This window comes from Hetaerina americana, unplaced genomic scaffold (genome assembly GCF_022747635.1).
Source record: "Hetaerina americana unplaced genomic scaffold, ioHetAmer1.1.p SCAF_1, whole genome shotgun sequence".
NCBI classification, from domain to species: Eukaryota; Metazoa; Arthropoda; class Insecta; order Odonata; family Calopterygidae; genus Hetaerina; species Hetaerina americana.
The window spans coordinates 101,829,713-101,901,801 of NW_027286069.1; the positions used below are offsets into that span (position 1 = coordinate 101,829,713).

At 37.8% G+C, this 72,089-nt stretch overlaps 1 protein-coding gene across 1 annotated transcript; it reads right to left on the bottom strand.

Annotated features, from left to right (window-relative positions):
- Positions 1-21,412: 21,412 nt before the first annotated feature.
- LOC139686829 (advillin-like) lies at positions 21,413-59,533 on the bottom strand. Its single transcript, XM_071583907.1, has 15 exons — positions 59,095-59,533; positions 42,791-42,904; positions 36,333-36,532; positions 35,311-35,551; positions 34,385-34,729; positions 32,809-33,058; positions 31,758-32,020; positions 28,933-29,119; positions 27,171-27,259; positions 26,378-26,546; positions 26,073-26,207; positions 24,961-25,116; positions 24,407-24,513; positions 21,958-22,140; positions 21,413-21,743 (listed from the first exon to the last, which is right to left on the bottom strand). Exons 1-15 carry the CDS (start codon positions 59,188-59,190, stop codon positions 21,630-21,632), a joined length of 2,649 nt encoding a protein of 882 aa, XP_071440008.1. The 5' UTR covers positions 59,191-59,533; the 3' UTR covers positions 21,413-21,629.
- Positions 59,534-72,089: the final 12,556 nt, after the last annotated feature.

The window sequence follows — 72,089 nt, forward strand, 5'->3', positions numbered from 1 at the left end:
AGGGTCGTCTCTCGGGGCAAGGGGAAGGTAACGCTGCGGCGAGGATTGGACTCTGCGGAGGCAGATACCATCCCCGTCTCCAACAGGTACCAGGTGCTGTCGGATGACAGCACCACCGTACCTGCAGCCCCTATCCCTACTCCGAGGGCACTGCCTAGGGTAAGGCATCAGCGGTCGGGGAGGGAGGGAACCGTTATATTAGGTAGTTCAAATGTCCGGCGTATAATGAACCCGCTGCGCCGCAGAGTCCAACAGGAGGGAGGTGTTGGATTCTTGTCGTCCTGGTGTATACCGGGCGGCGGGGTACCCCAGGCGATGCTGGCGGTGAAGGCGGCCGTCAGTAATACGGGCTGCTCCAAGCTACGCATTGTGGCTCATGTCGGGACAAACGACGCCTCGGAACGTGGATCTGAAGAGATCCTGCGCTCCTTTAAGGAGATGCACTCGGAGGTGAAACGAGTCGAGGCAGAGTTGAAGGTCCCAATTAAATTAAGTATATGTAGTATTGTGCCGCGTTCAGACCGCGGAAGGCTCGTTTGGAGCCGCATTGAGGGTTTAAATGAGAGATTGCTGGGATTTTGCCGGGGAATCGGAGCGGACTTCGTTGATCTGAGGCCCGTCCTCTCATCGTGTCGGGTACCCCTTAATCGCTCCGGGGTCCATTATACTGCCGAGGCATCGCAGTTGGTAGCGCGTAGGTTACACGAACACGTGTCGAGGGTTTAGCATAGCTGGTAGGCAAGAGCGTAGGTCATATATTGGGAAAAATAAAGTAGAATCCAGCGCTTTTTGTCAATTCAGTTCAGGTAATGCCTCTCAAATCCCCAAAAATATTGAACAAACAAGCACTTGCGTTAAAACAACATATAACCCACGTAAATTTAATAAAATTGGTGCCTCTACATACATAACAGATAGCAATGCAAGTGAATGTAATTCTTTTGTCTCTGTTCACCACGAATCGTCTCAAAACAGTTTTGTTAGCGTACATAAAACCGAAAAACAAGAAGTTATTAGCCATATTAAAATTATAACATTAAATTGCCGTAGCATTAGAAACAAAATATCGGATATTGAACATATTTTTGTCAGTACAAACGCAGACATAGTAGTTGGAACAGAAAGTTGGCTCACGGGAGATATAGCAAACAATGAGGTTTTTCCAAACGGCTTCACAATTTACAGAAGGGACAGACCAAATAGGTTGGGTGGGGGAGTATTCATTGCAGTAAAGTCACATCTTAGTAGCCAACGATATGAATGCGACGTAGATGACATAGAAAGCGTTTGGTGCAACATTAAGGACTACAACGGCAGAAGCCTATACGTGTGTTCATTTTATAGACCCCCAGATTCTAACACAGATGTCCTACACAAGCTCGACGAACAAATATCCACTATCAGCAGCAGACAAAGCAACAGTATTACTATAATCGCTGGTGACACAAATCTACCGTCAATTGACTGGGAAAACTACTGCGTGGGAAAATCTGCCAAAAACAGAGATTCATGCCAAGAGCTCCTTCATATATTCACAAAACACTCCTTAGAACAAATAGTTAAATCACCAACACGGGGCCAAAGCATACTAGACATCTTTGCGACTTCTATGCCCGAAATCATTACTAACATTGAAATAATAGACGGAATCAGTGACCATAAGGCTATTCTTGTGGAGTTAAAAACTAAGTTCGTCAAAATAAACAAAGAAAAGCGTAAAATATACCTATACAACAAGGCAAATTTTAACGGACTAAGAGAATATTTAAAGATAAAATTACCGGAATACAAGACAAAAACACTGACAACAAATACAGAGAACACTTGGAATTATTTCTTAAATATTTTACGCAAAGGAATAAAGACGTACATCCCGTCCAAACTCAAATGCGACAGTAAGGAACCTAGATGGTACAACGGGGAAGTCAGATCGGCATTAAGAAGGCAAAGAAAGCTACAGTCAAATTTCAAAAAGAGTTTAAAAAGTGACGATATAAGTTTTGTGAATACAACCAAACAGCTACTAAAAGAATGTCGTAGTAAGACGAAAAGTATTATGCGCACAGCACTACACTCTTTTAAATCTAAAATGCTAAGCGAATATCTTGAGGAAAATCCAAAGTCATTCTGGTCCTATGTTAGGGAAATACAGGGTAAACGTCCCACTGTTCACTCTTTGAAGACGGAAAATGGAGAAATCATTACAGATAGCGTGAAAAAGGCAAATATTTTAAACCATTTTTTCCAGAGCGTCTACAACAAAAACACAAACGCACCAAACGATCCTCCACACCCACCCGGGGAACACATGAGCGATCTTACACTGACCAAGCAGGGAATAGTACATCTGCTCCGTAGTATCAAAGCACACAAGGCACCTGGTCCGGAAGAAATACCTGCTAGAATATTAAAGGAATTAGCTGACGACATTGCCCCATTTTTACATATTGTTTTTCTAAAATCGATAGAAGAAGGCTCAGTGCCTCGCGACTGGAAGCTAGCCCATATAACTCCCATCTATAAAGGCGGCGATAGGGATAAACCAACCAATTACCGACCCATTTCTTTAACATCGATCTCTTGTAAAATATTGGAACACGTTATTGTCACTAACATTATGAAATTTCTTGATAGTAGGAAAATACTAATCCACAACCAGCACGGATTTAGGAAAAGCAGATCTTGCGAAACACAACTTGGTCTCTTCATTCACGATATACTTAGATCGGGAGAAAACAACACCCAAGTTGATGCAGTATTCCTGGATTTCAAAAAAGCCTTCGACAAAGTCCCACACAATAAATTGTTACACAAACTTAAATACTATGGGATCAATGAGAAAATAATTAATTGGATTAGGGACTTCTTGTCAAACCGCAAACAAATAGTAGTCATAGATGGGTTGTGCTCAACGGAGAGAGATGTTACTTCGGGCGTCCCCCAGGGAAGTGTAATAGGGCCTCTTCTGTTCTTAATATACATAAATGACTTAAGCACACACGTTAGTAGCAATCTAAGGTTATTTGCTGACGACACGGTGATATACAGGGAAATAAGGAGCCAACTAGATCGCGAGCTACTCTCTAGAGACTTAGACAATATCTCGGGATGGTGCAATAAATGGGGATTAACACTTAATATAGATAAATGTGCAGTTTTGAAATTTTGGAATAAAGGAAGCGAGGAACAGGATATAAACTACAAAATAGAGGGTTCAGTATTGACTACGGCAAATCAAGTTAAATATTTGGGGGTTGTTCTAACACCACGCCTTTCATGGGGAGCACATATCAGGACAATATGCGGATCAGCTTTAAAGAAACTTGGCTTCATAAAACGGGTGGTGGGGAAATGTAATGAAAAAGTTAAAGAGAGGTGTTATTTTGCTCTAGTTAGACCTCATTTGGAATATGCCGCAAGTATTTGGGATCCGTGGGAGAAAATTTGGCAAAAAGAATTAGATAAAGTCCAGAGAAAATCCGCTAGATTTGTTAAAAATTGTTATGATAAAAACACAAGTGTGACAGGTCTCTTAGGGGATTTAGGCTGGGAACCACTTGAAGTGCGGAGAGAACAAGCGAGGCTTAGACTTTTACAAAGGTTCAGAACAAACGAGTTTAAATATGACACTGAAGGAATTATAATGGCCCCACACTACTTAGGTAGATCAGACCACAAAGATAAACTAAGGGAGATAGATTCCAAGACAGATAGGTACAAATACTCATTCTTTCCCCGAACAATCAGTAATCATAATAGCAAGAAACCGAAGTCACTTTAGAAATATTAAAAACGTTGAATTTACAAGTCGGAACAAAATTAAACACTATAGAGATGTTAGGTATACTTTCAGGTGCATGTGTATGTTAGTTGGTAGTTTGAGTGTTTGCATGTGTGTGGGGTGTAAGTGTTCATGCATGAATGTATGCCATGTTTTTTTTTATATATGATTTTGTCGTTATTGCATGCGATTTTTTTTTTATTATTTTTCTTTTCTAAATTATGGGTGGTGTCCTAGCACCCCCCGCCACACGCCCTTGCGGCGGCTTGCGGGGTATTGAGTAGATGTAGATGTAGATATAGACCAGCTGTTCAACATCAATTTGGGAACGTGCACAAATATGGAGGACTATGTTCAACGTTTCACAACAGTCGATGCGAAACTAAAAAGCATTGGCAAGAAGATTGACGACGAGCTGCTCGCGGTTTTGATGCTGCGGGGCCTGACGGTTGAGTACAGACCGTTTCGAATGGCTCTAGAGAATACAGTCACAGGGGTCATCAAGTCTGACCTAGTGAAGCAGAGGCTACTGTAGGAAGGGTACAAACGGGCCACAGATTCCAAGGAGCAGCAGGTTGTATTCTATGCCAAGCGGAACCAGAGGCATCAGGGAGAGTGCTCATCGTCCTCGGAGCAGAGTTCGAGTACGTCCGGGGCCAGAGGTAAGCAGAACAAGAAGTCCACCTTCGATCCGAGAAAGGCCAGGTGCTTTAAGTGCGGAGTGATCGGGCACATCAAGAGCGATTGTCCCGAGGAAGGGGCAAAGGTGTCGTGCGGGAACAGCAAATCAAGTGGGGGTGCCAAGAAAGGGAATCCAGTTGCCTGGTTGACAGCCCTTCGTTGTGAAGTGGGGAGTCATAAATGGTACATTGATTCTGGGGCGAATTCCCATATGGCAAGAACTACGGAGTACTTTTCAGATTTTCGACCAGATGCAAGTGACGAAGTAACAGTTGCTAACCATGACAAAATCAAAGTGTCAGGTATTGGTAGTGCATCAATGGATTTGATTCAGGGAAGTACTGCCACCATATCAAATGTTAATTATGTGCCAGATCTTTCAACTAATTTGTTGTCTGTAAATAGGTTAGTGCAAAAGGGTACTGCTGTTTTATTTGATTCATCTGGGTGCAAACTATTTGATGCTGAAACTTTACATGTAAAGGGAGTCATTCAAGCCTCGGGAACAGAGGAGAATGGGTTGTACAGTCTAGATTTAAAACAGTGTACCTCAGGTGACAATGTTGTCAGGGAGGGTGCTGTGGGATTAGCTGCAACTACTGAAGGGAATCATTCTCAGCTATTATGGCACAGAAGGTTAGCGCACTTGGGGCATAAAAATATGCAGACATTAAGGGGGCGTGCCAGTGGTCTGGATTATCCATGTAATAAGCCTCTTCAACCGTGTGTGGCATGTGTAGAAGGAAAGCTTGTTAAAAAACCTTTCACTGTGGGACCGAGAACGGAAAGGGTGAGTGAAAAGCTGAGTTTGGTGCACTCAGACCTGTGTGGTCCAATGGACCCTCCTGGCAATAGGGGAGAACTGTACATGCTCACATTTATTGATGATTGCACTAGAAAAATTTTTGCCTTCTTCATTAAAGGCAAGGAAACACATGTTATCCTAGAATGTTTCGTAACCTTTAAGGCTAGGGTAGAAAATGAAACGGGGAACAGGATTAAGTGTTTGCGGACGGATAATGGTAGTGAGTACATGGGGCGGGCTCTGCAAGAAGAGCTTAGAGCAAAGGGAATAAAACATGAGACAACGATACCATATAATCCTGAGCAGAATGGGCTAGCTGAAATGGCAAATCGCGTCATTATAGAGAGGGCTAGATGCATGTTATCCGAGTGCAAGTTACCTAAGAGCTATTGGGTTGAAGCATGTAAAACAGCTGTGTATTTAAAGAATAGAGTACCAGCTAAGGGAATTGGGAATGAATTACCTGAGGAGAGATGGACAGGTCATAAGGTTGACCTTAGTCATTTGAGGGTGTTTGGTTGTATTGCCTATGCTCATGTGGCCAAGGCCATGAGAAAAAAGCTAGATGCCACATCCAAACGGTATTACTTTGTCGGATATTGTGAGGAATCCAAAGGTTATCTCCTGGCGAATCCTGAAAACATTGGACGAGTAACAAAAGCGAGGGATGTAGTGTTTTTTGAGGACAGTTTCAGGGAAGAGCATTTAACTGGGAAAACATTGAGGAATACAATTATTCTGCCTGAACTTTTAGGGGGGGGCGTGTGTTTCACCTCCCAGCCCCAGACAGAGGTCAGCATAAATGATCAGGCTGAAACTAATGAAAACACTAGCACAAGTAGTGAGGGTAATAATGATACCTCAAACATTGAGACTGAAGGAAGTGGTCGTGTCTATTGTGGGCAAAATTCAAGCTCAGGTGATGATAGCCAGAGGGAGGAGAGTATTGATCCGGGAGAAAGTAGGTATCCTGTTAGGAATAGAATACCAAAGGAATTTCCAGATCATGTTTTATTTTTGGCATCAATTAATTCAGCCTGTAATCAACCAATGTCTTTGTACTGTGATCCTCAGACTGTTCAAGAAGCTTTGTCTTCAAATGGGGATGAATGGAGGAAGGCCATGCAGGAAGAATGGGAAGCTTTAGCAAGGAAGGGCGTCCTTTCTTTAGCTGATTTGCCTGAAAACAAAAAAGTTGTAGAATGTAAATGGGTTTTCAAGCGAAAGGTGAATGCAGCTGGGGAAATAGAGCGTTTCAAGGCAAGGCTGGTAGCAAAGGGTTATTCCCAGGAGTATGGTATTGATTACCATGAAACATTCTCTCCTGTAGTAAGTTATTCTGCCTTGAGATTGTTGATTGCATTGTCTGTGGAGCTAGATTTAAATATCACTCATCTAGATGTGACTGCAGCCTTCTTGAATGGTGATCTTAAAGAGTCAATTTACATTGAGCAGCCTGAAGGTTTTGTAATTGAAGGGGCGGAGAGTAAGGTGTATTTGCTGCATAAGGCAATATATGGTTTAAAACAAGCATCCAAGGCATGGTATGACAAATGTCGGAGTATTTTTAAAGGTCTTGGTTTCAAGAATTTGACAACAGAATCATGTATTTATGTTAAGGGTATTGGACTTGATATTTGTGTAATAGCTGTATATGTGGATGATTTTTTGGTGTTTTGTAAGAATGGTGACACTGTGAACAAGTTAGTTTCATCATTAAAAAAACATTTTGAGCTGAAAAATCTTGGAGAGGCCAAAAGTATTCTAGGGATGAGGTTAACTAGAACCAGTGAGGGAATTGAACTGGATCAGGAAGAGTACATCAAAAGCATGCTGGTTAAGTTTAACATGTCTGATGCTTGTGCAGCCTCTACACCCATGGAAGTTGGGTTGGATGTAGCTCCTGGAGATCCAGATAAATGTCCTGATGTACCTTATCAAGGATTAATTGGTTGTTTAATGTACGCAATGACCTGTACTAGGCCTGACATTGCTTTTGCTGTTTCAAAATTAAGTAAGTTTAATAATAGCTTTAATATGGAATATTGGAAGTTGGCAAAAAGGGTTTTGAGATATTTAAAGGGCACATCAACGTATCGCCTTGCCTACTCAAAATCTGGTGGGTTCCTTGAGGGCTATGCTGATGCAGATTTTGCCAGTGATAAGATTGATAGACTATCTCGTACAGGGTATGTTTTTAAATTTGCTAAAGGGGCTGTAGCATGGGAAAGTAAAAAACAATCCTGTGTGGCTTTATCCACAACGGAAGCAGAGTATGTCAGCCTAACTGCTTGTACCAAGAAAGCTATTATATTGTGTCGAATCCTGAGGGAAATTTTGAAACAGGATTGCAGAAAAATATTTGGCACAGAATCTGTGTGCATGTATAATGACAATCAGTCAGCAGTTAAGAATGCCAATTGTGTTGATGTAAAGGAAAGATCTAAGCATATAGATGTAAGGTTCCATTTTGTAAAAACAGCTGTGACAGATGGTAAAGTGTTTGTGAAATTTAAGTCAACACATGAGATGCCTGCAGATATGCTAACTAAAAGTTTATCTAAGAAAAAACATTTTAACTGCATGAAGGATGTGAATGTCTGGGGCAACTAGATTAAGTGAGGGTGTTGTATATGTGTAATCAAGTTGCTGTTGTTTTGTACAAGGTTGGTAACATTGTCTCTTTTGGGCTAGCTTGAGCGATGTTTGTATGTGTTTGCTTTTGTTTTTGTAGAATAAAAGTAGGAAGTCGTTTTTTTTTAAACGTCACTTCCGGCCCCACGTTAAGTTGAACATGTCGTCTCAATAATTGCTAAAGATCCTAAATCCTGTTTCGTCACCACGCTGCAAGAAGATCACAACAACTATACCTGTACAACTAAGCAAATGAATTTTTATTAGGTTTTTAATATGAATCCCATTGATAGGTAAGCATACACAATTTAAGAATATAACGTACTAAGTGACATATGGGTAGTAGTTTGTAGAGTTAATTTTCTGGTACAATTGTAAGCATATGTAGTATTTTCTCCATGTCATGATGTGAGAGAGTAAATTCATTCAACTTTTCATGTAGACGAAATATTCTGTGAACATTTTTAAATATACTTCATTTGAATCTGGGTGAAAGCCAAAGAAACTGAATTGGAGATTCGGAAATATTATCCCTAAAATATCAGGGACATGGGTTTTGTCAATCCCAAGGAGTTGTCAGTTTTGTTTGCTGCATTGTATAAGAAGAAATTACTTATTTTACACTTTTGTATTCTATAATTTTGAAATTAATAAAGTTTTTGAATATATTTTTGCATTAATGATTCTTAAGAATAATTAAAATGTTAACTACTATGACAGCAGTAATGGAGAACATGTGAAAGTTGCAACCAGTGCAGTGGATAGAATTGTATAGATCAACTCTACCATTGGAACCGTGATGAGATCAAGTTCCTAAGGATTATTTGGAAAATGCTATTATTAACTAACAATCAAGTGCTTTGGATCAAATAAAACTCTTCTATGATACACAATTGACAATTTTTATTGAAATAATTACGTAAATTACTGAATATGAACTAGAAGAAATTGCAAACAATTAGGGATGCCGCTCCATTCATATCATTTGAACATCTAATTTTTCTACTCTCTGACATTTAAATACATTATGAAGCACCAGCGCATTCTATAAGAATGAACTGGGAGCAATCGGAAGGGTTCGTCATATTTTTAATAAACCGTGCCCCAATTTCGAAGGTATCCCATAATGCCAAATACAATATACCAAATGCATTTATAATGGCCATGTAAAAAGTGAATTTTGAAATTACACGTTGGTGTCTCTAGTGGGAAAAGGATGTACTAGGATGTGCTGGTATTTGAGGTTGTTTCAACTAGTGAAGCCATGCGCCATCTGTTGGCTGGATTCTAAACCAATCCAATAATTAATTTTTTGCTCATTAATTTTCAGTTAATTGTCACCAGAGATTTTAATGGTCGGTTCAGGATGCCGCAGGAGATCAGGAAACCAATTAAATGTTGAATATTTTTGTGGGGAGGGCTGCCATTTTTTCCGGCGCCCCGCCGCCCGGCTGGAAAAAATGGCAGCCCTCCTCACAAAAATATTCAACATTTAAATGTTTTCCTGATCTCCCGCGGCATCCTGAACCTGCTGTCAAAATCTCTGGTGACACTTTTGCGTATATTAGCGGAGCGAAAATATTTTGCAAAAAAAAAAAAATTCGGCTGCAAAAGGGTATCGAAGTAACATACGCTATATTCTATTCTCAACGATCCGCCTCTTATCCCCCAGGCTACCGGGTTTCTTGTAATTTGTAGGTTCGGAACTATTATTTTTTCTGCAAAACTACGGACTTAGCCGATTTTTTCTTAAAATCACATCGATGAACACCGCAAGGCTCTCTCACCTGATGAATCCGAGGCATCTGCCTGTCTCGACGCCTCTCTCGCCTAGCGAGGGGCTCTGGACTTAGAATATTTTTCGCAAGGTGGACTCGGGACTTGTCTTCACGAATATTTTCTTGGGGAGGCTAGGCACCTCACCTTGGATCTCACGGCACTCAGAGACGGCTCGTGAGCAGTTGGCCATCGATTGAGCTACTCTTTTTTGAAGCGTGAGCCGGTTCTTGGAAAACATTCGATGCCATGCTTTTTCGCATTGGACTTCCTTCAGTTTGATGCATGACGTAATTTTTGACCCGGTGCGAGCAAGTGTAGCTCATATGTTTATTGCAATCAAGAATTACACCTTTAAAACGAAAGAACAATTGTTCTGAGTGCACACAATGTTGCTATGCAGGATAGGATAAAATTACTTTAGATAAATTTGACTGCATTTTAGGCTGCCAACGTACGTATTAAGGCATCTTGTCATAATTTACGTATTCAACACATAATACTTATTTTTTTACATAGAGTAAAGATACTAATTTACTATTTCGTGCTGATAATTGTCGACAATACTGCTCTTTCATGGTTTTTTGGCTTTTAAACAATCAATTCGATAACAAATTGTTCTAAATAGATATTTACAGGAAATACCAACATTTCATTAAAGTTAAACTATCTACTTATAATTTTTTTTTTAATTCGAAACGAATTGAATAACTCGCATTGCCGAATTTGAGTATGGCAGCGGGTGTAAACAGACTGCGATAATTTTTTGAAGATTATTAGAATTTATCATTTACAGTGATCTAAACTTTAGGTAACAATTTAAATAAATTTTTTTACAAAGTGTTACCCTTGGAAAAAAGATCTTTATTTTTTAGATGAATTCCTGGATTTCTCTTTTCAATTCTTAAGGAGCATATTAAGGCAAAATAATGCCATTCAAAAGTTATACAAAGGGAAAGATTTAAAAATTAGACAACATTCATTTTTGTTTCTTTCATCTTTATTACTCGTCAAGTACATTGGTTGAGATACATGCATATTAGAAATTGGACCAGTATTCCAAATTCCTTTTTTAACCAAAACTTTTACTGAAAAACCCTCGGCCACTATCCACAAAGTTGGTGGTGGAGGAGTCTATTGAAAGGCCTCATTCAAGGACACCCATATGAAGTGCACTTCTTTTGATGCTCACACCACTGTCCAACTTGGCACCAGCAAGGAAATATACACCTTGATTCCTCATTTCCTTTGACGAGAAAGCTTGCTGATCAACCTTGATTCCCATGGATGCTCATCTTTTCGCCTAGCGTAAGCATCCAATTGAAGATCTGAAGGAAAACAATTGAAATATGATTGTCAATTTCAAGTTAATGTGGTTTTTTAAACAACTACTTTTAGGATGTTTTAAACAAATACATAAATACTTGTGTTCAAACTGGCTAAAGAAATGTTTACTGGTTTAAGATTGAAAGATTGGTTTACCTTTAAATAAAAAAATGGAAACTAACTTGAAACCTATACATATAACCACATTAAAATATGAATAGATATTTAGCTTTAATTAAAATGGAAATGAATTTCAGACAAATTTTATTTTTGTGAAACAGATGCTATTCATCCATGACAATTTATTGGAAATTATTTGATTTCCAACTGCTGCTACTTTATTTCAAAATTTTATTCATTTATCTAAAACTAATGGGTAGAACACCTTTAAATGAATACATATGTGATAAACAATGGTTAAGAATGGCTTGCTGAAATGAATAACTTCAGATCATCATTTATGAATACCATGTAAGAAATTTGAATCTAAAATGCAGTAACATGTTTGTGCATACTGATCAAATGACTTATTTCGAACCATTCATACTTCAAAGATTTCAAAATTAATTTAAATAATCATATGAATGTGGAAATTATAAGATTAAGTTAAAATAACAATGAAATCTCTTTCCTTCCAAGAAAAGATGCGGTACAATAGAACATGGAACAACATATTTTACTGTATCAAATATATTTAATGTAAAATCACCTGGGCTAATGACTAAGTTCACAATATGTTTTTACAGACTTATTGATGGACTCAATTTTTTTCTAAAGGAGCTCAACCACTGCTTAGCCTCCCCTTCCACCACCCTCACCTGTCCATGTGAGCTATATACCCCAAAAAGGTGACCAAATATGAACCAAGGAATGAATAAGATTGGAATGTGAGAATAAGGGCAGAATAAAAGTAGAGGAGTGTGAGTTGGGTGAGTCCAAGGCAAGAGAGGTGGAAAAACAGTGAGGGTAAACAAGGAAATGTCTTGCCAGTTTTAATCATGACACCTACCTTGCTTAATATCCTTTAACAGAGGAAAGTAGCACTTATTTAAAGAAATGGTGGTGTTACATCATCACTTAAAACAGTTGCTAATGCCAGTGGATATGCATGTTTCGGAAGCTTATGAAATGGTATGGAAATGGGCAAAAATCAAATTGGATTGAAATTAGAACAATAAGCTCGTAGCTAAGGCCATTTTGCACCACTGTCGATTACTTTAAGAAAATAATGCTTATAAGTAAATTTAAAGGCATTTTAATTTAAAAGGCAGAATGAAGGGAAAGAGTTTATACTTTGGATGAAATTGAAAGTAGGTGTTAAACTTGTGTGGTGGAAAACCTGACACCCAGCACCTGTCCATGTGAGCTATATATCCCAAAAAGGTGACCAAATATGAATATCACTGCTTTGACAGAAGTGACCTAATGGACATTCCAGGAGGAAAACCACTGATAAATATCAAAACCAGAATGTCTCCATCACCGAAGAAAGTCCTTCATAGGAGAAATTTTTTAACCATCAGGTGAAATCGCTAACTACTTCAAAAATAGAAAAGAATGATTCAAAGAAATTTCACGTACAGTAACTAATGGAATGAGTGCCCAAATAACATTTTTGTTGTCCACAGACCAAACATATGTATGTATAGTAGTCTTCAAACAAAAAATTTACAATATACATTTGTAATGATTGTTATAAATTACAAATTTTTTACCAGGTCATAATTACATGGCATCAGTTTTAAATAGCATACAAAACTCAACTATGAGTAATTATCTTCCCTTTAAATGAATTTTAACTTCAGTACGAGTACATGAAAAGAGAATAATGTGCAACTTATCAGCCCGAATCTTTCCTCGCCAAGTAAATGCTCCAAACATTTGATGCATGTATTACATTAATATTCCTTCTAGAATGATGCGACATGGCAGTCTAGAGAACCAAAATTTTACATACTGTTAATTGATACCCGGAATGAAATCCTGGTCGATATATTTGGAGAGATCTGAAATACAAATATGTGGTATTCATTAATTGAGGAAAACATCATTATACAACAGAGATATGATTTGAATGTTCCCATTCACTGAATTCTAGAGTTTCACGTGGGCCAAGAGCTCATCATAAGCTGTACAATCATTGCCATCTTTCAAAAAATTCCTTTGGATCTATCACCAAGATATAAATCCATGGGGAGAGTTGGTGAACCTCATTCAAGCCAAACTGGAATACACGGAGCAGCGTCCAGTCATTCCACTGACCCACTGGAGTATGAGCCACCTTCCCTTACCCCGAGATTCACTCCTTGTCCTCCCTCTGCAAGCCACGAGCAGAATGCTTCCAGAAAGCTCCACTCACACCCTGCTCAAGAGAAGGAAGGCTACCAGGAACAGATGAAAGCAATTTAGGCAAAAAGGCAAGATCGAGGAATGCAGAGAATGAATACCTGGAAAATATGGGCACAGGCAGTTTCAGAGGGCAAGGAAGTGTAATGGGAGACTTATGATGCCTGCCTGGGACAGGAAGGGGATATGATGGAGAAGGGTTAAGATGAGAGAGGGGGAGACAAGAATATAAGATGGGAAAAACTTGTCCACTCTAGATGAATTGGCTTAAGAGTGCATTGGAATGATGAAATGAGTGACCTGAAGCTGCAGCCAGGATGGCCAGTGAAAACTGTCATCACCAAAAGACAACCAACGTGGATGGAGAATCTGGAAATGCAAAGACATGCATTGCAATTATTAGTTAAATGAAAATGTATTCAATTTGATGTGCGCCTACTGTGGCCAAAGCCCGCTCCGCAGAGCGAAGACAATTCAAATCTCCCGGCAGCGGAGAATCTTCCCCTCCACCCGCGCTCCGATGCAAAAGGGGGAGAGTCTGCCACGTGGCGAGCGCGACGTCACAATGTCACGTGGTCTCCCCTCCCCCGGAGTCCCCTCAGCGCTCGCCCATTGGCTACCGCCCGGGCCAGGGCAGGTATATAAAGAGGGGCCTGAGACTCGAACAGACAGAGTCGGAGGTGGGAGTCCATCAGGGAGAGACCGCAGCGAGTACATCCTCGGTCAACTCCGCTCCCCTCTCGAGGAAGCGACCGCAGAGAGCACATCCTCGGTCAACTCCGCTCCCCTCTGGAGGAAGCGACCGCAGAGAGCACATCCTCGGTCAGCTCCGCTCCCCTCAAGAGGAATTCGAGGCAACCAGGACCAAAGCAACCGGACGGATGCCGCGTCCACCGCGCCGCCTCCCAGCGCCAACCGAGCTCGACGCCGCACGGAGGACCGACCCGCCGCTCCAACACTCTGCCACCAGCACCTCCGACGACCACCCCGGGATCATCGCCGACCCTCGAGGACTACCGGACCTGGTTGGCCGAGGCCGCCCTTCCTACGTGGCCGGTGCTGAATCTCCTGACGCCGCCCACCCCGCAGTACCGCCTCCGGCCCCTGGACTCTCCAAGGACGCCCTACGCAGAGGTGCCGAGGCTGCCCCTATTTGGCTCGCCGGACCGTCGGGCTCCTGCGACCAGCCAGAAGCCGGACGGGACCCCGGCCGCCATCCAGCTGCTGTAGCTGCACCGGACTCCACGCGCCCTTCAGGCAAACGACACTCGACCTTCTCCCTGGGAGAAGGCCCCTTTACTGTAATCCTGTACTGGACGGAATAAACGCCCTTCGGGGTAATCAACGGAACGGCAGGGAGGTTTATTTTCTCCAGCAACCCCAGCCCTTGCCTGGGCAGAATGCTCACTCGCTCTCGCGTTTCGGGGCGGGTCGCACAGCCAACCCCGGACGCCAGCGACGCGACAAATTGAAAATAACACTGCATTAGATGGAATTTCCTGAGCTTCCATTTAAAACCACAATTTATCACTCATTTTCAATGAGTTTGGTATTTGTTATGAACCAATGCACCCATTACCATTGTTTTTATATGAAATTGCTGATTAATGATAACTTAGGTGGATGGTATGATTTCTAGTTGAATATGAGTCAATATTGCTATTTGCAAGAAAGATATGGATATTATTTATGATTAAAAATAGAAGAAAGTGGAATGATACACAAGTTTTAATACCTCTAGAGACTTATGCCGGAGCCAAATAATGTACATCAAAGTGTGCAGTTCAAAAAATTATTAGCATCATTATTACATGCAACAGTAAACACGTTGGTATTGAATGCATAAATGATTATTTCTTGTTGACATTGAAATCAATACCCTTTTGCAATATTGCACGCTTAAATGCAAGGAACTGTGTCTTTCGGAAAAACTAGTACATAAGTATGCTGAGACTATTAGTTTCACCTAAAATGAAAGTGTTAAAAATTTACTCAGTCGAGTAACCTTTAATGATTCAATTTATATTTCTATTGAGATTTTGTCAAAATCTACTTTATAAGAAGGAACTAGGCATAAATTAACAATTAATCCATATCCCAAAAGGTGATTCTTATTGAAAAATTTTTTCAATACAAAGAAAAGATAAAAGAATGATAAGAGCAACTTGAACATGACACTTCACACATTATTAGAGTAGTTTAAATTTTCATCAGTTTTCAGAATGATTTTTTATCTCTTAAAGAAATTTATCAAGTTCATGACATAACATTTACTGTGGGTAAAATACTTTTGTTAAATTAAGGTGAAGAATAAAAGCTAATTTTGATCTTACTGAAATTATTTTAATTTAGTTTAACTGAATAAGTTTAAAAATATATTACGCACAAACTAAGCAGGGGGTGGGGTAGTCCGATGGGTAGCATGCTGGTTTACTGCCCTGGGGGCCCGGATTTGATTCATAGTGATGCCTCTTGAGACCCTCTGCCCTTCATCCATGCTGTGGGATTTTTCAGGTACCAAGAGGTCCTTAGCGCCATTAGGGATGGATGAGGAAGGAGGGAGGGTGGAGAGAAAGCTGCCGTCGGCAGTAGTCCACGCTTAACGGAAGGCGCCAAGAGGTCCGCAGTTTTAACGTCCCAAACGACGGACGGTGTGCTCACTCAAAGTGCTCTCCACAAAGCACCTTCATCCTAGGGATCGAGACACTACTGTTAATTACCTGCCGCCTCTAGGATTCAAACTAGGGCCACCTGGGTGGGAAGCCAGTGCGTTACCCACCGCACCATCCCAATCCTCAGTGATGACAATTACGGGACCATCATTAATTCATCCCCAGGACAATAACCAACGACAATTAAGCCAAGCTGAAGATCGGATTTACTGCGTACTCCAACCCTTTGCTCGGTGTATGTATATACGGAGGCCAGCAAGAGAAGGTACACTTCAAAATAATTTTTGTAGGCTGACTACATACGGAACAACATGCAACCGTCAATTTTGGAAAGTGACCCTATGATAAAGGTAATCGAAACCCCACGATTAGAAACTCGATAAACTGAAAACGTTTATGAAGAAGCCTAGTCTACCACTTTTTGTTTGCAAGTGGGCTAGTATGAAATCGCCACTTACCAATGACAAAGAGCTGCCCGTGATTTCAACAGCTTAGTCTTCTCCAGAGTAGCTCGACGATATGCCCTCGCAGGTTCACTAACTCCGGGATAGTGATGAGCTCCGATCGCCTGTCTCTTCCCCGTTCTCAACGCGAACTGGCGAGACCAAATGCCCGTCGTCAAGCAATGGGGGAACTTCGAGGGGAAGGCGGGGGTGGGCGGGACTTCGCACAAGAGAGAGAGAAATCGAATTGGGACGATGGAGAAGGAGGCGGAGGGTATTGTTAGCCCATTTAAATTCCGAAAGTGCGCATTTCACGTATCTTGGCAGGGCTTTGCACTGGAGCGAACTGGAGTCCTGCAGTTAACCGCTCTCTCCCTCGCCGAAAGCGTGAGTGCCGAGTGTGCGCACAGCTGCCTGCAAGACCACCAGCCCACAATGCAATTGCGTGCCCCTCCAGAAATGCGCGCGCGTCATTAAACGAGCCATCATGTGACCATTCAGTGAATTCAGACTTGGGTCTAATTGTTAGTCCATGACTATACAGATTCATGCCATAACGCACATACCTGTACATGTAAGTAAAGAGTCCAATGATGATACTAATGCCTTGCCAACCGGAAAATAATTTGCAAGTTCCAATTAAATTGGCGATAAATAGCTGTAAGGAAAATTTCATCAAGAACTCGGTAAAATAAATGTGTTGTCAACTACTATTCCTCAGTAGGTAGTATGAACCTGAATATTTCCTTATTTTTCTTTGAGTTTATTTCATAAGGGCATGGCAACTTGTACATAGCGGGGAGGGTGGGCTGGATAGAGGGTCAGAGGAGAGGGGGAGGAATGGTTGAGGCAAAGGTGAATCAGCATTGCCAATCCCATCTCAGAAGTGCGATGAGTCAACTTCGTCCCATCCGACGGACTGTGCAGTGCACTGAGATATCCTGGGGGAGCATTCAATTCCTCTTTCGCACAATTTCGCTTCACGCTAGGATTTATGGAAAATCTTTGGGAAACACGCGCAGATAAATTTACAGGACATTTTATATTTGCTTCAGTGGGCCATTTTTTAAATTGCGTCAATGCTAACTCTGCAAACAGAATTCAAAGTTTCGCATTCAGTTCTGCTATGAACAATGCCCAATATTTGCTAATGGCGCAACAAATTGTACTGAATTTCAATGAATTTTCTTTGGGTGTACCAATCTGTTTAAAATACTAACGGTTACTTGATGAAATTTTATTTCTTTGCACTTCGCATTGTATGCCTTGCAAATTGCCCTCTCTCGCACTTTAGATCACTATAGACTATCGACTGTTCCCGATAAATGATCTGTTAATTAAGATAGCATTAAAAGCTCAGCCCATTGACACGGATCACCAATACTCTAACTGAACAGATGTCTCTATCTATTTATTAGTGCACTAATATCCATCACTCAACTTTCGTAGAAGCGAGGAAAGCGAGGAACAAACGTGGTGAACAAGTTTGGTTGAGCCATTGGGAAACCTAAATGAGGCGCTCGTTACCTAACCATTTCGCAATAATTTTTCTTGCGTTTAGGCTACGTGCTAGGTTTTGCAAACCTTAACACGCGTTTTACAATTGTATCATTCCCCGCCCATGACCTCAACGCCGAATAAAAATAAAAAAAGGGTATTATTGCATCAATCGTCATTCCTTAATCAAGGCGGATCGGGATTGGTACAGTAGCTATCGCACTGGCTTCGCAACCAGAGGGTTCGGGTTCAAATCCCGGCGGTGTTGAATATTTTTCAGAGGTATCTCGATTCCTAATTAATGTGCTTTGTGGAGGGCACTTTGAGTGAGTACGCCGCCCGCCGGACGGGACGTTAAGCTGCGGACCCCTTGGTGCCTTTCGTAAAGAGTAGGCCAATGCCGACGTTGGCTTTTTCCCACTCTTCATCCTCTCCTGTCCATCTCCTATGGCGCAAATGACCTCAACTGTCGGTCGCCACACCTAAATACTACTACTACTCCTTAATTAAGTTCAAATTAAATATAATAGAAATTGCATTAATAATACACCAGAATTACATAAAATTTAATCGAACAAATGCATGCTTAAGTGAAATTTTTCACTCTCTAGGTTTTTGTCTTCACGAAAATAGGTTTGGTGGAGCTTTTAGGCATAAGATTGAGCTTGCTAGTGCCGGTAGCCCGTTGATAATTCTTAAAATAACTTATGCGCTGCATCACCACGACTTGGATATTTTTTAACTTGAGCAAAACGTCCTACAGAAAAGGCGCCATGATACTTGAAGGTAGTTAATGCGTTCTAGGCAAAACTTTATTGTTTTCCTAAAATTGTTTTAAAATTAATGCATGCGAGGAGCCTGATTGGTGTGCTCTATTCTCCCAGAATCAGATATCCAAATGAGCTCTGAAACACATGTTCCTTCGCACTGCCCAACGCTAAGTATCTGCCCTCTGCCCACCTCCAAGCTAGGGAAATTCCCGCACATCTTCCCCCCTCTTTCTACATCTTGCCCGTAGAGTACACTAGCACACACCGCCTTAATATTTGTCAATCTGTCATACGACGATCTGAGCAGTATGGTCGCTTCATCCTTACGTCAGGTTTCGAACTCCCATGGCGGAAGATTTTCGGTCATATATTTGTCCTTGTCCAATGGACTACAATCTTGGATTTGGAGAAAGGAATTTTGCGTTCCGATGATCCCTAGAGCTGTGCTGGCGAGAGCAATGACAATTACTCCTGGTAGGATCACCCATGCCAGATTGGTCAAAGGCTATTTATTTATCGACTTAATTGGGCGAGGTTGAGACTAATAGTCCCTTCTTCCACCTAACCCCACATTACATACATTACATTGAAGACAATCATATACAACCATGCCCTAGATGGAGGGAAATCCACCTAGGTGGGAATCGAACCCACGACCTCTGGGTTGGTAGGTGAGGACGTTACCCCGCCGCCACCGACGTCGACCAAGGCTAGGAGCCAGCCGAAAGATAGTCCACGCAGCGTCTATTCCTCAGTTCCACCTTTACAGCCACCCTTGAAAGAGGCGGCTGTTAAGGTGTCTGACCTCAATAGGGCGACCATTGAGTGATAATGTCACGCTAAAAACATTATTGAGGAAGGCAACGGGAAGCCACCTCAATTCATATTCCCAAAACTTTTTTTCCATCAGATCAGTAAGAAGAAATTAGTAGGTAACAATTAAGTGCAAGTATTAAGAGTAAGTAGAAATTAGTATGTAACAATTTGGCGCTTGCAATCAAAATTTGAGCGTGAATTAACATTTTTACGGTTGCAAGTCAATAAATCAAACTAATTCACACAAAATAAGTGAATCTGCAAAATACGAGCGTCATTAAATAAGTAAAGAGACAAATGATCTCATTATAAAACTATTCAATTAATATTTACCTTTTATTCAGGGGTGTTCATTGGCAACCTTGGGATGAGCTCCGATCAGCTGTTTGATTATTATATGTTACCTTTACTGCAAAATCTTCAGTTCACCATGACAAATACGCTATAAGATTTCACCTTAGAAGAGCAGCTCTCTGTCATTAGATTTTTAATTGCAGGAGGTGTAAAACCAAGTGAAATACTTTCTAGATGTTGATACAATATGGGAAAAGTTGTATGAACTGTGCAAATGTTTACGAGTGGGTTGATCGGTTTGAGATTGGTCGAACAAGTTCGGGTAATGAGCCCCAAAGTGGACGTCCAGTCAAAGTTTCTGTTCCCTTGTCGGAAGTGAGACTCGATGGACTTATTCATGATAACAAAATAATTACTGTTGAAATGATGACTGAAGAAGTTCGAGTAAGTGTTGGAACTGTTCACAATATCATTCATAAACATTTTAAGTTCAGAAAAATGTGTGCGAAATAGGTTCCCAGTCTCTATTCTTTATGAGCTTACTGAAGCTCATAAAGAATAGAGACTTTTCATTAGTCAAGACTTTAAGCAACAAAATTTGATTGAAGGAGATGCTTTTTTTGAGAGAATAGTGACTAGCGATGATGTCTGGATCTGTCCCTACGATCATGAGACAAAAAGACAAAGTATGAAGTAGGAACACACCAGCCCTCCCGTTTAAAAAAAATCAAGGTTTAACCCTCCGCGGGTAAAGAAGAATTACATTTTATGAACAAGCAAAGGTCTTGTGGACAAAGGACAAGGTATAACAAGTCCAAGGGTGTTGACAGGAAGTAAGAAAAGCAAATCCCTCCAAACCTTTTTTTATATTCATCCTCATTACAATTAAGATGCAAGAGACTCCCTGGTGCCAACTCTCACCATTTGTTCTTCCTAACCTTACCCAACTCCTAGTTTTCCCTCATCTTTATTTAAAATTCTGATGCCTCTTTTAAGAGCCCAAAAATTTATCTCCATGACTCCATTAATTTTCTATGGCAATTTCCTTGAGGATCTCTAATAATTAAGGATGAAAGTTTAATTATACGCCTTATTTCGGATATATTTTCAATCTGTACAAAAAAGAGTACCTACCAACCATAATGGTTTATTTGATAATTGAATTTGCCCTCTTCAGAATTTTTGATAATACACATACATAAATTGGTAATTGGCTGATTCAAGATGGTAGCTATCTCCACCAAATAACTCAAATGATGTTATTTTAGTGGGTACAATGCACACTAAATCCAAAGTTATCCTGATTTCAAACAGACTTTAAAAAATTTTGATTTTTTAAAGGGAGAATTCAGCACCTTGAAACTCCACTCATATACTACAATTTATGACATTTGGGGACCTATGAAAACAATTTGATAAAGGTTCACCGTTGGCCATTGTGAAACTGTTCTGAAGCAAAATTCTCAAGACAATTTGAATAGTTTCTATGTCCTACTCAATAAAACAGTGCCCTTCATTGACATATGTATGAATAAAAATGTTGGAACTTCATAAAATATGTAAACCTTAATTTCTTTTATTATCATAAATATACATATTTATAGCAATGAGCTCTTACTCATCAGACTTCATTTTATCTTTCAATTGTCTGATGATTCAAATGCTGTTAGACAGACCTTACATTGTTTCCAACTAAATTTCTATTCACTTTTCATCTCAATTACTCATTTATCACAAAACTGAGCCATTTAATTTTCCCAAAGAACTTCTAATCAAATTTTATGCAATTCAAAACAAGCCAGCCTTCTTTTTCAAATTGTCCTTTTTCCAACCAGGGAAAGCTTCATATTCTGAGAAACTCATATTAAATGCAGTCTTGAAATCTTCTTCAGAAAGATGGTACTATAACAAGAAATTAGGGGAGTTCATTAGAGCTTGAAGTAGCTGAAATTAAAATTTATAAAAAAATAACTCTTTCTAAACCTAAGTTATATATGGTCAATGGTAATTCTTAAACAGAGAAACCTTGTATTCTTTGGATATCATTCCACAATATTTAATAGGTATTTATTTGAATTTAATATAATAGATGCAGAAACTTATCTCCTAATCCTACCTCCTTGCTTGTTGGATCGACATCATCAGGCAACTTATCTGGGTCTTTCTCTAAGAGCACACTTAATGGATATTTAGGAAGATCTACTGCTGGACTTCGCCCATTAGTTATTTCATTATTTATAACTAGAGTGGGATTTGAACCTTCGACTTCCATTTTCAACTCTTCAAATGTCTTGTGGTTCTGAAAAGTGTTGGAAGATTTATTTAATTCGAGTTAGTTAAGTTTTAGTTAACAATATTTAATTATTTTATTTAACATAAACCATGTAAAGAACACAGAAAAAATATAGCAATCATGAAATAGAGAAAAATATACAAACAAAAAAATCAAAATAAGCTAATCATTTTCATTTAATTTGTGGTAACTAAAATAAGTTGTTCGAGTCTAAATATTTATGGAAAAGTGATCAAAGGATAAATATTGCCATTTAAAACATGTCTGTGATCAGCTCACTGAATTGCAGGAGCAATTATTTATAAGAGGCAAAGGGTAGGATAAAACAAGCAGGAAGGTTTTGTGAGCAAGAAGAATTACATTTTATGAACAAGCAAAGATCTTGTGAACAAAGGTCAAGGTATAACAAGTCCAAGGGTGTTGACAGGAAGTAAGAAAAGCAAATCCCTCCAAACCTTTTTTTATATTCATCCTCATTACAAATAAGATGCAAGAGACTCCCTGGTGCCAACTCTCACCATTTGTTCTTCCTAACCTTACCCAACTCCTAGTTTTCCTCATCTTATATATATATATATATATATATATATATATATATATATATATATATATATATATATATATATATATATATATATATATATATATATATATATATATATATATATATATATATATATATATATATATATATATATATATAAGGGAGTAGAACATTAAGTCAATAACTGAAATCTAAGTTTAAATCCAGGCTTAAATCCTGGGGTGAGTCTCATCTAAAAATCTATGCAGTGAAGTTCTGGTTACCAAGACGACCTCGTTGGAGACCAAATCCTAGCTTAGGGAAAGGAAGTCTCCCCATGATTTCCCTGACGGCATGGATTCACATACCTAAGACATAGTTTGGGGTTAGCTTTACTGTCACTCATAAAAACAAATCTAGTTGTTAATTACTGTGGATGGATTGAATTTAGAACAACCTTAGCTTGCTTGAAAGCTTGTGGCCCATGTATAGTTTCTGGTCTGGTAGAGTTTATTTTTGAGTGCTTAAGCTGTATGAAGGTGAAAGTGTCCATTCTCATTTGGTACTTCACTTCAGACAATTTGTCTCCACTGTCAACCTTTCTACTTTCTTAAGCTTAGTTATTTTTAACAATTGCTAGGATATATAGTTTAGGTACCTAAGTAAAGATACTTATTTTTGGTAAGTTTAGACAGGCTAGTTCTCATACATTAGTTAGTTCTAAATGTTTTACTGATTTATTTTGCAACTGCTTACCCTGTGAGTGACAATATTTTAGTCATCCTTGGCATAGGTTATTTTCGTCAGTTAATAATTACTTCATTATGAATCCTTCAAGTTAAAGTAGGGCTTTGATGTTTCTATTATGACATCATAATATTGTAATAAAAATATTTTATATATGACATAACAGGAAGTTAGTTAGTTGCAATAGGTAACTGAATCTGTTAGTTTGTCGTCCTTTACTTGTAAGTTTATCTCCAAATATTTCCCTTTTTTTAGAGCTACTTTTTTCAATTCTGAAGTATACTACTACAATTTGGTGTTCATTCATTTATTTAGTATTCATAAATTTAGCATCCAAATTGGTGAGATAGAGTAGGTATTTATTCCCACTTATGCCCACAAATGAAACATAGTTGGCATATGCTATTTGCGCTACTAATAACAATGAACTTATCAATTCATGTCCGAGTTTTTAGAGGCACCAAAATACACCCAAAAGTGTCTACATTATTAGCATACTTCCTTAGAACAAAACTACAGTTGGTGGTGTTTACATACTATTGGTATACTGATTGAATTATTTATTAACTTTGACTGGTTTCCTAATATTTTGGTGATAGCCCACTATTATGAAACCAATCCCTTTATTTTTGTTATGTGGTAATTCCATTCCATTTTTTTGAGAGGGACCCAGATCTACCTATCAGCACCACACCCTGGCGTTCCGCCCGCAGGGCCCTTAGTGCCAGCTGTAGTTGCTCATATCCCCAGCTGCAGAGAGTCTTTTTAGACAGATTGTGGCATGCTACAAAAGTTATATCGGCGGTCCAATCAGCTTAGATTTTTGCACTTTCTTTTTTTACATATGACTATTTCTATAGCCAAAATAAGCCAAATGAAAAATGAATTTCAATTTATCCATCAGGCTTGTAGTAGAAATACCCTAATTACAATAAAAATACATTATTCATCTGTGAATTAATCTGTTATCTCTTCTATGAATGAAGAGAACAATTAACTTACATTCCAAAGACCTGTATCCCAAGTTCCAAAAAATCCAGTGAAATTTGGAGGCTCAAAGCCTTGCTTTATCTTGATGATAGGTGTATTCATGTCTCTTCCTGCTGGATCTATTTAATAAAAATCATATTCATGCAAGTATGTTAACTGCTAAATATTATCTTTATGCAAACAACCTAGGTTGCAACACTTAAAATTACATCTATTTTGTTAGTTTCCTCAGCAAATATTTGTTGAAAAAGATTTAGTTTTCTGATTTGTTGATTAAAGTTGCATGAAATTCACTTTTTGTGATTTAATATTAGAAATTTAGAGCTTATAAGCCCATAACCGTTGGTTCTATAAAATTCTATGACGTTTGTAACAGCAAAGCACAAGGGAGAGTTTTAATTTTAGTGTCCAATTTTGACTATGCAACTTTGAAAGTAAACTTAAATCTCTGAAATCGCCTTTGTAATTTAATTTATTGGCATTTTCCCTCATTTCCCACAAAACAATCATTGACAATATACATAAATATTAAACTGTACAGATAGGGTTTCAATATTTTACTTTACCTGTCTTAAGGTACTCAAAGGCAGTTTCGACTGACATATTTCTTTCTTCCTTATTTGAATCTTTACCAATCCAGAGGAATATGCTTTCTCCTGCATCCAAAAGCATAACATCATCCTGGACCAAATCTGTCTGAGTGAAGGATATCACTTCTTCCGCTGAAAAACATTTTAGTGCACATAAATTATTGGATTAGTAACTCAATTATTGACATATAAATCATTGTTAATTAGTACTTCCAATTAACTTAATACATGACCAGAAGCAGGAGCTGAGAAGATAAAATTAACAGTAATATTAATGGTATTTTTTAGAAAATATTTGGGATCAAATGAATGGAGCAAACAGATAGAACAGCTGATATGCTTGATGCAAGGAAGATATTTAGATGGATGATGTGTGATGTAATTTTTGCCTTATCTTTCCCTATTGATGATAAAATATAAGAGAAAGTATCTACACAGGTAGCCACACTGTTCATGTGGGAAGCAACACAGTTTTATAGCCATTTGTGTTTGTGCCTATAAGGGTTGTTTTTGGTAACTGCATAGCTCCACAATCATCTGTGCAGCTGTTTACCCAAGGTGTGACATTTGGATACACATGCTTTGCGGGTACATTTGTATAGGTGGTTGCACAAATTGGGTAGGCACCTACACAGATGGTTACACAGAGTGAGCAGCCAATTGGCATACCTTGAGTAGGTACTTCCTCTAGGGTAAGCTATGGTATCTCAATCTCTGAACAGTAGGGAAAAAATAATTGAAATATGCACTACACATGAAGTGCCAAATTCAATAATGACAATGTTATTACACTTTAAGAAAATATAATATGTTTGTGAAGTTTTCAAGATCTAAGAATAATATAAGAGAAAATATCTGCTACATTTAGTTTGGGAAAAAACACACATTTATTTTCAAAAGTAGTTTACAAAAATTGTATTTTTTTCAACTGGTGAGTAGGCAAGCCATCCCTAAGGATATGAATGTGACTAAATAACTTCTATGCCTACTAGAAAACTAGAACATGAGCACCTCTGTGATGTCCTGTGTTGGTACCACTGATATCTAGCATTCTATGGCTCATTCCTTTAATAAATTAATATTCTTACCTTTAAAAGAACCTGATGCATTGGAACACTGGAAGAGACGTGCTGCAATAGATTGCTTGGATTCTGCTAAGACTTTTGAGTCTGCATAGGGCTCTTTTCCACCAATGGCCTCCCAAAATTCAGTTTTTTCTTGGCCTAAAAAGTAAATTGATATGCTTAGGCTATTTAACCACAGTGCTATGCTTAGTATGAAACTTTAGATAACAAAATGTATTACTGTTTACAAAATTAATGAAGTATATACATATTAAATTGATCCAAAAAATGAAATATCAGTTAAAACTCCAACTTCAGAATGTATTTACCTTCAGAAACAACATTTAAGTCCAATCCCTTTCCTAGTAGCTCTGCCACTTTCTTGGCCATTTCTCTTTCATCCCCTGTTGACCCTTTCCCACTCCATAGGAACATTACATCTTTATTACGGAGTACAAATACATCATTTGTATTCAGTGATGCTGCCCTACAGTCAACCTATGTAATATAAAATCAACATCATTATTATCTGTAGTAAGATATGTATATACTTCTAATGATGGAGTTGACTGTGGAAAGAAGAATTCAATTTTATAGTTACTTGGAAGATTGGAGTTATTTAGAGAGCAATTCGATTAGGTAGTATGAAAATATAGATAGTGGTACCAATATGTGAAAATCAATGGCAATCTCTAAGGTTAAATTTAAAGAGTGTTGCTATTTACTGGTTGAGTAAGCTTCTTGCTTTTCTAACTACACAGTTATTCAAATAGATTGATTTTAAAGATAGCAGGATAGTTTGAGAGGTCAAAGGGTGAAGGTATATGGTGTGGGTGCTCATCAACAAGGTTTTAGGCATGTGACTATAGAGGCCAATCTGGATATAAAAAGAATTATTTTGAAGTAAATAATTCGTTGCCATAGCTGAATGCATAAAGTTCTACAGTGGAGTTAACATTAATAATGATACTTACTAGGGCATTGGAAATAGTACGATAATTAAGGTAACAAAATTTATGCAATGCATACAAAATTTCACAAAATATACATAATCCTTGATGGAAAAACAATTAAAAATCTTTATAGATAGATTTTATACAAAAGTCAAAGGTTACACCTTACCTCATTTGCTCGAGTGTTATAACTTTCATTGCCATGAACCTGAAGTAAAAACTTTTCTGGAACGCCTGTTTTATCACGTGCATTCTCACCTGAAGAATGAAAAGAATGGCTATGTTGGATTATATGCATAAAAAAATAGATTTCAACAATAAAATACTTTAAAAAATATACAGTAATATGAATCTTTGTCAATGGAAATGTCAATTCTTTTGGGTTTGACATTAGAGTTCCTGCTAGGGTTAATGTATTTTAAAGGCGAGGAAAAAATACGCATGCATAATATTTTTATTCTGTGATGTGAAAAATATATAATTTTTAATGGTTCCCAAAATTTCAAATGCACAGTAACAAAGAGTATTTATAAACACTTTTGATGAGTGTAACATGTATCATTTTAGGAATGTTTTGAAACTTATTGGTTGATTAAATATGTGTGCAGTTAATACTTTGAGAGCTAAGGTAGGTGCTTGGTAGTTATTTGTCAAGTTTTTCCTTGAGCAATACAATTCTCACTCTCTTTTAAACCCTGTCACAAATGATAGAGAGAATGTCACAAAAGAAATAACCAAAAATTTTCACTGTCTTTTCATCACAAATCACTATATTTAAGAAGCTAGTGTAGCTGTAGGTGGAGGAATTTCAACTTGGTGGTGGGATAATATATGCAGAAAAACCACTTCAGAATGATCTTATCTATGGACAGAATATTAATAACAGGATCAGAGGAAGTAAGCATTCATGAAATTTTGTGAGAAATGATTTTTGCTAGATATCCCCCCTCCAAGTCTCTGGAAAACATCCAGTGTTTTGATGTAGCAGAAGACTTGAGAGTGATTGTGTGCAGTAAGCAACCATATCACTGGGATGGATAGTTACTTTGCTGTTGAGTCATATATGTACATGGTGCAACAAAAGAGCACCATGATGCCAGACAGCCCTCTGCCTACCTACATCCCCCATACGGCACATTATTGCTAAGTGAGCCTTAAACTCCACCCAAAATGCCTATGCATTACTCTATGGCTAAAGCTTCATAAGGTAATTTGCAAGTGTCTGCCTCAGTATCAATTGCAGCTTTTGATATTTGTTCTGCTTTTCCATCTCCTTTGTATCCTTGCTTAATTCAGCTGGAGGTAATTTTTGACCACAGACATGGCAGGCATAAGATGGTTGAGGAAGATAATATCAAGTTTGGTCATCATTAATTGCTTATAGGTGGGACAGCAATAATTCCAAGAGCTTGTCTTCACCATTCTCTACAACAGACTATACACCTCTAGGGGTACGTGGAGTAGCAGATATCCTACAGGGCTGTGTTGAAGATGGAGTCATAAAATATGCAGACCCACACTGTGCAATTGCAGTTATCTTTAATTAAATATTGTAATAAATAATATGCCTCTTCTAATTCTACATCTAGCAGACTTGGGAAACCTAGGATGTGGGTTATGAAGAAATATGTACACTAAAATTTGATTTTATTGGCGAGTCATTGTACAATGAGTGGGTTTATGTGCATAAGTCAAGGATTCTAGAAACATTTCCTTCTGAATTATAAACAATATGCAGAAGGAAGCATTTGATTTGAGACCCTCTGTTTGTATGTTTCCTTACGGACTAGATATGCTTTGAGTATGAGATCATTCAAGTGAAAGACACATCATTATTAGAATGCATCCACAAAATCAAACACTAACTATCTGAAACCCTGATTAACATTCAGAACCCTTTATATATAAACCAACAATTATGTTATACTAACCATCAAATTTAGATGCCTTTCCCCCATGTAATACAATGGTGCGTCCACAGAATAAGACAAGAAAGTGTGGGGGTTCTTTCCCCTGGACGACTCGAACTTGTACAGCTGCTCCATCAAACTCATTATTATCTTTATCCACTGTTAAAGCTGCTGCTGCACCAGCTTCATCTTGGGCACAATGAAGACCCTGTCAATTTGGACATGATAGTAAATCACAGGCATTGATTAACGACATTAGTTAAATAGGCAATTACTATAATGTGAACAATATGTGAACGTGAATCTCCTCATCATGTTTTATGATTGATTGATTTATTCATCATATTGGCCAAACCATTTAATAGTACATATATTCATAGTTTCTGTGAGTTTCAACTTTTAAGAAACTTATATGAGGGAAGTTAATGATTGCACAGTATATTTAAAAAAATATAAAATATTATTAATGATTTAAATAATTATGGTCTTCTAAACTATACCGATTCAAGCCTGCAAGGTTCTTTGTTCAAGTAAACAATGCTGTTACAGTCTTATTGGAAAAAGAATATTGTCATTACATTTTATTACCATATTTAAATATATATTTAATATATGATGGGTAAATACATACATAAATGTGAATCAAAATTTTTATTACACTTTATGTCTACCTAACTCAATGGTAAAGCATGTGTGCACAGAAGTTTTGATAGTTGTGACATTTTTTTTCCACAATATCACTTTACATGAACATGTTTGTAAGGGAAGAAGATATTCTAGAAATTTTTTGTAACTAAATTCTTTATTTAGCCCTAGATAGGGCTGCACTATGGTAGGTATAAACTTATCATCGTTATTATTTGACCACTTATTATGTACTTTCTGCTGGCTGCCATTATTTTTTTCGTAGGCTTGATCACAGCTTTTTTCAATTTTCTGACTATGTATACAATTTTTAAGTTTTCATGAATGTTATTTTCTTTGTAAATAGCATATGGCGCTTAAGCAATTTTACCTTTAGGTAGCTACCTAGGGTTTCACTCCAATACCTAGGGACGGCCCTGAGTAGATGTTCTCACAGCCACATCAGGGATAAAATCAGAAAAAGTGGAAAAAATGATTTTTCCAATCTAAATTATTTCCCTGTATTATTTGTTGACGGAAATTTTGAATATCTATCATCTATGTAATCCTATAGGGTATCTAACAGAAATATTATTAAAAAAGAAGTGTGTAATAATAATTATTTATTACATTTTTGAATTTTTTAAGAGGCTTGTTGCTGTGAAAGTGCTGCCTATTGTTGTTGCTTAGACACCCACTGTCGAGGCAGATGAGATTTCCATTGCTGTAGTAGCTAGGCCTTTTTTTTTAGAACAAATTAGAGATATCAGTTGCTAGCATTGTTGCCATGCTAATCTCTTAAATGCATCCATCTAGTTCCAGACCAAATCTCTTAATTACAAGCATCATTTTCTCTAACTGAGTGACTTGTCTATCTAGAATCTCAAAGTAAAATGACAAGGAGTGAGAAATAATTTTTTCTTAAACCTTTATGACAGAGTAATAGAAAGATTTTGGAATTTTCAGTATGGGTGTTGACTTAATGTGAAAGGTTAATGCTGATGTGATTTTGTATAGAAGCTGGAACCAAATATCCATGTGACAATGGCCCAATAAGTAGTTCAAGTACTTATTTGGGATATAGTTTGGAAGTTCAATGAAACCAATTAGACAACTCATCCCAGAGCCATCGATGAATTTTGCCAAATACTCAGTTTGGAAAAATGATTTTTTTTGGTTTACTCCTATACTTGCTGTGTGGACCAGGGATCATCTGCACATGGCTGTAGGTGTTAGGATTAGGTACAGTATAAAATCAGTAAAGCTCCATAAGTTACTCAAGAAGAAAATTAAGTTCATGATGCTGTAAAAATAGATACAAAAAAGTACAATTCTGAGCTAACTAATACCTACCCTCAAAAATTATTTATGAAACATTTTATTTGATTACTGGAGTCTGAATCCTGAATTTTAAGTTTAGTAAATACAAAGAAACTGTGGGAAGCCACAACAGTAACTTTTAATGGAGTCATCCTCCGGTGTGCATTACAATGCAGCAATTTCAAAGAGTTGAAATCATTTGCCTTGACTGGAATCCTTGTCAAGGCGAATGATTTTTACACTTTGAAACGGTTGCATTGAATACTATAGTTTGAATATGAATATATATTAAATTTTAAACATCTATATAATATTATAAATTAAATAATTCAATTGCAAATGTTTATCTAATATTCCATAGATGATGAGAACTAGCATTAACATTGATTAACATGGAAGTCCATATTCAGTGTGAAACTAGAATGGGTCCAGCATTTGAATCATAATTCATTAAATTCGTCTATTTCACATAATGGAATGACTTCTTGTAAAATCATTTACATTCAGAGTTTTTCAGTGGCTAATGTTTATTATATAAATTAAGAAATAATAAAACAGTTAAAGATCCTATGTAAACTAGGTACCCACAATATAAAGGAGGCATATTAAAATTCACCACTTTAGAGGGAGAGTGAAAACTACCACTCTGTTTGTGGAAGGTAAGCTTAGATAAGTAAAGTTAGTGTAAAGCCATTTTTCTTCTATTTGGTAATTGGATAGAATAGGATTACATATAACATTAAATTAAAATACTTTAATGTACTAAATGAAAGTAAAATAGCTGTAGGTGAGGAGTATATTTTCCTTGACATATCGATTGTTTGCCACACTGTTTTAAAATCATTACTGCAGTTTTCATATTATGCATCCTTGTATTACAATTAAGTGTTACTACAACTTACCAGCCAATAGTAAAGGATATGTCTCTCAGCATTTGTTCCTGGTGGTGTATAACTATATTGAACTACATATGCATCTCCTTCATAAAATATGCCGTATGATTCCTCAGGAACTGGTACTAAAGCCATCTCTTCGACACGCCATACCAACTTCTTCCCATTTGTACCATCGTCAATCATCTGCATTTGAGCCGCAACTGATGTTTGCTCATGCATTGTCATTGCATCAAACTTCTGAGCCACTGAATGTGTCCTGGCTATCCTCCCTGATGAGATGATTCAGACAATTTTTTTAATACCACAGTACAAGGCAAAATTATTATTGATATAGAAATAAAAGTGATGTCATAGTTGGAATAACTCAGGCAGACTGCATTCATTAGTGTGGACTACTTAAAACCATTTACAGTATAACTAATTAAAATAAGGAAAAACTTTTTAAAGCATTTACACTGCAAAACCAGGGGTAATATTTTTTATAGGTAATTGAATAGATTAAATTTTATATCAAGCATATAATGTGGGTACTATTGTTATACTATAGGCTTTACCTAATAAACTAAATAAGGGCCTCATAACTGATGCCAAGTTTTCCTTGAAGACAGTTACAAGAGGCAGCCATTTAATTATATGGTTATTTGAATTATCACATTAAGTGACAGCAATTATAAAGTTCAACAATTTTTACGCGAATTCATTCTCAATCTGTTGTGGTTTGGTAATATCCATAAAATCCAAGAAAATAATATGTTAGATGTGCTTGGTATTAACTAAATACAGTTGTTGCCTTTTAAAGTTATTGGACCAATGAAAGCTTAAATTCATACACAAAATTCAATAATGTATTGACAACACTGATACGGCCGATTTTTGATAAGTCTGGATTCCTCAATCCCAAAAAATAATTGGGAGGATTTGACAGTAAAAAAAGAATTTGGATTTGACCATTTATAATTTTTAAATATATTTTTAGACTGATGATATTCATGAAGGCCATTTGAAAAATATTCTGATGTAGATTAGCAAAAAAAATACATGGAAGTGAAGACCTTACCCGTTGGTGATTTGAAAAGTGAGCCCGGTGATGCTGTGTTGGGAAGTTTCCACTTTGCAAACAGACTTCGAAATTCAAGGGGCTCTGCACCATCAATGACTCTTGTGACTGGAGTGTGAGAAGGATATTCTTTTTTGCGGACAAATCCATGCGCATTCCTCATTGCTTCTACTCTTTCCTTTGTGCTTGCTCCTTGGCCCACCCACACCCAAATTCCTCGAGTTGGGCCACTGTCCACAATATAAGAATCCTAATAAAATTAAGGAATATAAAATTAAAAATTGTCTGAGCATAGGAATAACTATTCCCTCTTATAGCATGATATGAATCACCATTAGGATGAGGTACTATTTTAATGAAGGGACACAATGAGAAGAGAAACATCAAAATTCGAATAGTAATCTGAAGAAATATGAGCCATTTCTAAGTATTCAATGAACAAATTTGCATTTATTGGCTGCAGTTGTTCCATATTGGATGAAGTCCGATTTAAGAAATGTCTCGCAGATGCCTTGGCTGGTGTTACAGCATAAAGATGTGTAGTACTCATTAAATAATAAACATTGAAAAACTTGAGTAACATTCTTCTACAGTGCTGCTATTCTGTACTAATAAGAAATGGGTTGTGAGTGACAATACATGCTTGATATTTTTAAGTCATCCCATTACTTAACCCATCCATGACCTTCTAGATATATTGCCAGTTATTTTCTCATACTAAGCGGGAATACCAGGAACTCACTGAATCTTATCTCTAAGCATTTAGTGATCTCTCATATGCTTATTCCTGAGATTACCTTCTTTTATTCCCTTTCTGCTTTAAATTTTATTTCTCTTGCATATTTCTGGCCCACCATGCATATGAAGAAAACAATTTAAGATTTTTGGCCAAATATACATTTTCATGTCAACACAATGGAAAAAATAAAACAAACAATTTTAATCAATGTTATTAATGAAAGTTATCTATATTTTTTTAACTCCTGAAAAGACTTTTCCTGACCCCAAAACTTCCTCCTACTTATTGGCCTCTATCTCTTACAGGCTCTCCATATTATCTTTCCTTAATGATGGTACAGAGGATGGATATTGAATGGAATGAAGAATACACCCAAAGGGATAACAATACTGAAGATGATTCCCAGGGGTGTGATATGCAGATGATGAAAGTATGCATGAGATCATCATGGAACTACATATTTGAGATGAATGGAAGCATTGATTTTTAATTAAGAAGATACAATTATTGGACTGATTCAAATTAATTTTGGATATTCTATGATTTCTAAAATAAATTCATCGAAAATAGGATCTTGAGCATAAAAAATATTCATAATAGTTCAATTTACTTCCTGTCTCACCAAAATAAACCGTCATTATAGAAATTTTTGCAGAAAAAATATGAATTAAGTCTACAAAATGATTATGCTAGTATGTTTTCAATTAGAAAAATGCAGATAGAGTGAGAGTTATTATGGACACCAACTTCTTAAATATGTTTCGGGTATGAGACATGAGAAAAAAGCCTTGGAAAGCTATCAATATTGATCATTCAAGAATATTACCCAAAACTTACTTTTGAATTCAAATCCTCTTGGAAGAGGGGACCGTCTTTCACTTCTGTTACTTTGAGAGTTCCCCCATCATCTGAGCAATGATACAACTTTAGAGCTTCCTTTGGTACTTCTCCGTTTTCATCCCCTCCATCTATCTGGTCTTCATCAACAACTTCTTCGGCTGTTTTGAGAAGTGATCGTTTTTTGGATGGCAAGAGGCTCTCAAATACTTTCTTTTCAACTTCTGGCAATTTATTTTCTGTTCCATCTTCAACAAACACAATGGGTATGCCTTCACTACTTGGACTACCATCAATTGGGTCTACTCCTTGGGAAGGTCTTTCTTCTCGGAGTTGTTGTGCCACCTGCAGGAAATCAACAACAGGGAGAAAATCATTAGCACATTATGGATGGGTCAAATAAAGAATCTATTTTAGTCTATTAACTCAAGTGGAAATTTCATAAATTGTTGAAATTGAATTTGCATTAACAAGTAGCGTACATGCTTTGAAAATGTATAATAAGTTAAAAAAAGGAAAGTGCATTTTAAACAAGCAAACTAAAAAATATGAGATATGCTATTCCCTGTTTTATATTACAATAAAGTAAACACATAGTTCTTACATGATTGATCCTTAGATGAATAACTGATCGTAGCACTTTTTCACTTGATAATCAAGTGGAAAAGTGCTATTATCTGTTATTCATTATGCTGAACTTCCACCTCATCATGCCTGAAGCTGCTCAATTTATCCTTTGATATTAGTTATTGGCTTTAGATTAATGAGAACTATTCTTCAAACATCCTTGAAATGGATTCAATTATGCTTAATAAATTTGAAATTAAGATGCAGCTGTGCAAGTGCTGCCAAATTGACATAAATTGGATTTGAAATAGGAAATTAGAACATAAATTTCATGGCTTAACAAAGATTTTAAAGAGTACCTTTGCAGCCTGCACTTTTTCCATGTGGCTTGCAGTTCTCCCAGTCCAAACAAAAAGAGCTGGCCAGGACTCAATGACAAAGGCATCTCCATTGTTCATGTGCTCCCATGAAACAGTTGGCATTTGAAACACTGAAGTATTTGACCACCTTCTTCCTCGTATTCTGAAGAGACGAGATCGGAAGGAGGCAGGATCCTGGAGCGATCTTTTCAAGCCAGAGGCCACACCACCATGAAGAAGCCTTTTACGAAAGAATAAATACATCATTAGTAATTTGGAACAAAAGGCTAATGTTCAAAGGCTTAGGCACTTTGAAGAGATTGCTTATCCCATTTGTCCATTATTTTCAATTATATTACAAACCGCCTAAATCCAACAAAAATAATCTTAGATGGCATTGGTTCTTCATATTGTAAAATTTATACATGCCGAATTTTCTATTCTTGGTTTATGACTATTGTGTTGACTTAGACATTATTGAAATTAAAAGATCATTAACCTTTTTAACATTATTCACATGCCATGAAATCCAGCTAAATATTTACTTTTTGATGTTACATGACTGTATACAATTTAATGAACAACTGAAATGTTAAATTATCATTTTAAAGTAAACATGAAATTATTTGTGGTAAAACAAACACACACATTAAAAAGCAATCATGCCAAGAAGCCAAAAGTAATCTGATAACGAATAAAACCTCTGTATATCAGAAGAGGATATAAAAATGAAATGAGTATGAGTAGAAGACCTCTTTGTTTTGAAAATCTTTGATGTGAATTCATTCCTTGATGGTGAAGAACTGTTGAAGGTTGAAGTTTGCTAAAAGATTTTTATCAGCAAAACATTTCTGTCATTTCCTCCTTTATTTTGTTTTACAGTTTATTTGGCCACCATTGATAATTTTTGCAATAGGTTCATGGTGAGAAAGAGAGTCTTGTACAATTTTTTGCAGAAATGAATAGGATTTGGAACGAAACTGGAAATCCCAGCCCAACTTGTCCTCATTTTTTTAACTCACATGATTCCACTCTTGAAGTAGGAGCGGAATCTTGGTGATTCTTTGCCCTGCACCTCTCGGTGCTGTGTAGGTCCTCCGCCAAGGTACTCATCCAGCTCAACTGTCTTGTATGCTGCAACTCCTGCCTCATCTTGAGAAGTCTCAAGCCCAAGCCAAAAGTGAATGTGAACTTCCAAGCTGGCATTTTTCACCTCGGCTACCTGTAAAAAGAGATTCAAGGAAAAAGACTTCTTCACATGCAAAACTTAAGAATTCTTTTTGTGTAATAGTTATGATGGTTTAATAATATTTTGAGCATAAGTAGCGGAATTGTGAAAACTTAGTTATCCATGAATCATTGGTATTCTAATGCATTAAGGAGGAATTTGCAAGTTGCATATTAACCAAATGTCCATGCACCATTAGTGATATTTCTATGACAGTGCTGATAAAAAATTAAGCAAATCTTTAGTAAATTCATTATATACCCCCCATTATCATGACAGACTGAATATCACTATGACTTCCCTTTGCATGTCATCATGCTACATACACCATCTCTGCTGTTACTTCAATGCAATTGATGTAGGTAATAATGCTATGAAAATGTGTTGCATTATTAATGGTTATTCCAAAAAAAGAGTTTTCATAAATAAGGTAGATGATATGGCTTAAATCTAAAAGAATAGGACCATGTACAAAGCTGTGGGGGAGGATGTGGAGTGGAAAAAGGGTCCTCAGTGGTTTGACAACTTAAAATCAAGGAAAATAAAATGAGTTGAAAGTAATATGTATACTCATATAGCTGACTCTTCTTACTGCTCCATGAAAGAGGCTCTTACATGAGCGATCATTTGTCCGGCTTCTTCTAGTTAAAACACTGAATTCAAATGGAAATATGTATTAGGCACCTGCCCATACTAGGAGATGCTGGGGAAAGATACTTACATTACCCAATTAGGCACTACGCCCTTGGTGGGCATAGCCAGAGAGAACTGAATTTAAGAAAAGTAAAATTGTAAGTCTGATATTAACAATATGCCTTCCATTTATTTTAGAATTTTTTCTTTAAGAGTGGTGTAGGCCTATGCACACTACCAATCTCACACTCCTCAAGAGTGGATTATGGCTGGCAAATAGGTTCATTGGAAACAAAATTCTCTTGGGGAAAAGAGAGGATGTCAGCTCTAGGCCAAACATTGCATGCATACACTAAATAATGCTGATTTTCAAATGTGACCACCTTAGGTGACTCCCTCATTTGTAAAATGGTTCCCCTGGTCCTGAATATCTTATCATCCTATAAGTCAATTAATGACCCAAAAGAAGTGTCCTCACAAATTGCAGCATAGGATTAGAAAGCAGCCAGAAAAACATAGCTGGTCTTGGGATTTGAATCAAAGCATTTGGCAAAGGAAGGCCTTACCATATAAACTCCCCCCTAATTCCTTTATGAGGAAGGCAACGAGAAACCACCTCAATCATTATCCCATGAACCAATGATGGACAAAATTAATAGAATGAGTCCTGGAAACTATGGGACTCAGCCCTATGGACCAATTGTCATAGCAGGCAGAAGGAGAGGCAATGGTTCTGTGGTTATCATCACACATAATCCTTGCAAAGTGAAATTGAGAGCACAGCACATAAAGAGGGTCAAACAAGAAAAAATGGTGACTTAGAAAATATAAAGCAGGAAATGGAAAGAGAGATTTTAGGGCTGTTTGAGGTGAGTTGGAAGGATAGCGGGGATTACTGGAGCAACATTTGTAGAATAATATGTATTGGAGGGGAAGAGATATAGTGGGAATTGGAAATAGTTTTGAGCAGAAAGGTAGGAAAAGGAGCATCAAACAAATAGTTTGTTAGTGACAGAATATTATTCATCAAGTAAAAGCCGAACCAACAAACTTGGTCACTGTCCGGGTCTACATGCAATCAAACAATCACGGGGAGGCAGAAGTCAGCAGGGTGTGGGAGCAGGTAGAGGAAATAATGGTGGCTGTTCCTGAAAGGAAATATTTGATAGTGATTGGGAATTGTAAAGCTATGGTAGACAAAGAGATGGCAGTGAGGTATGGTTTTAGGACTACGGTTTAGGAATAAGGAATGACCATGGGGAGAAACCAATAGAGCTCTACAGGAGAACGAATTTAATCATAAAAAACACTTGGTTAAAACACTATAGGCATAAGTCTGTACGGCAATTACTGGGGATTCAGATGGATATATATATTCAGCTAAAATATATTATGGTTTGACACAGATTTTGGAGCAGGATGATTAATTCACAGGTTTCCAGGAGTGGATGCTGATCGTAATTTAGTGCAAATGATGTGGAAAGTCAGATTCAAGAGGATAAAACCTGGAATGTGGCTGAAGGAATGGAATGTAAAAGCATTAACCAGGATGAAAAGAAAGGAGTAACTGCAGGCTGTAGAGAAAATTATGAGTGAGCACAGGGAGACGGGTACAACAAATGAAAAATGGAAAACCATAAAAAATGGGATGTCAAAATCTGAAAACGAAAATATAGGGACTGTCAACAAAAAAAAGTAAAATGGACAAAATGGAAAATAAATGAAGAATTCCCAGACATCATATGCTAGGATAGAGGGTCGTACGGAGATATACAAAGGAGGCTGGAAAATGTGGGTGTAGATCATTTTGATTAACGATTGGATGTTGAAGAATGTGATAGAGAGGAGAGTGGTAAGTGAGGTTGGAGTATTTATTTAGCATTAGTCCGAAAACAGCACATTTGAACCATTACATCGGACTATAAACAATGATAAAAATGGACACAATTACAAACACCAAAGCCCTAGCTGAAGGAAAACCCACCCAGGCGGGAATTGAACTCAGGTTTTGATTCGTTAGGAGAGGTAAAGAAATGTGTCGTCTTAGGACCGTCAGTCCGTGTCTATCCAAAACCTTCCTAGATCGACAGAATGCCAAGCAATGATTCCCCTTGTTTACCCCCCTTAAGTCAAAGGGAGGCATTTTGGAGGGAAGTCCCACCCATAGTCCCCAATGAATTCTGAATGCTGTAAATGTGTACTCCTTTTTATTTATTCATGTTAACATCGTGTTTTCAAAAATAAATTCAAGTTCCAATTCTCAAGGTCACTGAAAATTGAAATATATTCCAGGAGCAAAGACTTTTGAAAATTGAGAATCATGAGGAAAGTTAACTCTTTCATGCATATAAAAAGTTTGTTAACAACAAAGAGCAAAGGAACGAACAAGTGAATAGTCAAGAAATAATCTTCAGATACCTACACGATGGCTAACGTTGCTACCGAACATTCAGAACATGCTCAGTACTTTGCGATACCGAAAGGCAATCATGCTTTCCTGCTCACCTCCCCCATTTCGTTCATATTAAAAGCCATGAAATAGAATATCCTACCCTGCCGTCATACTTTCCTGAATTTATGGATTTGTTTACTTTCGCTGGGGATTGTTATTTCATTTCTACTGCTTATTTTCCGATTTCGCACTCCTTCCCTAGACTTAGGAGCTCTGAAGTTAGGCCGTACAGAAAATACTAACGGCAGAACGAGAGAATAAGATTACTGAAAGTGCACGCTCAGTCATTAGTGGACGCAGAGGAGAGGAACAAAGCTTAAGAAGTATTTGCAGAAGTTATTATGGGGTGTTGAGGCTAATGAGAGCATTAGGGATGGCTGGGTAATTTCATCGGTGGTAGGTGGGATTTTCAGGATCGAACGAAGGGTTGAGAGAACTCTGGCGTCGCAATTGACCTACTTTAAAGGCATCAATGGGCCCACGTTTGAGCGCTCCACCTGATGGATGGAGTACCTATCCAATGAGTTTGAAGTTTCCACTAAATAGCACCACCCCAGCAGGGATCGGAATGTTCCTGACAAATAAATAACATACGGGATTTGAACTAGAAATTTTGCTGAGGTCAAACACAAAACACGCAGGGCATTTCACTCTTCCGTTGAAAGAAATATTGATAGATTAAGTGATATATTTCAATTTTTTCCTGCACGCGGAATACTATACGTAACCGTTCATCATCAACCTGGCATGTAAACACCAACAATGACATCTCTAGGTCAACTTAAAGTTTTAGCAGAATAGATTGGCCACAGCACTACTGAGTTCTCCCATTCGTCTCGACAGCCAGCACAGTCTATCTCTTTCCACTCTTCGCCACATCATGTTTGTGCAATCCCTCGCTCGCTCCCACACGGATAATTGCTCCTCCTCTTTTCAAAAATAAAATTACAGCGTTCCAGCGTGTTTCCCGTCTACTCCCAACCCCTCCCCCACTTCTCTTCCCTTCTCCCCTATAACCCAACCCGCATTTCCCATATTCTCCATTAAATCTTACACCGAATAATGTACCTCGTCCGGGCGTTTGTCAGCAGCGACGAGAGTCAACGGCCGACGGGGAGTGATTCACTTCGTTAGCAGCATCGAAAGCGTTGCCATTCCAACGCTAACGCGTTTCACATAGGATTGATGACGTATTGCGGTGGTCGCAATGGGGCGAAATTTTTGGGACTGATGCTAAGTATTCTCGAAATAATGGTTCGGCTACAACTTCACAGGTTAAATAAGTTTATACATATAATCTAGATCCTTTTGCTTTTTCTGCGAGTTAGTGATTGAGAAGAATGTATAATCTAGTTAATGCAACAAGTTAGCTCGCAATTAATTCATTCTGCTTCAACCCATATGACAAACGAATGTCTCACAGACATCTTAGAAGAAGCAAACTCAGATGTCTCAAAACTTCTCTCAAAGAAACAACGGAAAATATCCAGGAATGAATGATCAGAGATTGATTCGAGTCAGAACTATTTCCTCCAAGTTTCCTCTCAAGGGCAATCAATGTACGAGATAAGTACCGCTGAAAAGATTATAATTTATGACATTTTTTATTGTATACAAAGCATTAATATTCTTGTGCCATTGAAGTTACCGCCAAGATTAAAAAACGTTCAAGTAAAATACTCATCCGATGACTTGAGCTGGACTCAAATCACCGAGACCTCAAACGAAAACCACAATATCGCGAGTCGTTCGTAATGTAACTCATCGTCGTATGTCCTTTCACTTTCCTAAATTGTGCAAATATTGAATATCCAACATTTGAAATTAAGAATAACGAAATGCAATAATTTTGACCGTCGGTTTTTCCTCAATCAATGTTATTTTATTCTGAAACTGGAAGTACAAAAATCGTTTCCTCGATCTTCCTGAAATCGATAAAACAGACTAAACTCCGATTTTTTTCATGAACCTTACATGAACCTATTTTATCCTAACCTGGTAGAGCATTCCCCAAAGTGTGTCTGAATAGTTTTAGATCGCTCTGAATAATTAAGCGGCTTCGGTAGACAAATAATTAGACTTCATACGAGGGTCATCCGGAAAGTAGTATCCGTTCGTGCCGCATGAAGTGCTGACGACGCGAGTAGCCGCTGGACGAGGTCAGATAGCTTCAGTGGCTTGTCTGCCTTCTCTGAGCCAAGTTGCGTGACGCTAGCATTGCCTGTGTTGTTTCTGTGATTGTTTACAATGTTTAAAAAAATTGAGAACGCCGCCAGTTGTGAAGTGAGGGCAGTGATTAAATTCCTCAATGCAAGAAACGTTCGCCCATGTGATATTCATCGCCAATTAAAGGAGGTGTATGGAGACAATGTAATGGACGAGTCGTCTGTTCGGCGGTGGTGTCGCAACTTCAACATGGGGAGGGGGAACACACACGACGATGAGCGTTCGGAGAGACCGTCTGTCATTACAGACCAACTGGTGAGCTCAGTTGACGAATTCGTGAGGAACGATCGGCGCGTCACAATTGATGACATCTGTGAGCATTTTCCCAATGTTTCTCGAACAATTGTTCATGAAATTGTTAAACACCATCTGCATTATGCAAAAATTTGTGCAAGATGGGTCCCTCGCGTATCTCAATGAGCTGGCGGCGAAGGACTATGCAGCAGGAATACAGAAACTTGTCACACGTTATGACAAATGCCTTAATTTGCTTGGAGATTATGTTGAGAAGTAGTTTAAAGTATCCTCTTTCAAATAAAATTTTTTATGTTTGTTAATATTTACTTTTGTGTCTTTATTTCACGAACGGGTACTACTTTCCGGATGACCCTCGTATATTACGAAGCCACCGATTATCAAGAGATCACCCGATGAACCATAGCATTCCAAATTGAGGTAAAAGCTTATCTCCAAATGCTAAAATACGTACCACGCAATTCATTAAAACCCGAAGATTGGTTTAATGGGCGAGGGTAAATCTCACCTACTTAAGTTTTCCAATAACATGCCACTGAGCGTAAACTGTTAAGAAAACTTTTCTTCTCTGCAAAATAAGAGCGAATTAAAATATAATGTAAAATTGTCGTATTAAGCCAAAATAGAAAGACGACAGCCGTTGAAGTCTCTTCGATTGGTGTTCCAAGTAATCGACGACAGCTTACCTTGATATCCGGGCCCGCTGGTTTTCCCCGCTCCGACGCTGCGTACACGATGTAAGAGTCTCCGTCGTAGAATTTCCCGTACTCCTCTTTGGGAACGGGGACGACCGTCATGTTCTGAAAAACGAGAAAAACATACGTGAATTTAAAAAAAAATTAAAGTTAAATTTTCAGGCATATCGTTGTTCTGTAAAGGGGAGTACACGATAAAGCCATGTCGTCCCATTAGCCAGAGGATCCGTTTTTATGAGGCAATTCCGTTTGAGTTTTAAGAATAAAGCTAAGCATTAAGTAGGCTAGAGTCCGCTGATAAATAAACCTGACGCACGAATACATTTTAATAGTTTGGCGACGTTTTTGAACCATGGTATCTCTGTTAGCTTCTCATTTACCACAAAGAACACAAAATTTGCGACCATCAATCAAAACGTACGTATATTTTGGTACAACAAACGTTTTTTTGTACCAGTCTTCCAAGATGATCCTTCGCGGAAAGAACCCTGTTTATCTTCAAATCAAGGCGGAAGCTTTCGCAGCCAAATTCTTGTTATGCCGAAGCTGTGAAACCAGTTTTACTGCGATTATTGAAATAATTGCGAAATAATCAAAATTAGTGTTTTTATTTAAACTATCAATTGGTTTCATGAGGCTCCGCTTGAACCTATTAATTTTATACTACACCACTCTGCGGTTTTTTTTACGAAAATTAGTTCCAATTTAAATAATAACACACTCTAATGTCAAAATAATTTTGTTTTATTACAGAATTAGAATTTTTTGTACATCATAGGCCAATTATTTATAATTTTAAAATTTTTAATAATGGAAATCATGATTTTGGGGTTTCAGCGACTTCTGAAGCCCTCAGCCACGATTTGAATTGACGAGGTTTCAATTCAGTTACCTTGCTGCACGAAATATATCAGGCCTTCCAAGAAAGGTAACAAGAAGTACATATAAAAAGATTTCACAAATGTAGGATAATCCAGACTAAAAGACCTTCCAGACCAATACAACCTCGTATCTTACGTTTTCTCTCGCTCCTCCTCCGTCTGTCTCCCGTTTTCTGCGATTCTTCTGTTGGGCAGAGAGACTTATTGACAAACTAGAGTCGATTTGTAGTCTTAAACTATCTGAGAAAAAGTTAAAGACAGTCTTTGTATCGAACGGAAAGAAAAGTCATGGATGCATATGAATGACATTCATTTAAAGATGTTTACCTTTTTCCAAGAAATCGAATTTCAGCGAATGTACGAGGGTCATCCGGAAAGTAGTACCCGTTCGTGAAATAAAGACACAAAAGTAAATATTAACAAACATAAAAAATTTTATTTGAAAGAGGATACTTTAAACTACTTCTCAACATAATCTCCAAGCAAATTAAGGCATTTGTCATAACGTGTGACAAGTTTCTGTATTCCTGCTGCATAGTCCTTCGCCGCCAGCTCATTGAGATACGCGAGGGACCCATCTTGCACAAATTTTTGCATAATGCAGATGGTGTTTAACAATTTCATGAACAATTGTTCGAGAAACATTGGGAAAATGCTCACAGATGTCATCAATTGTGACGCGCCGATCGTTCCTCACGAATTCGTCAACTGAGCTCACCAGTTGGTCTGTAATGACAGACGGTCTCTCCGAACGCTCATCGTCGTGTGTGTTCCCCCTCCCCATGTTGAAGTTGCGACACCACCGCCGAACAGACGACTCGTCCATTACATTGTCTCCATACACCTCCTTTAATTGGCGATGAATATCACATGGGCGAACGTTTCTTGCATTGAGGAATTTAATCACTGCCCTCACTTCACAACTGGCGGCGTTCTCAATTTTTTTAAACATTGTAAACAATCACAGAAACAACACAGGCAATGCTAGCGTCACGCAACTTGGCTCAGAGAAGGCAGACAAGCCACTGAAGCTATCTGACCTCGTCCAGCGGCTACTCGCGTCGTCAGCACTTCATGCGGCACGAACGGGTACTACTTTCCGGATGACCCTCGTCTCTGAATAAATGTCTATGAAAAGGAAGACAACTGCCAAACAAGGAAGACTGATGTTGACAGCTCCACTTTACCTATCTACTTGTCTGTACCCACCTATCTGGTATAAAATTAGGCTAAAAGTAGTTTTGCGCTAAAAGGAAAGCGAGACAATGAGAGGTAAGATATGTTTTCTCGGCGCACGATTGCGGAGAAATCTTCGTGGGTTTTCCAGCAGGTCAGGGTTTCAGCTTACGACGTTTCGATGACTAATTCCATCATTGCCCTCTGGACTTTGAAGAGGATGACGAACTTAGTCATCGAAACGTCGGCAGTTGAAACCCTGACCTGGTGGAAACAACGCGAAGACTTCACCGCAATAAAAGGTAACTTTCAATTTCATGAAGTAATCATGATTGTGGTGACAATGAAAGATAAATTCAATAGGCTATTAGATAAACTATAAAACTTAGTCTGAATAGCAATTCTCAGCAAAAGAAAAACAAATGATAAATAGAAATTTCGCAAATAATAAAAAATGTATTTCGTAAAGCTTTAAAAATTTCGTCATAAGCGAAGGCTTATAATAAGACGAATAAAATATAAATTTCAAAATAATCCTAAGCAATGCTTCGGTTCCAAGTACACATGAAAGTTCTATGTTGATAGGAAATAAACTATCAACTGTGAATAATTTTCGTGGCCAATTATAATAAAAACAGTTTAAAGGTCAAAAGTTCAGTCGATGGTGTGTGGAAATGAAACATCACTAAGAGATCGCACACAAAGGGAAATTCCACCAATGAAATATTATGAAAGATTAATGGTCGTTCTTCAATGGGCCTTTAGTCTCTCAAGCCCAAGACTTGCGTTATTTCATAGCTGAGGGAATGAAGTCTCGAGTTTTAAGACTCGGCAGAAAATGGTCATAGTTTTCTTTTTAGGCTAGAGACTAAAGACCATCTCCGTTGAAGCCAATCAGCGGCAACCAACTGTGTTTTTAGTGTACGGATTATTCGCGAGAATCAGCTACTAGATTTGAGACTCGATACTAAAGGCATACTGCTCAATGGTCTTAAGGCGTACTAGCGATAAAATGAACGTGCAAGATAAACATACTGAAGTTTCAAATATTAGCGTCGGCTTACATACAGGATAAGGTAGGATAAGGCCCATATTGAAATTATAACAAAAATAGTCGATAGATGAGATCAAGATGCTACTATATTATATAACATGATGCGCAAACACATTTTTTTAGAATTTATTTTGAAACTTTCATTGATGGTCACGAAGAAAACTAGAAAATAGTTTTTCTTGATCGTAGGGTTTTACAACGGTTACTTATGTTTCGAATTTTACACTGTATTTTAAATTGTTGGTTCAACGCTTCCCAGTTGTTGATCAGTGTCAAGTAACCGTCTTCATGAACTAAGTTATCTTAGCTGATATTCTACTGCCTTAACATTCAAGAAAGAAAAATAATAAGGAGAAAGAGGAACAATAGAGTAGAAAGCAGGAACCAACACTTTGATCCGGAGGAATCTCACTACAGTGGGAGGAAAAGATGAAGACCGAGACTGTTGGAGAAGATCGAATGATCTGTTAACGGAGAATAAAGAGGAATACTATGGGTATTTAATACGCCAAAAAGGGAGGGATATTGGAACTATGAAGATCTTCAATAAGGAAATAGTTTAAGGTAAAATTTTAATGCTATTCATCAAGTACATACTGGATACTTCTGGTGTGTGAATTATGTCACAAGTAAATGTCCAAAACCCCCCTGCAAATGATTAGACTACCGATCATAAAAAATCCATTGTTTTTCAAGGTCATTTATTTATTATAAGCAGTAGTCTACCGGGTTAGGGTGGGTTTTTGATGTGCCTTAGCACTACACTGGTTTAAGTCCTCATTTACAGAAAGTAAAACGTCCTGAGTAGATATCACTGTAACCTGTACTTTCTTTATAACTGCGTGCTTTCTATCACCATTGATTTAAATAAAAATACCTATTCCTTTCCTCTATCTACCTGGGTTTCCCAGCATCCTCCCCTCTATTATCGCTTTCGGCTTCCCATTACAGCTCAGTATTTCCTACATCCACTTGCCCTGCCTTCTTCGACTTTTTCCCAACAGCCGTCCCTCTTCCTCTGCCATGCCTAGAACTACCTATGTTTTCCTTTTCGTAAATTTAATTTGATCCATCCACACCCACATCTCAAAAGCCATCAATAATGCCATATCATTGATATAATAATTCTCTTTGAAATCGTTGTATAAACGCGGAAAACCTAAAAATACGAAAACTTTCTGCACAGTCACTTTCTTTCTGAATGCCGAACATATTTCGATTCGGAGCATTTATATGTATATCAAACAAGTTTTTATGGTCGTGATTTATTGCCGAAGTCAACCCGAGACTGCATTAAATTAAAAATTATCTATAATCTTTTTCTGAAAGAATTATTATCATTGCTGCCATAATGACTCCATCAGTCACCAAGGGAAAGGCGCAACGAAAATGGCATATTTATAACACGGTACACGAGTAATAAAATACATATCAAACAAAGATACGTGAAATATGACAAGGTGACAGACATACTATATACGATTAACCACGATCTGAGTCTACGGAATATTTTTGAGCTGAAAAGAGAACAAGTGAAAAGTGAGGCATGGATCATCGGCCACGATTAAAACAAATGTTTCTCATGAATTTAATAATTGCGTTACCTTAGGAAGTCAATATCATCAGTGCTGGACAAATTTGATTCATATGCCCATTTCGATCCCCATGAGGAATGAAGTTCATTTTCATTGCTGCCTTGAACTCTATATTGTAGCAATTTAACTGGACCTGTCACCAACCGTTCAATATCAGAGGAAATGGATTCAGAAATATCATGCAGTTTTCATATATCACAAACATGCGGGCACAGTACGCTTCTCACAGACGCGAAGGAGCGGCCCGAGGCCTGAATAGTGTCAACCAGAAACTCCTGTACCACCAAATGAATTAACAGCTCCCCCTAATTTCAAACCTCCTCCCAGCAGACCAAAGTTGCGATTTTAGAACTCTCTCGCTCCCTCTTCTCCGTAATCGAAAAAGCCGTTTGTCCTCAAACATTTTTAACAATTCAACTTCTGTTTTTCATTCACAAATGTTTTCAAGAATGCTCATATACGAATGATATTTAACAATGGTGACCATGTCGTGTCAATAAATTTACTTGTATTGTTCGATATTAAAAATAAATATTTTTATTTCATCCCTCTGCCTGATTATCGTTTAACACCAAAGTTAAGACATAAATAATAGACGTAATACCGCTGTGATATCACGAGAAAATATTACAAGGAAGAAGAAATACCCTAGTCTCACATGAGTGAAGGTACTCTGAAGAATATACGGAAGAAGTGAACAGTCGCACGGACGTGGAATTGTTTAGGCAACGATCGCATTGATTTCATTCCGCTTTTACTGAGGTCTAGCACAAAACTAGAATGCAAGCAACCATCTGCGATAGGAAGGAGGGACGATGAGATGACCTCTTAAATTAATGAGGGCACAGCGGAAATCATGGAGGAATCGGTGGGTAGGAGAGACATTCCTGCTGGGAGATGGTTCGAATGCTTGGATCGCATTAAATGGCTATACGGGAATGTTGAGGTCGTCTCACACAGCCCGAAAGACCAGTGACATTGTTTAGCAGCATTCCATTAAATATATTTATTCCAGTTAAAAAATAATATCATCATGCCACGTAAAGAAAATAGCGTTATTGATGCGTAATCATCCAATTCTGGTTACATCTATCGTGGCCTTGAAACTAGGTAGTGAGATTCCGGTCACGTCTTCTGAAAAAGGAATAAAATAAACGAAGATAACAGAAGCGTAAGTGGGCTGAGCGTTTATCAAGTTTGAGAGACGGGATACGGTGAAAATTTGAAAATTCCAATTTACATAGTGTATAAGTCTCACCCGAGCATTTTAATGATGTTCGAGAAAGAAACATCGGGATCAATAAGGAATGTGAAAAAAATAATTGGTGTGCGGAGATGTAATGGAAATTACATGTTCATGTCTGCTGCTCGCATCAGCGCCACTGTTTTGAATTTAAAAAAAAGGAATAATGCGGCAATTACGACAGGTGTTGAATTAAGGCGAGAAGGAATTGAGGCAATATTTAAAACGGTAAATGTGCTTGAAAAATTGAACGATTGACACAGTTTTCAACGGGAAAGGAATGCGCAAGGGCTGATGTGAGTTAGTTAGCGGAATTCTTTTCCATGCGCAAAGAATTATTTACTGAAATTCAGAGTTTTCTTACGAGAAATGGCAAACAAGTATGGTCAGTTTTAAATACGTTCAATGGAGAGGAACAGCGCGCGAAAGATTTACGCTGAAGGTTAAGTCGCGCACAGTAAGTTGTCCCCGGGTGTTCTTCGACCAAACCTAAATTATATACAATTACATGTGTTTCATGTGCCAGATATGTGAAAGTAAATATATTGGGATTACCATCGGTAGGAGGTGGCCTCCTTCGCCATAATAATATGGGGTTCATATATGGCTATATGATCAAGTTTAATTGAATGCCTATTCTAAACAAATCTTCTATTAAATAGAAATAATTCTGCTAGGGATCCCAAGGAAAAAAGAGAGAAATGATGCGTTTAAATTCAATGAAATTTATTTTTTTAGAAATGAAGTTTTGTACGCTGCGATCAAGAATGTTTCAATGTTCTATTTTTTATTACTACTTATGCTGATACTAATTACTTATTTTCTGGTTTCCAAATTGCTTGAACATGAATCGGATTTGGATGCAGGAGTATTGAAAATCCACACATCGCAAGCAAAAATATATTTCCACAACCCAAATTCGTCTATTAGAACGGAGTAGAAGGAAATATCGATGTATCAAACATTGAAGTCAAAATTCTCAATGAGTTCGGAAAGCATTGAAACTATGCTTTTCTTTCCGCATTATTATGAGTTTTCGAGCATTTAAAGTGTCTTTTGAAAACTAGCATTATTTTGTCATTGTTTCGATGTATAGTATTTCTGAGGTTAAAAGTGGTTCATACAGGTTCCTATTAAAAACAAATCATATACAATGAAAAAAGATTTAGCAGCAGTTGTTTTTGTCAATGGATATGACCGTCAGATAAGGTCATATGCGCCCATTAGGTACAGGTGGGTAATTTTGTTGAAGATAATTTTCAGGACACGATTGAAGTGTGGAGATAAAGTTTTGTTTATTACAGTTACGCAAATGTAGTGGGTTTAATAAATGAAACTAAAAATTCAAGGGAATCTGAGAAGTTGAAAATACAATCATTATTATATACGCGAAACGTTAATTTAGAACTCCGAGAATACTATTTTCTGTAGACTATAAATTATATATTTAGGATTGAATACGAGAGTTACACACAAATGAATGAATTGATATTCGTTCATTCTAAATATATACAGGTATATTAATCTGAGAGTTCACAAATGGAAAGTTCATAAAAAGAAGTTGACAGTTAAGTTAGGCACGACTTGAGGATGAAGATGCGAGAAAATAGTATAATGAGTCACGGATCACGGAGGAGCGTCCATATACCGTATTATAGCTGCTAATCGAAACGTGGCTCATGTACAAATTGCGTTAAATTAATATCGGGAATTTGAGTTTTTGGAAAGAATTTCATTTATTCCTCTATATCAATGTCATCCATTCGAAGTAGTCTCCATTAGGTATTATACATTTACAAGTGCTTTCCAATTCGATTTGTTCAATTCTGGAGACACTTCTGGAACACTAGTATATTTAGTATTTTTTACTAAATATTTAGTCTTTTAGCTCTCCCAGCGATGCGTATTTAACTTTAGGACGGAAACGCTATTTCTTTCACCCTATTCTGGTAACGTTGGGTGACAATTTTCAAAAATTCGTATCTCACGCCCATCATAACTATGAGAGTCATATGGGGGCTCATTTTTTTCGTTTTTTAATGTAAAATCACGTGACATTGATTGACATGAATTATGGTAAAGGGCCCATGTCGCAAACGTAAGCCTTTTTCGTTTGGCGCGAGATTTCAACCCGCTATGGTGTATTTTTTCACCCCCATTACCGTTCCGGGCTAATCTCATCTATGCTTGTAAAAAGACGGGCCTTTAAGGTTCTCTTTATTTTTGGGAGTACAAAAAATTCACAAGGGACCATGTCTGGCGAATATGAAGGATGGGAAAACATCTCAGTGCTATTTCCGGCAAAAAATTACGAACAAGAAGTGAGTAGTGTGAGCAGGTGCGTTATCTTGGTGGTGCAATAGCCATGCATTTTTTCGCCACAAATACGGGCGTTTTTCTTCGTATTGCGTCACGCAAATGGCGTTGAACTTGTAAGTAGTCCTCTAAATTGATCGTTTGACCTTGTTGGAGGATAGAAATTTACTAAAAAATGTCTGCGGTATCTGGGACAATTGCTTCTTGCCAGTTTTTTTATCAAGTTCTACTTTTTATTTTTTTTTTGTAAATCGGTAAGAGGTTAACATGTGATATACATCGAAAAAGATGTGATAAAAATAGGAAAATATTTGATAAAATAGGAAAACAATTTTTGTTGCGAGTACCCACGATAAGAGGCAGTGGGATTTTTAGTCTCCACATCAGAGTGGCGTATACTTTTGACGAAAATATGTGACGCTTCATGCGCCCTCATTCGTCATTGATACTCGTGCAGCGAAAGAGAGGAAGGTGACTCTGCCCACGTATAGTTACATAAAGATAAATATTATCCGAATATTTTTTTAAGTTTGTATGCTGATTAAAATTTCAGAAAAGCACATAAATCGTCATCATCAAAAGACAAACAAATTTTCAATTCTATCATACAATATAATATTGCAACATGATATTACTGACAGCAAACGACACTACTACACATAGCAGGGCTAAAAAAATATGAACATCAAGACATTCCGCTTCCACGCCCCATTTCGGAGATCTCTCTTCTCATTTCTAGGTTACGCTCAAGAAATAAAAAGATAGTGATCAATTAATTATAATTAAAATTGAACGGCCATTAAGTGATCAATTAATTGAACTTGATATGATCAATCGCACGGACAATTGAGTGAGTCAAGAGTTGAAGGATATGAGCTTGAGTGGAAATAAATGAGAGCGTTAGAAGTGAAATCTTTGTGATCCTGAGAAAATTGATGCTGAGGGAGTAGAGCAGGGAAAATTCTACGAATAATAAGAAATTCTGCAGTCAAATCACTAAAAATCAAAATAAAACATAAATAATGCAATTTAGAATATATATATATATATATATATATATATATATATATATATTTATATATTCGTCAGTAATTGGGATAATTGGACTATAATTATTCCTATTACCGGTAATTATTGTTTCATGTCATTGGACCTCCCGATTTTAACTTCTTAACTTTATTTGTCACCCTCACCCTCGGTGAATTTCGGGTGTATAATAAAGAAAGTATTTTTCAACCGGTTCCTTCATCTTTCAGAGCTACTGAAAACTATTAAAAAATGGAATTTTTAATTGAGCCCGTAACCGGATTTGTATTATAAGTTGATAAAACGTCATATACTCATGATCAAATTATGTTTCACTCCATAGGCATAATACTAAAATAATAATGAATAAATAAATATGCGATCATTTCTAATTCAGCCATCGCTTGGGAAGTAATCGGTCACTTCCCTTTACGATTCATGTCTAATAGTGCTATCGACTTTAATAACAGTTATAATTGCTTGTAATGAATTTCTTCTCAGTGAATTAAATTCTAATTTATCGCGATTAAATGTATTCGGTACTTCTGCCAACTCTAATACACAAGCACCCATCTCATTTTTCTTAAATCTTACGATTTACCCATCAGTGGCACCTTAATTTATAATTTTTATCCTATCGCTATGAATTTCCAGTCCCACTCAACCACGTGCATTGAATTGATTGCAACTATGGGTTGTGTCGAGGGCATGTTAAGGCATTTCAGAATTCATCAAGGGAAAGGAGAGTGAACCGGATTCGGGGCCCTGAACTGACGAGGAAGGAACTTCAATGAATAAGACACATTCACGTATTAATTAATTGAGTATAACCAAGCCTAATGAAAAATTCATTCACTCCATCATCTAAAAACTTTCAGGATAGCAATGGACGACTAGTTGGAAAGGAATAACAATTATTTTCTCTTTTATAAAATATATTCTATGTAAAAATTCTATACTTAAATCACAAAACAGATCGTTATCGAGCACTGTGAAACAATCATTTAGCAAAAACTAAGGGCACTGTAATAGGAACGTTCCGATGACGGTGTGATATGACCACATAGTGAAATGATATTTGCTTATATTTTAAATAATAATAATTTAAATTATTCGTACCTATATTTTTAGTAAAAATAATAACAGAAATCGAAATAAGAATGGGAAAACGTTTTAGTATGGCAGAGGCCATAATAAATCTTCCGTAAATATCCTACGTCAAATAAAAGGAGCGTTCACATAATGACAGTGTTTGTTTTCGTAGGTTACCATTTGCAATAAAGATTAATTGGAGATAAATAATGGATAAAGACATTAAGTTAAAAAGTAATAACTCTTGGTTAAGAAAGCCATAAATCATAATTAGAAGTTATTGAACGTTGATTTTTGCCAGGAGTGACATAAATGCAGCGAGAAATATTTATCTCTTGGCCTTGTTCCCAAACAGCGAAAGTCGAAAATTAGCACATAGCTCTAACGATAGCCAAAACGTTGGGGTACCGACCATGACACATAAGAGCGTGAGTATGGTAAATAAGGTAATAGAGATTAGAGGGTAATAACCGCAGCTAGTCACAAAGCTGAAACTTTGAGAAGGTTTTCTCACGATGTACACAACTACAACTTCCTTTTAAATAAATAACCAAGAAGATAAACAGGTGGTATCCTACTTACCTGACAAATAACCAAGAAGATAGACAGTGGTCTCGGCATTTATGATGCTGTCTTCGGTCTGAGCGGCGCATGTATTCAAAGATATTTCCCTCATTCTCAATCCCCGCACACATTTTAATGGGACCCCTCCAAACCGAATGTTTCAGGCGTGATCTATCCGTTTCGATGCTGAAACATTTGACTCTCGGACAGAACGTGTAGCACTCGAAGAGTGATCTACATTGTAAAATGCATAATAAATACATATAATTACCTATCCCCAATTGATTTTGGGTGTCTTTTATTTTTATTGCTGGTAATTACTTTTAAGTGACTTAACGATCAACTCTTGCATTTTATTTGCAAAATCATCAATGGTTTGAAGATAATAATGTAAATTAATATATAGAAAAGAACAATTTCAATTTCTTTTTATTTGAATTTCTATATTCAGCATTTATTAAAAATAATGGCTGATTGGAAATAGGCCTATAGTTTATTCGAGCATATGGGCTTAATATGGATAGCCCATGCTTCCGATGTGCCTTATATCTTTACTCCTTTGACCTAATATGAACGAATTCATATTAGGTCAAAGGAGTCATCAAGTGCCATGGCACACTCTTAGCCATGCATATTCTTCACGATTTGAAATGTTTGGCATACAAATTTAGTTTTTGGAAGCAAGAAAAATTCATCATGCCTTAGCATGAACATTAAAAAAACAAGGCAATACGTTACTGATTGTAGATCCATTTTCTACATTATACTAGTATGTATAAAGACTTGGATTATCACCGATACCCGAATTATGCATTTTATAATTTAGAGTACTCTTCGTGTGCTACACCTTCCGTCCGAGAGACAAATGTTCCAGCATCGAAACGGACAGATCGCGCCTGAAATAGTCTGTTCCAAGTTGTCCCATTAAAATGTGTGCGGAGATTGAGAATGAGGGAAAATTTCTTTGAATTCATGCGCCACTCAGACCGAAGGCAGCATCAAAAATGCCGAGACCACTGATGTCCTTCCCAGATCATTTCTGCGACGTGCATTGCCCATTCCGTTCCATATCGCGAGGCTTGCAAATTTGGGCTCTGCCGCACTCATGCTTAGGCATTTCAGAATTCATCGAGGGAAAGGAGAGTGAACCGGATTCGGATTCTCGGAATGGACAGAAAAATTATTCCCCTTTAAAAAAAGAGGTCTGTCGGGGATCGTAAAAACGACCAGCCACTTTTTTGAACTCTCTTAAGTTTTGAAAAATAACGAAGCGAGGAGAGATTCAACGGTCGAAAAATCATCATACATCGAAAACCTCAATAGTTAAATGGAATCAATTCTAATTTTCATCGACACTGTGGAATTTAAGGATCGAAAAATTTGGAAGCCAATAAATTTAAAAGATTTTCGTATCGTATTGGAGATTGATTGCCCATGAATTCGGCACTACTTCTAGTATACGTTCAGAAATAAAGGTATGTCAAAAACTTGAGCATTTTCAGCCACAAAATTTCTTAACCATAATGCCAATAGAGGGTATTCCCCAGGTGATGACTGATAATGAAATAACTGTATTTTATCGGATATCCTTTCTAAAAAGATTATTTTAACAAATCAAGAGTGGTAAGTATTACCATTATTTCGTTGATACTCTCCAACTTAATTTATCTCGGATTTGGATAAATCATAGAATAAATCAAAATCGGCGGTAAATATTGAGATGTGTGTGCTTGAGGTCAACATCAATTGAAACTGATGAAGGAGTTTTGCATGACGGTGTTCTCTATCGTATGCTGTTTAAAATTTCCGCTAGGAATACTTTCTGACTGTAAAACAAAGCCGCGCCCATGCCTAGCTGAGATGAGAGTACGATTTAAAAAAATTCTCTTGATGCAGATTACGTTTACCATAAGATTTGGTGAGTAAGACATGGTATCTGATGAAGACGCTTTTAAAATACTGTTTAAATATCTCTCATCTTCGCTATAGTTATTCTGTTGTTTTTCTTAAAGGGCTTTTGGGACGTGTGTTGAGATATTTTTAAGGGACGAATTCCTTTAAACCGGCTTTTCCCTCGAAAACATTCGTTCTGCGGGGTGGCGAAGAAGGCAAGCGATGCAAAAATTACAAATGGACCGAGAGTTCTTCTAACTCATTATTATCTATCTCCATTTTGCGATAGCCAGTCAGCATACGCACACGCCACTTTATCTTTCATATACTTTCGTCATTACATTGAATTGAAGTCAAGAGCAAGTAAATAATGTCTTCAGATAGATAATGCGACCGATATGATATTGTGTGAAACATCCTTAAGACCTTAAAGGAAAGAAATATGACCGTGCAAATGACAAATTCAGCGGTGAATGAAGATACGAAAGTTAATAGATCGTTACCTCGAACAGTAGGAACGAGCCGAGCCTATTCCTAATAACGTATCGATGACGAGATGTGATTATGTCCCTTACACAATGTGGGTTTAGAGCGCATTTCGCAGTCACCAAACATTCATAATTCTTCGCGTTATCTCTTACTTCAAACTAAGACCTAAATCCATTGATTTTTCCGGCAGATAAGCAATATGCACTCATAGAGCTAAAACAAAATTCTCCCTACCGGTCAGATTGAACGCCCACTCATCTATTTTCTGGTTATCATTGCTGACGTGATACGGTCAACCCCTAAATCCGCATTGCATGCATTTTCAGGCGTAAACCATAAGCTGAATTGTGATAACACTGATAATTTCCCCCGCATTTGACGAAAAATAAGTTAAATCGATTTCTTTTTACTGCTGTGATGGTTCTGAAATCTTGTATTTCTTTTTCATATCTTTTGGCTCCTTCGCTCCACCGGCGTTCATGGGAACAGCAGACTGTTTCTTGCAATTACTTGTGGGTCAGCAAGCTACTTGGGTAATACAGTTCCAGCTCGAATGATAAAGGGACTCGAATACTGACAATTGCCATGGAGGTACTTCAGAACGGTAAATCGCAAATAAAAATACCTGGAGGATATGGAGCCCGAAACTTTTGGAAATGTCCCTCATTGGGAGTATTTTACCACCGATGGAAATCAGGTCGGTGGAAAAGGTGGTCGGGATGAAATGCTCGGTTCTGATGATCATTATGGCCAAGGAAAATAGGGAAAGAATAAGGAAAAGATAAAGAGTTGTTTTTATAATTGTTCTAGCCCATATCGTCCAAGGAAATAGTTCTGAGGTAGGTTCAATGATGAAATACTAGGAACAAGTTATGGAGGTTTTTTTATGATGGCAAATGTATAAAAATACGGCAATTTAGAGTGGCAGAGTTGTATTTGGAATTCTGTGAAGATGTCATGCATAAACTTGGAATGGGCTATAAGCAGGCGTATAATCAAATGATAATTCAGCAATATCAAAATGGACGTGAGGTTTCACGGAAAGATTTCAATAATTTTAAGCGTATGTGGGCAATATACAAGCAAAATAGCTACACAAGCGAATATATAAGTTGAAACATTAATCACCAAATTTTTATTGATACCTCCAGACACCTCTTCATACCGTGTGATAGAGTAATTGGCGAAATAATAAATATTTCATGAGGTTCGCCAAATGATCGCAATTCAAGCTCCAATTACATTAATAAATGTAATAACCACATTTAGAATATCATGCAATTATTTAGTGACAATAAGAGTTTTGGACCACTGGATTGTTCCTATAAAACCCATGGTGACTAGTACACGTACACAGGAATTTTTATTCTTTAAGTAATATTGCTGGTGTGCCATCGGAGGCCCCTGCTGTCACAATTGTAAATGAAAAATTGAACATATTAAAAATTATCCTGAACTCTGGAAAATTGTATATCCCGTGTCAGCACTTTCAAAATATTTTGCAAATATAAATTAATCCATAGTTTGACGCTTGATTTTACTAATATATCCTGTAAGAAAATAGTCCGAATGTGGGCTCATCAGATTCGATGGAGAAAATATTGTACATCGACTCCGCTACGACCGTATTCGACCATCTTCGTCCTTTAAAATATAACGCTTCATTTTTGGTACCCATTTTGTAAAAAAATATTATGCATTGAAGTTTGCTGTTTTAAAAGATAATTATACTAAAAGATATTTAATTATTTATTACTCCAGTGGTTCTCAATTAATATTTTTTCATTGGCTCCCAACTAGCCCCCGGGTCCAGATCAAAGGCTAAAAACGTGGATTTGACACTTGTTGTTGGACAATTGTGGGGACCACCAGGCTAAATTAATGTATAGGAAAATAAAAACAGCGGAGCAGACCGTAGCAAATTAATCGTTTAATGGCGAATGGTCACAGGTAAAAGGCGGTCAAGTGGAAGTTAACGTTCAAGGCACTGAATCAGCCACGATAGGTTCAAACTTGAGTTCATACTACGCAGCGGGGTATCCTCCATGGTGACTCTTGTCGTGTTTACTTGTTTGCGAAGGTTCGCAATTCCCAGAGCTTGTCACCGGCAGAGTTCTAGCTAGCTGTATAATATCACAATAATTGATACGCGGCTGAAGATGTTGAAGTCAATCATGGAGTAACAGAGACCTACGCGGAAGGACATGCGTAGAGAATGGGCGGAAGCCTGCCTTTGTTCTGTTACACAGTTTGTAAAGGTAAACCTTGACTGTGATATATGTCATAATGGAATAAAAAGATAACCATTCAAGAAATTTTAACCTTTTTGAATGGTTTGCGACGATTACTTTATTATATCAAAACTTCTAGCAAGTATAGCTGAGACAGTAGTATGGCATGAAATCATTTAATAGGAAGATAAGGGACAAAACCCATAGTGCAAATAATGGCGAGTTTCTGATTAGTTGGCGAAATGGTAATAATAGAATGCAATGGTACTTTTGCAGTCATCAAACCTAGACAGATGTGTTTACAGCAGCTCCAAAGAGGTTGAAAGAGGGTTTGCAGCCCCTTTAAAAAAAACTATCTTATTGATAGGAAGACAAGAGACAAAACATATAGTGCAAATAATGGTGAGTTTCTGATAAGTTGGCGAAGTTTCGCGAAAAGGTGACCGAAAGTTACATTAAAAAACCGCCAAGTCTGACATTATAACACGCGACCGCCAATAAAGAACAAGAAGTTATGAGTAAGAGGGAATTATTCTTTGGGCCAACCGCGCAAGCTGGCAGTGAGCTGAGCAACGGGACCAAAGGGGCGAAAGGTCAAAGCAGTCGGAGGAAGACAACAAAAAAGAAACGCATGTGCGACACCTCCGCGACGCCGACAACACGGCAGCAGCTGCGGCGACGAACAGGAATCGGATACCGTTTCCCCCTTCAAACCCCGGCCCTCTCCCAACTCACCTCGATGCGCCAAATGAAGAAGGCCGATGAGGTCTTCGGGACGGCCTTGAAGGCCGGGTCCGCGGCCACGGGGGCCCCGGCGGAGACGGCAGACATCCTCCTTACTCGATCCCCTTTCCTTCCTTCCTTTCCTCACTCTGTCTCCCTTTCACTCTCGCCTCCTTCGCCGGCTCGCTTCTCGCGTCCGCCTCACTCGCCAAGGCAGGGAGGAACAAGGAAGAGGGCGCTGGCGCAGGCCTCCACTCTCGACGATGACCGCGGGACGACGAAATCGGAAGGGAAAGGCTCCCGTCGGGGGCAAGCGGGCGGAGCAGGGCGGCTCGGTGGAGGACCGGTATGGAGGGGGTGAATATGTGGGCGGGGGCAGGAGGGTGGGGAACCCGAGGGCTCAAGTGGTGGGAGGGAAATTGAGGCGCCTAAGAGAGCGACGTGGTGCCGGGGGGGGGGGAAAGGGAGGATGTGGGTGGGTGGGTATGCCGGGGTTAATCTATCGGGTGCGGGAGAGGGGTGGCTGATTGGCGGCTGGAGGGGAGGGTGCGTGGGAGGGATGGGGGCTCACCTGGGATGATAGTCGCCCCCCGCGTTCGCTATCTCCCCCTCGCCAGGGAGGGAGACCCTCTCGCCTGCAGAACACACGTGTCGCCTCGGGAACCCGCCGCCTCTAGCCCCGTCTGAAATGGAATTTATAACGGAAATATCAGACGTGTTCCGTATCCTTTGTTCCGAAGATTTTATAAAGGGACGCTTGGTGACTAATTGTCGTTGCCGGCATTTACGAACGGGCCACGGTAGGGATGTAGGGAGGTTGCTCTCCCTGGGAGGGGGAGTGGAAAGAAGGGGAGGAGGGATTTGCGCACTTGTGGCACGCGCGGAGCCGCGAGTCAAAGAGTTTGCGGTTTAGAGAGATTTGTATTCTGTCCGCAGGATAGTTTCGAGATGAAAGCGTTTTCCCCTGTCGCGCATACTATGGAGTGTCTGTAAGTCGTTGAAAAAAAGCAAGGTTTCTAGAACACGAGGATGGGAATCCAGGAAATAAAGTTGCACAGAAAGGTAAAAACATGGTAGGAAACATCATCAAGGAAGTAGCGAAGCGAAGGAAAGTCACGGAAAATGAACTCATGTTGGGTTAGCTAACTTGGTTAAGACGCCGTCTAGAACGAGATATTTTAGTTTAATCCTCTCTGTTGCCATTTCTCTATTTCTCCAATGTGCCTGCTTTAAAAAAAGTGAGATTTTTACTTCGGTGTCTATAAATTACACTGCGATCCACTCAGATGCGTCTGGCAGGTGTAAAAGTCATTACTATCAGCTTTGACTTTTACTAATGCCGTCTTCCCTTGATATAAAAAACGACAGTTGCGGAATTGTCACTCAATGGCGGCGATTTATTTATCACCTCATGGTAGAGAAGTCGTGGCGGTCATCAGAGGGTCGCTCGCCTAATAGATGCACAAAAAACATTTCGTCGGATACCACGCGTGAAAGACAGCGTAAAATATCACGCGAAGGGTTAACCAACCCACCCATGGGTTATCCATAATTCATGTCCACGAAAATGAGACATTTGAAATCGTATCTTCTTCTCGACATTAAGAATGAGATTGTTGTCCGTCAAATGGAAAATGAAATACTCGCTGGGGAATCTCTTCACCATAATGTTTGCATTTTATTGGATCAAAACATTGTTTTAAACTGAAAATTACCTAAGGCTGTTATGGTGGAAATTGTGAAAATTCAAACTCGGTGCCTTGACATCTTGCGGTTCGGCAATCAGTATCCTTTAGCAATGTTGAAACATAAGGCATTCATCAACATTGTAGAAAGTCGTCATTTTGGTGATAGAGCTTTTACTGTTCGCCAAAATGCCTCCTGAGCTCAGGTAGTCCGATTCATGTCGACGATGTTAACCTTAGAGGATTAAAGGGGAGCGATATGTAGGGGGGGGGGTGTTGTAATTGGCAATTTGACAATAGTGGTAAAATTAAATTAAAATGTGCAGATTTCATGTTCCGAGATTTCCTCCAATCAATTAAAAATTTCCAAAACTGGAGCTATTCATTACAATGCCACAATTGCAGAGTGTAAAAATCATTCGCTTTGACCGGGATTGCGACTGATTTTTACACCCTGCAATTGCTGCATTGTAATGCATGTTAGCGGATGACTACGTCAAAAAATTACTGTCCCGGCATCTCCCGCAGCTTCTTAAAATATAATTATTCAATTTGATCACATTTAATAAAACCATATGTAGTATACCTGTTGTTGGCTTCTCTCAGCGATAAAAAAAGAATCTGCGCAAAAGAAAAGAATTGTGTAATTCAATAAAATGAAGGTTTTAATAAAAGAATTCAAATTGAGATGCAGATAAAAACTAAAAAAAATCAAGAACATCTCATTCTTCTGAATGTACAGAGGAAATAAAATTGTTAAATCACACAGCCGAACTTGAATATGGAATGAAATACTTTCGTAGAACCCTCTACCCTTATACAGTTTCTTGTTTGGCTTGTCGCATATTCATATCGAGGAAAATTTGACTTCCTAATTTGGGTAAGTTGCTTGCGCTAACTCTTCGTCGTACCGTTAATGTGTTTTTAAACTTTAAAACATTTCAACTAGACATTGGAGTAATTCCCACTCCCGCCCTTTTATTATCTACTTTTTTCAATAATTATATTACCCGCGTTATGTTTAAAATTAGATATCATTAAGGTATGACTGAAACGTATACCAATTAACTGGTATTTCATTATGTTTCTTAATTCCAGCTCTTTGAATAACGTCTAGGCTCTTTTATGAGGCACTTAGTCTTTATTTAAATTCATGGTGTTGTATATTAAGACTTTTCCCAATTTTTCTATTTATTTCCTTGGAAATATTTCAGTACTCTCCGACGACATTCCTGTTTCGACCATATAACGTATTCCGATTCTTCCTCTATAGAAGTGACCTTTCTTTCTTCAAACTGGGGACAGAAGGTGAAAAAGCTTTGTGATTCCACATTTACAATTTATTTAGATGACCCAGGTTTCGCTACCATGCAAAATCGTGGGATGAAATCAATTTTATCTAAATATTCCGAGAATGGTACGTAAAAGCACGTGATTATACTGCACGGCAGAGGAACCTAATGCGTGACATTGGGAATATTGAGTTACAAAATTTTTTCGGCCCTTATTCCTGGCGATGGAAAATTTCCACCAAGTGACGCCGGGAAAGCTGCTTCCTTTCTTCCATGAGTTGTTGTGATTCAATGTATGACCAATACGATCATCACATTTTTTCCATGATTTTCATTGCATACAAAGAGTAATTCACTGAAATGAACAACTTATTAATAGCAAAATATGTGACACTGAATAAAAAAGATTATAGTTATTTGGAATACTGTAATTTCTCTAAAAATATTGCCCTATGGGTATTTCAAGTCTAGGAGAGATCGTCACAATGCTTCATGCAAAACTCCAACCAGTATACTTTGTATTACTTCATACCGACTATTTTTCATTTTCAAAATGTAATATGCGTCCCCTATGACATGCAGCATTATTATTCTTCCACATTCATTTCATTGAAAGATATCTTAAAAATGCAAAGAAGCAATTAATAATAAATATTTAACGGCAACAGAACTTTGTAACGACTCTGAAATATTCTAAATTACCTCTTATTTTAATTGGGATTCGGATCGAAAGAGGAGTGCCCACGTTGATGGACATAAATCCGGCCATGAGGATGAAAGAGGATAAGAATACGAGGATGAGGATAAGAATTCTTCTAGCGGATCGAAATTCATGTTAAAATGGAAAATTTTATGCATCAGTCCGCTAGGAACCTGCTATTCACACACATTTGATCATAAGAGAATCAAAATATGAATCAATTTTTGATTTGTCTATTCACACTAATCCTGAATATTAAGATTACTCGTTAAAATATTACCGCACGCTGTTTCCTGCTCGAAACGAGAAAAGACAGTTCTCACACTTCCATTCACTTAGTTAACAGGATTTGACTCAGCAGTATAAACACCTCTACGTATTCCTCTGACACAATATGCCAACAAAGTTGATAACATTAGGATCTACCTGGGGAACTATTTCCTTAACTACTCGACTAAGATTTGTGCAGAATTTGCTGATAGTCGATTAATTGGAAAATGAAATTGCCCCATAATTTGAAAACGGTTTCGTAAAGCCAATAGCTCTATTTGAAATCCGTTTTTGACTTTTTGAATGTAGAAAATCAAATGCAACGTTCATTTTCTACAGCAAAGTAGCGCGATTGGCTCATAATTATTACCACACCATGTGCATAATGGCATTAGACACGAGGAAATTAAATATCTAAAAACTGAGTATTTTGGAACTTTACCTTAATTAAATGCGATTGAATAGACCAAAAGATTTGTGCCCACTTTTCCCATCCTAACCCCAAAATCCTAGATAAACAATGCAACTAGTCCGATATATCCATCATTTAGCACTATGCCTTGACGTCCGAAGGTAATATTAGCTCTATTACGAATTTCGCGAATGTAAATTAAAATAAAAAATATAATAATAAGCCATTTGTAACCCAAAGTGTTGAAAGAATTAATTGGAGTTTTACGACCGATCTTAAGCCTTTTCAGTGGGTATCATTTTGATGCTTAATTTTGTGGTATTTATCAATTTTTTTCAATCTACATTCTTGCGCAATGCCACCGGAAGATAGTTCGTAAAAATTAATTTGATTTCATTCATCCTGCACCAAATATTACTTAAATCGATGAACTGAGTATAACATCAGTTAGAAGAACTAGAGTCAATGCTACCAACACGCACCATATAAACCGTTATGTGCGTACTAATATGCCGTTGACATCTCTGATCCTCTCGCACGACTATCTAAGTTCTCTTATTCCCTCATTCTCGCCTTTTCATTCATTCATAATTCAAAATATCCAATCTCTCCTTACCGCCAACCCAATTTCGTTGCCATATTTGTATTTGAATTTTCATTCCGCATTCATCAAAACTCGCACTTTTTTCATCTCAACTCCACGTTTCCATTACAAAAGCACTTTTCGAGTGTGAGCATCGAAAATTTTCGATGAACGCCCAACCGCCTTATTCAATGTTTAAGATTCCGAACCGTAATACCTTCTCCCTTTCAATGTTTTGAACAACCGCCTTTTAATTCATTGCTCACTTTCCATCTTATGCAATTCTGTCAAGAATTGTGTTTATCCGAAAAAAATCACAGCATTAATCCTACTTGAAGGTAATTCAGTAGGGATGCGAATTTAAATGCAATTAAGACTTTGAGTTTCCTAAAAGATTTGAATCCCCTTTTCTCCGTTTAAAATTGACATTTGCGAAATTTAACTTCGAAAGAGTACAAATTCTATCCGTATCGAATGATCAATCGTCATATCTCCACGAGGTTTCACCCAGTACCTTCCCAGTTCCCTTTTAAAATCAGTAGGCATGTATGCAGGCTAGCAGAATAGGAGAAAGGGTCAGGATTGGTAGGGAGGTACTGCGGGAGAATGCGTGGGAAAAATCTTTCAAAAAGAAAACTCCAAAAGTTGTTTGTCAACCTCAATGGGAATAACACCAAAGAAACAAATCATTACCTCAAACAAGAGATAAACGAAATTCCTCGGCATGTGGAGCTTGGCTTCTTCGTTTGCGGGAGGCCCCCATTTCGCGCCTCCATCCCCCATTCGTCTCCCCTCTCCTCCCTGAGCAAGCGCCTCCCAATAAAGCCTCGGCTCTTCCGTCGACGTTTCAGGTGGCTTATTCTGTCGAAGTAAACACCCCCACATACGTAGATAGTAGCCCTGCGTCCAGAACACCCTAATTGTTCCGTCTAGCAAACCCTAATTATTTCGCTTTCATGCATGAACGTGCGTACATATGGACTAATCCTTTGCAGGGGTCTATAGGGACAATCGTTTTCCCCATTTGATAAGTTGAAGTTCTGAACTGTTTTCAGTATTTGTATTTTAAATCTGAGATTAACCGATTACATCCCTCAATTCTTCCATGATAAATTCTCTCATGCCTCTTCTTTTCATTTTCATCTTTATTTGCTTTGCATTAAATTACTCTTTTTCTCAGGATATACACTTCTAATAAATTCGTACCTATCCATAGAGATTGAAGATACTTTCAAAACATTAAGCAAGCCCTTCTTTTCCTAGTAACTCAAGTTCCAGAATGAGATTTCCCCTTCTGCAGTTCTGAATAAATTCTCTCCTCTCGCCTAATCTGTCTGATTACTACTCGGTAGATTCTAAGGTTCTTAATCCTAGTTGATCCACTTCTGTAATGATCCTTATCAATACACCATCAAAAGGATTTGATATGCTTCTTCCTCGTTTTCAATCGAAAATAATACTCAATATTATGATTCTAAAAATTATGACAATCATGAATAATCTTCACGTTCCCGACGGGGAGAGAGCAACCCCATGACTAAACCTTCGACTGCGGTAGTTAGAATAAATAAATGGGGAGAAAAATAATCGTCAGACCCATTCCACGAAAACATTTGTAACAATTATACTGTCAAACAATAATAAAACTAAGGCTATAGTCTGCGGCAGACACCGGGAAGATGATCTCAAACTAAGAATACGGAAAGATTCACACCAGAAAGTGAGAGAGTGATTCTGTTCAGGCAAAAATATCACGAGGGACGAAAGAAATGAATGGGGTATAACAAGGTATACGTAAATAGAACTAGTAAAGATTAATAAGGAAGCAATTCATGCAAACTTATAAATGGAGTGTACTTTTCTACGGCTGTGAGTCGTGGTGCCACAGAAGAAATATGAAAAAGTGGGTAAAAATAGTAACAATTGAAGAGGTGTTTCGAATAATGGGTTAAAAGGGAAGGTTATGAAGAAAACTTATAAGAAGAAGAGGAAAACTAATTGGGTATATCCTGAGGCACGATAGCTTAATGGAGGCTTTTTGCGTAATCACACCGTGAACGATTTGCAGAGGAAGGCCAACGGTGAACAACGACGAGAAGGTGATGGAAGACGTCAGTGTAAGGAGCCATGAGGGAAGGAAAAGAATGGCTGGCGACGGGAGTTTGGTGACATGGTGCAAAGTAATCCTCGAATTGATAGCCCTTTGAGTTCAGTAAATACGTTTTCGCTTTTTTGAACAAAATTCGCATAGTTTGACCACGGAATCTCGGAATAAATATTTTAAGTCAACGAGAACTCTGATAAAGGCATTTCAACATCTCGTGAATTTGAATTTGATGGCAAATTTGAAAGCGACCAAGTTATTCATACTTTTTTCACGGTGCTTAAATACCTCAATTTCAACCGTATCAGAAAGTTGCAACCAAACGGTGTCAAAAAATATTTTTTCCATGAATTTTTACATTACTTCACTTTTTCCTGCCATTTTCCGATAATCGACAGAGAAATCATCAAGAAAAATGAGTGGTTCTTACAATAGGCTACGCGTTTATTTTGCTTTTGCTTTGTTCTTGCCGGTTACATTGTGCTGCGATAGAATAACCTAAATAATGTACCAAATGGATTCAAGCATTTTCTTGATTTCTGAGGCAATGATTTTTCCACCACTCATTGTATTTCATTACGAGTGAAATTTGCGAAAAGGAATGGGGGTTGTTAGAATAGCGCAGGAAGAATATGTTCTTTGAGGCTCTTTTCGAGTCGAGTCGCTTTTGTTCCAGTCATACACGGCAAATCGTTGCATCACGGCATCGAGTTCAGATAACGAAGCAACCTTATCCCCGGTCACCCAGAGAGAATAAGAGTTATCAGATAAAACTCTACGCTTATCTCTTTTAAGATTTGATTTAAAGTGGCCGCTCTCGTTACTGCGGATTCGATGCTGTGCATTCTACTTTGATGACTGAGGCATTTCTATTCTCCCTTGAGCTCAGATCACTTAAGATGGTGATGTAGTTTGTTAGCGACATGGCAAGGATGCACCTAAGAATAATGGCGATTTCAATTTTGGCTCATCCTCTGGGAATGGAATCGATTTTGCTATCTCAGCCGACAGATTGCCCAACGAGCAGTGCACAGAAATCAGAAAAGACGTCTTAAATATAGAAAGATTCATTGCACAATAATGGGAAAATGGTTCCGGAAAAGTTAATAAAGGGTCCTTATATTTATATAAGGACACTTTATTTATTATAATAATTTTATTTAATATATATTTATTTAATTTATATAATATTTATAATATTATAAAAAATATAAATAATATTTATATACAAAATCGGTTTATACATACAACAGAAAAGCTTGTAAGAAGAAATTAGAACTAAGAGATGAGGCGAAGGAAATCAGGACATAGGTTACAGACACTAAAGCCTTTCCCAACAGCTACCGCTGCTACGTATGTCATTAAGTATAGAACGCTTTGTGAACTCAAGGGCAATGGTGAGTCACTGGGGTTAGTGCAGAAACATTTATGGAAAGTACTAATGTGTATCTTAAATATGTATTATCAAATACTCTTATTTCTTTGTTCGTGTTTATCAAACCTTCCTCGAAACTGCAAATTCGACGATCTAACATGAAGTTTCATTCATCTCATTTCACATTTGAATACTCAAAATTAATTTTTTAGGACGCGATGGTAGTGAATGTGGGGTCCAATCAATATCGCTTGGCGGAAGAGACGAAGTAAGGCTGACGGTTGAATTATTAATGTGCAAATGTTAAAAAAGTTCATCCTCCAAAAATATAAGTACAAAAGCGTCAACTTTTTCACGAAAAGGAGTAAGAATATATTTTAATGTATGTAATGATGGAATTTTTATACTCATATCAAAAAATGAAAAGTTTAATGTCGAATAAAAATCATACAACTTTTTCCTCTATAGGGTCTTCATAAAAGAACATTTTTGAATGTTTTATTATGTGATTATGTGGCCACATATAAAAAAGAATAAGGCTTTGTTTTTCGCTAAGTCATATTTTTTCAGAAAGACTTAATGAACAGAGGAGAACATAAAATATTTTTTCGCCGATAATGGCTAATTAAACCTGACTATAGCTCTACTCACAAACTGTTAAAATAAAAGCTTATCTCTACAATTTAAATTAGACTTGCACTCAAATGTTCTCTAACTGGAATTCAAAGCCTTCAGCGACTGTTTGCGTAGCAATAGAACAAAGAGAATAATACATTTCCAAGGAAAAACTTCACTGGCTTTCACAAGATGGCTTCACATTTACATTTGGTAAATAAGCTGAACTCAGTCATAGTATCACATTTTTTATACTTTTTTTAAGTTTTAAATACAGGTGTATATTGTATTTAAATGTATATCTACTTACATCTACATCTACTTAATACCCCGCAAGCCGCCGCAAGGGCGTGTGGCGGGGGGTGCTAGGACACCATGGCATATATGTATGCAATATTAGGAGCACAACCTAATAAGTTGTGAAAACACAATTCACCCAAAATAATGGGCGAGTTGTGTTTTCACCAGTATTCAATAAATATTGCGGTTGAGCTAAACCCTTGAAGTATACTATATATTAGTGGTAATAGAGGAGGCCAACGGCTTTGAAAATCTGTCGTATCCCAGGAGGGCGAAACAGTATGCTACCTAAAATCCTCTCCATAGAGCACCGAAGTACGGACCGAGATGTCTCTGAGAAATCCGTTACCATCGTTTGATTCGGATCCCCACAAAGTAATCCACTTTCATTTCGAAAGTGAAAAGGTTGTTTTTAGACTGAAAGTAGGATTCTTCGATGCAAAATGGCCTTCGAATCCCGAAGGTCAACGTTTCTATCTATTCTATTATAACTATTCTAGCTACATGTGACTTTTTAATGTGAGATTTAACTCTGGTATGTTGCTCTGATAAATGTGTTTAATGTGACTCTGATAAGTACTGATGTCTGTGTTTAATTCAAATGGAAGTAAATTTACGTTTGGTTGATTCCCAAGAGATCATCACCATTCAATGTTTTGCTTAATTTCTGGGGAATTAATGATTAATTGACTAGTATAATTTTAAAAAAAGAGCCTTTAACAAAAGAACCTAAGATACACATACATAATGCAATTAAACCCCACGAATTCAGGATTCACATCCATCAAATTCTTTTGGTTAGGTGCTCCCTGAATGGTAACTTCAAGTATCTTGTTTGTGAGTCTCAAGCCATATTAAACTCACAAAAACATTGCCGTGTATTTTGTTTTCTCTCCATTACACAAAACAGAGTAGTAAGTTTCTTCATTCATTGCACCGTAACCGTATCACACGTAAGTAACGCCAGAGTTTTTCGTATCTACTATATTTCTAACATTACAAACATTTTTGAACTCAGAATTACAACTCTCTCTTCAGTGACGTTCGATTCGACCATCGATTGGATACGGAAAAAATCATTATTAACCTATCCAATGACAATTATGTCTTGCCAATTACTCAAAAATGTAGCCAAGACAAATAAGAATCCCTAAGTTACTTGAGGACGGCTCTTCATTTTCACCCACGTATCTCAGGTGCCGCCCCCTAAAGTTCGCGTCCAAAAAGCACTCGTTAATCATGTATTTAAAAACTCTGTTGAATATTGGAAGGCTTACAAACGGTATTGTAGAACTACGAACTGTCTATGAATGGTTGCTCTACATTAAAAAAGTTGCTCTTCATTTGAAAAATTGTCCACATTGGTGGAGTGATAACAGCTTTCATATTATTACTCCGGATAACGTGTTAAAATAAAGGAAAAATAAGTGCATGTGTCTATAAGATGTTTAAGCAATTTTCGATAGATTAATAAAAGAGAAAAGTTTTCCCTAGGAAAGCATTTAGCTCTAACGAACACGCCGTAACATCATTAAGAGCATACCAATGTGAAGATGACACAAGTGATACACAATCTGGAATTTCCTCCAAAAATGATAAAACTGCCCATTGTTTGCTAACTCGAGATTAACAAATCACAGAGGATGAAGCAGTCGGACAGTTGAAAGTCCAACACAATTTCCGATTACTGCTTGCAATGACTTTCATGGACCGCGTAAATAACTCGCAAGCATAATACAATTCCGGAGGTATTTAAGGACATTGGGAGAATGTACGCCATTAATATTTCTCTTTTCGTGACTTCCTATGTTAAGAAGTTGAGATTATACCTATCACTCACCCTATACCAAGAAAAATTAAAATACTTCCTGTTAAATTCTTCCATTATTCTTTTGCAAAAATTTCAGCGCAATCAATTTTCCAAAGATGTTTCCGCTGAGAAATAGCCTTCGGTCCACGCAAAAGCATTACGTAACTCTTAAAAACCTATGTTCTGCGTTCTCAAAATTATCTTTGCCTTGGCTCTGTCTTGTGAAATATATCTCGTTTATCTTTCTCTTAGTAGATAAAGCAATTCCTGCTAAAAGCCTTAAATGTGAAAAATAGAAGTTTTATCGAGTGACCAAGCGAATGCATGCACGTACTCTAATGCGGCAGATATGGCTCAGAAATTAAGTGTGAGTGATAAAACGGGTGTGATTCAATGAAGATTGAGCCCTAATTACGATAAATCATGCCAGAAATGCCAAATCAATTAAATAAAGTAATTTGCTTAGATAATAAATAAGAAGATAATTAGAGATATCGAGGAAAGTATCCTTGAAATTAAATGGCATAATACCTTTCAGAAAGTAGCCATGACATACCACAACCTCACACCATACCGTAGATATGTTGATAAGTGCCTCACACCCAGCGATAAGGAACTTGAGCAAAAATAAAAGACCAGGCATCCGAACTTAAGATAAACAAAAATGCTCCCATTAGGGTATGCATTTCTGGGGGCGTATATTCCTGATCTCCACCAGCTATCTTTATTGACTGAACAAGATTCACAAATCCATTCTTTTCAAGTTGATGCTATTAAAGATGTAACTAAATTTGTTTCAGGGGTTGCGTCCACCTGTGGCACCTACCTGTATCATCGTAATTAATAACAGCAGAGACACTAATACGAATTTCTTAAGCCTTAGTATTCTTACAGCTTTCATTTCCGTAGAAGTTGCAGACAATAAAGGCTCTAAAGTTTTCTTAATCACGATGTTTTTAAGTGTTCACCCAAAATATTTGAAACATGAATGCAACGGCTTAATTATGGTACAATTAAAAACCACAAAAAATGTGATACAGAGAATTATTTACTTCAAAGATCTGCCAAAATGTTCGAAGTACGAGGGTAAGCTGAAAACTAATGCGCACTTGCTTGTAGACCACAAAAAAATGACTTAAAGAAGCACTCTTGGCGGCATGTGAGAGCTACATTTCCCCTTAACACGCATGCTTAGGTTTGAGGTCATTTCATTCATCCAGTGTCTTACGAGAAGCGCAAGTATGGAGACGTGTTCTACTGCTATGTCAACGCGAGTTAAAGGGCGTGCTGTTATCGAATTTTTAACTACTGAAAAAGTGACTCCTACTGAGATCCATCGTCGTTTAAAGGCTGTTAATAGTGACGATGCTATTGATAGGTTTACTGTAAGTCGATGGGTGTTAAAATTTCGTGGTTTCGAGCCTGGAAAAGTCATAATTGTTAATTAAACAGGCAGCGGACGTCCGATCACTGCCACAGACGATAAACATCGCAAAGCCGTCAAAGATTTGATCAAAAATGACCGGCGAATCACTCAAAAGCGTATCGCAAACCATATTGGAATATCCGAGGAAGAAGTTTGTCGTGTTAAAGGCAGCCTGACGCCAATAATCTTGCAACATGACCACGCTCGTCCACACGCCTCGCGCGCAATTGGAGAGGCTCTGCGAAACCTGAAATTTGAACCAATTACACACCCTCCTTATTCCCCCGATCTTGCGCCTTGCGATTTTTATTTTTGCCTCAACTCAAGAGATACCTCGAGGGTAATCATTACACCTCGGACGATGAGGTGAAGGCAGCTGTCAAGTCCTGGATTCGAGAAAAGTCGGAAGAGTTTTTCAGTGACGGAATGAAAAAA

Excerpts from the sequence above, each read along its gene's own strand:
- LOC139686829 (XM_071583907.1), bottom strand. The coding sequence starts at position 59,190 with ATGTCTGCCGTCTCCGCCGGGGCCCCCGTGGCCGCGGACCCGGCCTTC. Across the intron at positions 29,120-31,757 it reads ATATCCTTTACTATTGGCTG|GGTCTTCATTGTGCCCAAGA; the intron begins GTAAGTTGTAGT and ends CCAAATTGACAG. Across the intron at positions 24,514-24,960 it reads CTTTGAGTACCTTAAGACAG|ATCCAGCAGGAAGAGACATG; the intron begins GTAAAGTAAAAT and ends TTTATTAAATAG.